Here is a 72,089-nt window from a genome sequence, read left to right as displayed (position 1 = left end):
GTAACTTTATTGGAAATTGCTATTAGTATTAACGAAAATAAAACTAATGTAATTATAAATAGTTGAGTAATAAAGTAATTTTTAATACTTTTAGCTTTTAAGGTTTACATTTAGAGAAAAATTGCATGCAGGTAGGAGAGAATATTATAAAATAGAATACACACTCACAGGCTATTATATACAAGATCTATATCTTATAACATAACGGGAAATTTGGTTTATGAAAGAATTCCATATTAAAGATCTCTCAGTAGTTTAATGTAACACTTTTTTTTTTTTAAGAAAATAGGTACTGTAGCCTGTATTTTATACACATATTTTATTTTGACATAAATATCGATATCGACATAATAGTAAAAATCAAGAAAAAATGAGAAATAATAATAACGCATTTCCGCTTCTGAAAGGGCTTCCGTACGAGAAATAATAATAACGCATTTCCGCTTCTGAAAGGGCTTCCGTACGGTTTTGATTAGATGGTTGGAAAATGCCTTTGATTGGATGGTTGGAAAATGCCTAGACCGGTATGAAAACGCCCAATAATTGGGAAACACCTTCTTGTTGTTCCGCAGAGACCTATACTTGAGATTAAAGACACATCTCTTTGACCTAGCATTCACATAATACATTATAGACTTCTATAATTCAATGTTAGGCTGCATAGATTAGGTCAGCCGGAACCGGGAACACTTCCCATAAATCCTGATGCACTCGTTACATCATAAGAAGAATGGCATCTACGCTAATTTTAGTGTCTTTGTTTATCCTGAGGTTTTCCCGCAGCCTGCCGAATCCAGGCCGTATCCAGATCTGACGAAGGACCTTCGCCTGGACCCGATGACAACGCAGTGCTGAAGTGCCAACTAGTCTCTCCCTATGGAGGATCCCTTTACCACTCCAGATAAAGCGTTGTCGGGAAAATTTGTTTTGCGTACCTACCCCAAAGTGACAAAATAAAATAAAATTCTGTATCAAAATTTATAAGAAAAGACCAGTACTTTGTTTAGGCTTGGTTTGTAGGGAATTACAAACCTGCGCACATATATTCAAACGCACATAACTATAGAACCATTTCTTAATGCGCATGTGAACGCCATCAGCGTTTATCACAGGTTCGTGTTTAAAGTCTGTGTAGAGAGAATGGTGTCGTCTTAGCGGTCCCTAATTTAATAACAAATGATCGTCGTGACGGAAGCGAATCAATCAAAACTAACTTTAGCTGGAAAATAACTTTATTAAAGAACCGCTATAAAGCCAAAACAATCTCTGTTACCTTAAATTATACTCTGTAAAGCTGCTTTGAAACAATCTACATTGTTAAAAGCGCTATATAAATGAAGATGACTTGACTTGACTTGAGATAGTCAGCTGCGTGAGTCTTCTCGTCAACCATGTGACTCTTCTCTTCAACTGTCTTCTCTTCATCGTGAATCTTCTCGTCATATCTCCTGCTGCTGTCACCTTTGATCCTGCGTGCGTGAGGCTACATTCCGATTGAGTACAGGTACCATTCTTTTGGTTTGCCTGTGTGGTGAAGCAGCCATTTTGTTAAGGCTACAAAGTACCCGAGCTACATTCAGGCCTGCATCATTTGAACATTTGAAGGGTATTTCAAATTAGGCTAGGTTATTGCCGTCTATTTTATTTTCTTGGGCCCTTATGTTTTGAATGTGAATTTGATTGTATTTGTGATCTGAAAAGTGATTTTGACAAGACACATTTAATTTCTGACCTACTTGTTCTAAGTAAATATTTTATACTTTTTTTTATAAAAACAGTTTTGGTTAATGACTATTTTGATATTTTAAGTTAATTAAGAAAAAAAGTATTTTTTGTTTAAAAGTGGAAGTGTTTATAGGATAAAAGTAATTCCAAGACATTTCATTTCATGTTAAAGTGTAAATATTAATGCTTAAATACTGATTTCACGAGTTCACATGTTAATGAAATCTGATGTAATATTATAATGCGTATTTGGCTTGCTGTCCGGGGGGAGGGCTCCAAGCTCTTGTGGCTTCTTCTTGTGCTGATTGGATGATACCTGAACATGCTCCTCCCGAACTTTGTTACATAAAACTTCATTTCACGAGTTCACGTGTTAATGAAATCTGATGTAATATTATAATGTGTATTTGGCTTGCTGTCCGGGGGGAGGGCTCCGAGCTCGGAATTCGGCCCGACCCCAGAGTACTCCCCCCAAAAAGGCCAGATGAACGCAGGACAGCGAGCGTAGAATTTATCTCCCCCAAAAGTGAAGGGTATGTATTTACCAAGGAACGAGCTTGCCTATTCGACTGGGAAGGCTCTCGCAACGTCCGACGGGAACTTGGATGCTCACAGCATCGGACGGATGAGCCCGTTCTGCAGTTGAACTGACAGCTCGATGACGCAAGAATTATGCGAGCGTGAATTTGTGAACGAGTTTAACCGTTCACCCAGGAGGGCTCTCGTAGCGTCCGACGGGAACTTATATGCTCACGGCATCGGACGGGTAAGCCTCGCCAGGTTGAACAGAGGGCGCCCGCTGAACTCGGTCGGGAGGGCTCGACCGTCGCTTCGACGGGGCTGGGGCACGGGAATAGACCCCTCGCGGCTCGACGAATGGGGAGCCCACCTAGCGACACGAGTGCGGCCGTCCGCCGACGACTAAGACGGGCAGGCTCTCACTGCAATTCGAATGGGAGGGCTCGACCAGTGCTTCAGAAGGGGGACGGAGCCCGGCCTTCGAACGGGTGAGCCATCGCAGCGTGCGAATGGGGGAGTCTGCATATGATTGTAAAAACGTTTCCTATGAATATTAAGCGAGCGTGCAAGCGGCGAGCCCAGATGCAATCGGAAGTGGTTTGGTGTAACGGATGTAACTAAAAATTAAGCGCAGCAGGTGATAGAGATAAACAAACTAATTAGTTAGGGCTTGGTGAGCATTTCTGATATGAAAACGGCTGGATCTGATATAGGTTTTGAAGGCATTCGATGACCAGCGACCGAGGGTTTTGATTTGTTGTTGGGAGAGACCTTTTTGTGCGGCTGTGGTAGCTGCTCCGATACGGAATGAGTGGCTAGAGAATTTATCTGCTGTGGCACCGGATTTGTTGAGGACTGCTTTAAGGTGCTTTTGGAACCAGAATCTCGTAGCTGGATGATTGGAGGCGTTAGTGAAGAGTGTGTCGAGTGGGGATTTGGACGTGGAAAGTTTGTACTGCAGGTAGTTAAAAAGAGCATGGTACGGTTGGATGGGAGTTTGTAGATTGAAAATATATATGAAGTGAACTTTTTTAGCTCTGTCAGTTTTACTTTGTTTAATGAAGAATGATATGGTTTCATTATCTACGATCTGTAAGTCTGAAATTGTAGGATGAATATTTGGGTCGAATAAGGAAGTGATGGTCAGTTCGGAGCAGCGGAGGAAACCGAAGAATGCTAGGATGAACATTGCTTCTAATGTATAGGCGGTGTTGGTGGAGTGGTATCCAAGACGGTGTGATAAAATGCATCTGGTGAGTATATCGATTGTGATTGGCTGTCTGGTATCTGGGCGAGTGGGGCGGGTTCTTTGGATTCCCTTAATTAGAAGGGACGTTTGGGAGTTATTTATTGCAGGTGCGGTTTTACCGTGGATTAATTTATGAAAGAATTGAATGCCGCTTAGATAGCTTTTTATGGATCCGGCTTGGAGACCTTTAACTGTATTAAGGTGCGATATGAATGAAGTAACGGTTAGAAGAGAGAATTCGGGAAACGGCAGGTTGTGAGAGAGGTGGAATGATTTGAACGACTTCCACGTGGTGTAATATGTTTGCAGGGTTCTGGGAGAAACTGCTTGGAGGATGGAATCAATGGACGTGTCCAGGAGGGATTTTAGCGGATGGTTTATGGGAAGATCAGCTGAGAATAAGGAGGTACTGGGGTTGGAGTGGGGTCTGCTTCTGGTGCCAGCATCCTGAATTTCTGAAAAGAGAAACGGGAGAGAGAGTCAGCGATTTGATTTTGAGCCCCTGGGACGTGTTTTGCAGTTATTAAGAACTGGTCACATGCGGAGATCCAGATGAGGCGTCTGAGGAGTGGCATTAGTGCAGGTGAGCGAGAACGACCTTTGTTAATACAGTGTACGGTTGCTTCGTTGTCGCAATGGATTTGGATGCTTTTGGATGACCACTCTTTCCCCCATAGGGAAGCTGCGACAATGATCGGGTAGAGCTCGAAAAGGGCCGAGGAGGCTGAAGACTGGGGTGTGTCTAGGAGCTGAGGGGGCCAGGGAGACACGAACCAGCGTCCTTGGTAATAGCCGCCGAAGCCGATCAAGGGAGCTGCGTCTGTAAACAGTTTGATATAGAGGGGGAGAGAGATAAAGTCGTCGTAAAAAAAAGTTAAGCCGTTCCACTGGTTAAGGAAATTAATCCATAATTTTAGCTCGTTTTTGGACTCGCCAGAAAGGATAATCTGATCTTCCAGCGCGTGAACGGATGACGTGAGGGCGAGAAGATGCGCGATAAAGGGGCGGCCCTGTGGAATAATGTGCATAGCATAATTTAGGTGGCCCAGCAGCGAGAGAAGTTCGCGTTTGGAACAATCTGTGCCGTCTGTAAAATTGGATGCGATTAAGATGATACGATCGATTTTTTCCTTAGGCAGTGAGGCCTGGAATTTTACTGAGTCCAGATTGATGCCTAGGAACTCGATGAATGTAGTTGGACCCGATGTTTTCTCCTGGGCTAACGGAATCCCTAGCTCGGCGAAAACTTTTTGCACTGTGAGGAGGTGAGCCTCGGGGATGGCGTCGTATGGTGAAATTATTAGGACATCGTCGAGCAGATGGAGAAGATGAGGAATTGCATAATTATTGGAAAGGATCCAACATATGGCTTCAGAGAGAGTGTCGAAGATTTTTGGGCTGCTTTTGCAGCCGAAAGTTAAGCGCATGGCGAAATAATACTTTTTTCGCCAGTTCACACCGAATAAGCGCCACGAATCAGGGTGGACTGGCATTACTTTAAAAGCAGAGGTGATATCTAATTTTGCTAGCCATGCGCCTCGTCCAGCTATTTTAATCATGGTTATGGCTTGTTCAATATCGTGATAGTTGAGAGAATATTCTTCGAGAGGGATGAGACTATTGATGCTCGGATATGGAGAATTATGGGGGGCTGAAAGGTCGATTATCAACCGTTTTTTTCCCGAGAATTTCCTGGTAGCCACGCCTATGGGGCTGATGCGAAATTTGTCGAACGGGGGAGCCTCAAAGGGGCCTATCATGAACCGGATTCAATTTCTTTTTTAATTAGTTTGTCTACTACTTCAGGCTCCGCTAAGGAGGACTGAAGATTAGCGCAGGTGATGTTTTGCGAGGGATAACTTTCCACGCCGGGTTTAAAACCTTGATTGAGACTTGTCAGCAAATAATTTGTGAAGTTGACATCAGGGTAGTGGGATAATTCCTCAGCCAGGCAGAAAACATTCACAGGAGTCAAGAATAGTTTTTTGCATTTTTATTGACATATTTTTTTGACCGCCACAGTAATCGCAGACGTGAAGAAAACGACAGCGTTGTCTTGGGCATCTCCCTTTATTGAAGTTTCTACAAACTTGTCTGTTGGGTGCCATGTATGGTGCTCTGATCGAAAAATCTTCTCTTGCGGGTCGCGGAACGTAACTTGTGGATTTTATGGCATTCTGCTCTGGGCAGGGAGGGATCGAGGGATTGATTTGGGGGCATGCCGTGGTGACATGGGTTGTGGATCTGCAGATTGCGCAGGAGATGTTTCGGCACCCGAGGAAGACTCTGTTATGGAGATCAGTGTCCAACGCTCCCCAATAGGGACACTGATTCCATTGAGAAATGCGGACGGCGCATTTTGCGGAAAACAACTTGTGGTACGTATAAAAATGACTACCCCATAAGACAACGCGAGCTCCGCTATGATAGAAAGATAATCTTTCAGCTCGCGCCATCTATGGGGGAAAGTCGAGCATATGATTTCTGTATAGTGGCTGAAGGCAATACAGAATTCGACCAGTGATAATGTACGTGATGAAACCTGTGTGTTATTTTTTAGAGTAACTGAAATACCACCACAGTCCACTTGGCGATTGGACTCAGCTGGGGGAAACAAGGACAGGAGAAAACCCAAATCTACATCTGCACCTGCGAGGATTTGAGCTCTGATGTTGCTCGTCACTGGAGGAGGTTCTGCGGCAACTGCGTTCGGAGGGGCTGGTTGAGGAGTGGCTGAGAAGAGAGAGAAAGGAGATCGCGCTTGGAGAGGGTTAAAGGGAGGGAAAGTCGGGGCTGTGGCCGTTTGCGGAGGCATCCTCGTGCAGAGATCGGCCCCCGGGATAGGTGGAGGAGGAATAGGATGAGCATAGTGTGGAAGGGGAAGGGGAAGGAAATGCGCCGGCGATTGACCGGCTAACGGAGGCATCCTCAAGTTAGGGTGAGCACCTGGCGCTTGGAAAGGAGTAAAACTGAAAGAAGTAGAAGGGAAGAAAAACATTTGAGGATCGTGTGTGACAGTGGAATTGCAGAGATCTGGAGCGTGAGGTACCACGGTGGGAGGGGCTGAGAAGAGGAGTTGACCCGGAAAAGGTTGGCGCCCTGCGATGACGTGGCGCGGGGGCGGGGCCCGGCGCTGCCTGTGAGGAAGGTGTAGACGCTGCAGGACGAGCGATCGGGACCCGGCGGGCCTTGCTCGTTCGAGCCGATGGGATTGGAGCTGAAACAGAAGGGTGAGTAGATTGTAAAGTGACATATAAATTAAACAATTCTGCTTTTTTCATCCTGCGGGAAAAATTTGCATCGGAATTAATTAAGGCTTGTAGCATTTATACGCCCGCGTAAATATAATTAATAATTATTCATAACGGATTATGATCAATAATTAATAATTTAATTATTTTCAGAATTTACTGTAGCAGAATCAATAGTATGATCATTTTATCAGTTCATCCAATGAACAGAAAGCATAAACAATTATTAACTCTAGGAAATATAATATCTTCCTGGCCAAGAAAGAATAATCCCCAGCTAACAGTAAAGAAATAAATCAAGGGTAAAAGCATAGGTAACTTAGATCGCAGTTCAAGACAATAAATTCGTAAGCACATAACACAAGTAATACTTCTCTTTTCAAACACAAACAATACTTTATTGATTATATACTAACACATAAAACTAATATCTAACACAAACACACGCACACGCATACACACACATTCATACAAGTTGCTGAAAGAAAGAAAGAAAGAGTTTGGAAAGAATGAGTTTAAGAGTGAGATGATGAAATCTCAGGATTCTATGCACTTATAAGACATAACCTGAATGAACCATCAATAATTAATTTCACCCTTTGTTTCTTAGGTGGGTTACTAAATCTGTATCAAATACACCAGTTCAGTTTAAGAGTCTGGAGGTTACTTGCTCGTTTTGCGTTCCTTTTGAGAATTCCTTTGGTCGGCGTCAAAGGGGGTTTCCCGAGTTCGTTCGTTGGCTGGTGTCCCCGTGCTTGGATAGATGTCTGTGGCGGCCACTCACGTGGTGTGGATGGCGGATTGATGGAAAGTCTTTGTTGAAGCTGGCTTTGCAGAAGAAGCGTGGACCGAAATCTTGCCGCAAAACTTAACTTAGAACCGAGACTCACAACGGAAAAGAAAGGAAAACTCAGAAAAGAAAGAAAATTGAGAAGAGAGTAGGCTAGTAAGATGGCTTGAATAAAGCTGTTGAACCCGTTCTTCTGATCTTAATTTGGGTTCCTTGTCTATGCGCGTCTACATGATTACTGGTCTGTCTGTTTTTTTCTTGAGAGAGAGAGAGCCTTCTTGAGAGCAAGAACAGAGAGGGAGAACTTTGTTTCGGGTCTAAGATTTTAAACTCAAAAGTTCGTCCAACCTCCTGAAGAGATTTGACTAATTAGACACTGGCTTTATTTAGGAGGTGGCGTTCTCTTCACTTCTAAGCATAAATCATTGCTTATCTGGGATCTCCTTACTAGCAGAGAGAACAGAGGCCCCAGTTTAGACATCATTTCTAATTATCAGAATACGAAACATTTTACACAGATTTAATTCCAGCCATCTTGCTAGTTGTGTTCGTAAGATAGCATTGATATGAAACAGTACACACTTTCATTCACACATCTAATATCTAACGATTTCCTGACTTGTATGGGATCTAAACAAGTATAGCCACATATACTAGGTTGTAGACAACAAAGAATTATGTAGTTGAACGATGTTTGATTATAGGTCAGTCAAGAATTGTTCTGGGATGAGTTTTATGGATTTTGATATGTGAAGTCTCTTGGTGTGTAAAGTTTATGGGGTTTACGACATTCCAATCTGAGGTCATGCATATTTCCTGCTGAAAGCTGTTTTGTTCATTTCTCATGGGACCTTGGTCTCGGTCATTCTCTTAACCAATCAGTGTTCGGCAACAAAGCTAGCATTGACCAGTTATTTCGTTTGTGCTGGGGGGGCTCTTTTAAATAGCCAGACTGGTGGCGCCAGACCCGATGGCAAGATTGATGATGATCATGAGACGTTCTGAACAAATCTTCCCCCCTCATTCGGCGAGAAGCGGAAAGGTTGAATTAATCTTCTGGAAGAAGATTAGTTTGTGTTTGGTTCATCCTCGCAGTCGTTACAGGCTTGTCTCAGCCCCTTAACTGTCCACTTCCCTATGGGAGGGATGTTTGGGTGAGCTGAAAGGTGGGAAGGCGCGGAGGAAGACGATGAGGAAGATGATGAGTTCCTCGCTGGCGGTGGTGAGGGGAGTCTTCGGCGTCTTGGAGTATGCGGAGAGGATCTGGAGGGCCGGCGTCCCCTGTTTGAGGATGGAGGCTCAGTGTTGTTGTTGGCTGCTGGAGAGGAAAAGGTCGCTGGATCGGCGGTTTGCGATGGAGACACCTCCGTGATGAAAGACGCATCGTCGGAGGGGAAGAGCTCTAACTCGGACATGACGGCACGAAGGCGGAGTCCGATGCTGAGAAATTGTCATGAGACAGGAGGTAAGGGAAGGCTTTATTTATACTGGCTTCTTCTTGTGCTGATTGGATGATTACCTGAACATGCTCCTCCCGAACTTTGTTACATAAAACTTCATTTAAAGGGAAATAGTATTTCATACAATAAGTTAGTAATGGCACACATACAAGTTAAACACTGATAAGTTTATTAGTGAAACCCCACTTATTTGATTGATTGGATAGATATTTAAAGAACTCAGGATAGCCACCTCTCACTATAGCCAAACAAGCTAAAGAGACGCTACATTTCTATAACTGTTTGTATTTATTTAACTTCTTTTTTTTTTTTTCTTTTTTTTTTTCATTTCAAGGCTGATCTGTGAACTTTAATTTCCTGTTTTTTCTGTTCATAGGCAAACCCAGACAACAGATAATATTCAAACTACAGGAAGTCAGTGAATATGATATGGTCTCCTCCAATATCATGAGAGGGAAAATTGTCCTCTTTGACAAGTGTATTTCATCTCAGAGATTGAGATATAAGAGTGTGTGAGTGTGTTACTATTGTGGCGGTGTGAGCTCTGCCGTGAATTTTCTAATTTTCCAGCACTGCATTTAGAGCAACTACACACTGTAGGACATATGCACTTGTTGAAGTGCTTGCTTGCTGGGAGCCACATCTGTTCCCGCATCACAAGGTCACTCTGCTCCATTATTTGCTTATAGTTTCTGATTTGAGCATTGCTTGACAAACATGTCATGTTTTGTGTTTTAAAATGCTAAAAGTTAAAAGTTAATTTAATAACTTTAATAAAGTTAATTTAAATTTAAAATAAAGCCCATGTTTACTATCAGTGTTAGTAACAATAGAATATGTGTATGGAATATGGGATTATTTCAAAGATGGAGACACATAATGCAAAAAAAGAAAAGAAAAAGTGCTCTGTTTAGCTACTTTTTGTGTCATTGCATTTGATAGCATGTGCAATGAAAACACAGGCCAAAAGCAGAAGATTAACAGCTCTAGAGGCAATATTACTCATATGTCTGCTTTTTATATCATCAAAGCAGACCACTTTGACCTTTGACTCTAACATGATGACAGTCAGTATGAGACTGGTACTGTCGGTCTCCGTGGACATGACTCCTTTGCCCCCAAGCTGTGAAACGTTAGCAATCATCACACTCTAGTAAGCGTAAACTGCCTGCTCTTTGCGTATCCATTGTGGGTGTTTGTGTCCTGTGGATGAGCTGCTGTGAATCCTTTTTCCTTTATACATGAGAAAATTTAAATACAAAGCAGAGACAGACACAAAGCAGTTTACTGTTAATGTATATGACAATTAATTAATTCATTACATTTATATAGCGCTTTTCTCAGCACTCAACTTGCTTTACATAGAAGGGGGAATCTCCTCAACCACCACCAATGGTTGAGACAATTTAAGCTGTCTTAAGGTAGGGACACACCAAACCGATGCTAAAGAACTAGTGCTGATGAAAGCTGATGTTACCTCGCGTCGCCTGCATCGGGGCAAAAATGCTGCACTTGAACACACCAAGAGAACTACAGCCGACTGTCAACTAGCATGTGCGTTTTGCGCCTGCGTGTGAATGAGACAACTGTCTATTTCTGCAGATATATTTGTCTATATTCGTCATTCAAAAATGGAAACCAACACTGCAGGCTGCAGATACACAACCCATAAAACAAAGCAGTGCGTGCTAACAAAGCAGTTACCGTTTTGAATATCAATGACCGTGAAAAAATGTGAACGCCGCTTCGGACAGTTGATGGGGAAGTGCAGCATCGTCAGGAAAGTTGGAGCCTTGTCAATTTAAATATTCAATTAAAAATAAAATTACACGCAAACATCCAAAGCACATGCCCAAAAAGCTACGTCTCAGACAGCACGTGAATACTGAATTGAGCTCTCTTTCACATCTTCTTGTGGTCAAACGGACAAATTCACAAAAAAAGTCAGACAAAATTCACACAAAAAATCCATCTCTGTGCGTATGCTATTTTATTACATGTTATTATTTTATTTAATATCTATACCTGAAAACGTCTCGGGTTACTTGACTGTAACCCTGTTCCCTGAAAAAGCAGGAACGAGATGCTGCGCTGAAGAGCTTTGGAATTGCATCTTTGTATGACCAGCTGTGAATAATGTGTGTAACACGTCAATGAAATTGACATTGAACTTCAACTTCATTCAACTTCATTGATCAGACGGTGACATCATTGGCTCGTCAGAGGCTATAATTAAATGTGCCACAGGTGCATCCTCTGGTATCACTTTGTCTGAAGAGCGGTCGCCTGCGGTTGAGACAGAAGGTCCCTCCTCTCTGGTATCGCCCAGGGCGAGCCGTTGAGGAGAGAAATTATCTCTGAGAACCAAACTCTGTTCGGCCAACACAGCGCTATCAGTAAGAGGCAAGACCCTTGTTGACGAACTCTGACCAGAACTCCTGAGAGCAGAGAAACCAGGGGAAACGACATTAATTACATTAATTACATAGACATAGAGGGGACATTGCACTGTCTGTTGAGGGTGACGAGGTCCACCTCTGCTTCGTAAAATCTTTCCCAGATTTGTTTCACTACCTCGGGATGTAGTTTCCACTCACCTGTCGGTATGCTCTGTCTGGACAGTTGTTCTGCTCCAACATTGAAACATCCACGGATATAAATTGGCCTGAGGGACAGGAACTTGTCCTAAGTCCAAAGCAAAATGCGCTGCACTAGTGCAGACCGCCCTGGTGATTTGTATAGGAGGCTACCACAGTTTCGTCCACCCGCACTAGGACATGGTAACCCCAATCAATGATGTGCCAATCAAGATGCTGACCTTACCATATCCCTTGGACTGGACGGCCACCTAAGACCGCTCCCCAGCCCGTACGGGAAGCGTCTGTTGTTAGCATCTTGCGACATCAACACGTATCTAGAATGTAACCCAAGGTGAGGAACCAGGGTCTGAGCCACATCGAACGGGAATGAATCCGCAGCATGTAACCCTTACCATGAACATGTGTAACGAGTATTTAACCAGTCTTGTAGGGGAAAATGTGTTAGCGCTGCCACGGAAGACTGAATAACGAAAAGATCTTAGTCCCCGCTCTCAGTACTTTTAATCTCATTACACACTAAATGTACAGTATGTATGCTGTGTACTACTTTATTGGTGACGATGGTAGGCTTCAGTTTGTGTAACGTCACAAGATGGCTTCCTGAATTAAAGTAAATGTGTGAGACAGTCTAATATACTCCTCTCTCCCCTGGTCTAATAAAGTAGCTGAGATGCCCCTACTCCTTGACAGCTCTAAACAAAAAGGTACAATGCAGGTAAGTACGAAAATTAAACAATATTTATTCTCTGTATACTTTTATTTCTTGTAATCAAGTGTTAATTCAGGGTTGATAATCACAAAATAAAATAAAATGTAATGGTCTTTGTGTTTTCTTTTAAACTCACTACAACACAACCACTTTCAATGTAAAAGCTCTAAACCATTCAGTTGTACAATGGTAAATCTCACTTCAAAATGAAAAAAATGAAAAAACACTTGTAAACACCACTTAGTCCTCAGTTTTCAAATGATCAAATTCAAATGATCAAACAATCACATTTGAAAAAAACAACATCAACAATGGGATACACAATGAAATTTCACATCTGGAAGAGCACTTACGTGAAACGTCCCTTTATGTGTTCACTCACAGTTCATTTTAGGTTCTGTGACTCAACTGAACTCTCACAGTTCAATGTTCATCGGATCAAAATCTAAATAAAAAAATGGATTGAAGATTGAGATGAGTTGTCTTGACGTAGCGTGCGTTGAAATTAACTTTCGTAGCAATATCACTCAAGCTCAATGAAATGTCCCACAAAAAAAAAAAATTATTAATGAATCAAAAATGAGTCAAAAAGCAAATGAATCAAACTCAGATTCATGAATCAGAATGAAATGTATCAACTGCAATGTATCAAACTGAGATGTGTCAAATTGAGATGTCGTTGGATGGCAGGGTAATACAAAATAGTCTTAAACTCAAAACTTCTCGAAAAAAAACTATATTCAGCACAGACTGCAAACAGCAGTTCCCATCTCACGTGCAACGACACGTGCCGAACACTCAGATACGCATGGCCAGTCTGGTTGAAACGTTAGCTCGTAAGAGTGCTTCTCAATCAAGATGAAAGAAGTCCAAAACTCAACAAAAATGTGAAAAAATCTCTTCAGTCGTCACCAATCAAACGAAACTTGTACTTTAAATGCACTCCCAGTTCTCGTAACCTTCACAAAACATTACTGCGTCACTCTAGCAGTCCAATGCAATGCGATTCACGGATCAAAACTACACACAAAACTACGAAGCGTGGGATACAGCTCACAAAAATCACTTGATGTCATCCTTTATTCGACTAAAGCACCGATTAACTTCCGTTTAAGTTACTTTATCGCAGGAGCTTCTCGAACACGACACAACACTCACTTTCTCTTCTCTGCGACACTATCATACTCCCCTCTCTTCTTCTTCTTCTCCCGCAGCACTCAGCACGTGCCCTTGCCCTTATTTGCCTTAATGGATTGCTTGGATGAAATCCCCCAGATTTGAGCCACAACTGAAGCAGTCTCATGTGCAAAAGGCCCATAGGGATCACCGTGTACACAGCTACCATGAGACCTAGGATTTTCTGAACAATAATGTCCTGTACCTAGACTGATGTTGCTTAGGGTGTTTAAAATGGTCTCGACACAAACGGGAGACAGTTGTGCCCCCGATGGTGACACAGTCCCATTTAACCCCCAAGAACTTTACCCTCTTGGCGGGAGAGAGAACACTTTTCTTGGCATTGTGTCTCAGCCACAGAGAAACAAGATGGTGATGATCAATCTCAAAGCGCAAGCTCTTGAGACTAGGCCAGTGCGGGGTGACAAGGCTAGGTTCAATGGAAGAACCCAATATTGGTAAGCTTCTCCCCCAAAAGAGAACCTCAGGAACTTCCCATGTTGTGACAGATTTTTATGTGAAAGCATGCATCCTTGAGACCAATTGTGACAAACCAATCATGATGTTGAATTGCGACACAATCATCTTGATAGTTAGCAGAGAGCGATTTAAGCCCGACTGGCTGACTAAAACGTCTTCCTTGCCAGTGTGGATGTTATTCTGCACATCTTGGTGGGGAGCGGTGACTTTTTAAGTGTTGATGAGCTCCCAGGGAAGAGATAGCCCGTGAGCATCTCTTTGGACCGGGGCATCATCGTATAACCACACGCCCTTGCACCCACGATAGTCAAATAAGTTGACGTCGAGGGTACAAAGACACACAAAGAATAAGGTTTCCCCAATGAACGAGTTAACATCATGGAGGTCTTCAAGAAAGGGCAGTCTAGCTGTAATCTGGCCACTGCACCACCTTGAGTAACTTCTCACACGCTTTATCATCACAGGAGGAGCACTCAGAGGCAGAGCTCTCAAAGTCCTTTTTTTTTTTGATGGCTATCTCACTATTTATTTCCTTGGAATTAAATGTAGCCAAAGAACAGCCAGACAATATATTAATACAAGCATCTAACTTCTCAAATTAGATGAGTATCCGTCACTTAATTTCTCAGCATTAAATGCAGCCAAATATCAATCACACAAGTAAACACGGTCTGTATGAAAGGCTGTGCTTAAATCTTTCATCAGATCAGTCTGGTATGCCTGTAACACAGCCATGGTGTGCAGCGCAGTACCAGCCTGACTCGTTGTGAAATGCCTCTGATGATGCACCCCCATCGGAGTGATAGCCTGTGAGCGTCTCTCCAATCTGAGGCAGCATCGTATATCCATGACAGTCAAATGGGTTGACGTTGAGGGCACAAAAACATGCAATGAATTTTTTTTATAAATGAGTTAACTCATCAACACGCAGACATACACCTCTTACCTTGCAAGTCGCTCATTCTTCTTTTTCTCTTTTCCTTTTTACAAGAGTGAGAGGAGAAAAGGAGAGCTTGTCACACCCACACGGAGAGTATCGTTCTGAAGACAAAGAAACCTGAGGTTGCACCTGAGGCAAATGCAATTATAGCCTCTGACGAGCGTACATTCCAATGACGTCACCGTCTGAGGCTGTCAAGTTCAATGTCAGTTTCATTGACGTGTTACACACATTATTCACAGCTAGTCATACAAAGATGCATTCCCAAAGCGCTTAAGCACAGCATTGAGTGTAGATTTTGAAATGGAACTACTGATAAGCCACTGTTTATTTGTCTTTAGTGATGTTTTAAATTTATATTAGTTAGGCTTTTAGTTTTAGCTGTGGTATCAAAATTGGTAATCTAAAATTGGTATCTAAAATATTGGTGTCATTACTGCATGTTTTTGCAAAAACATTGTTAAACAGTGTAAAAAACATTTATGTCACTGGCCATTGGCAGGTGAGGCAAAAAGTTAGTTTTAGGCCCTGACTGCAGCTATGTCATCTTTCTCATTATTGCCTTATATTTGTCATGGGATTCAGAAGAAGAGACAGTAAATGCGGGATTATTGGGGGGTTTGTGGGATGTCAGGAAATGGAAGTAAGTATATAGATGATAGGTGAAACAAGAAAAGTACTTAACTTGAAATTAACAGTTCTTTGTTGCAGGTGAGACGAAACCCACAAGGAGACCAAACTGAGGGATTAAAAACAGCAGAGTAACAAAAGAGGAGATAGGCGATGGAGAACGACAATGGAGCAAACGATGGAAAAATCCAAGTAAGTATTTCCAACAGGTAAGATCAATACGAGAGTCTGAACAGTCTTTGGTAAACAATGACAAGATCAGATAAAGAGTGTGTGTGAGAGCAGAGTTAAATGCTGTCCTTGATGAGTAGGTAAATGATGACTAGGTGAGTGCAATTAGAATGCAGGTGAGAGTAAGGGCAAGCTCACACTACAGAACTATTAGACCACATGAATCGCTGTGGTACTCACACTACACAACAAGTTTTATTGTCATCTATCATCTTCTTGTTTTAACAGCGCTCATACTACTCAACACAACGCCGAAAAGGTGCACAAACTTCAAGATCTTTGGCCAAGCGACAAACTTGACCAACAACGGAAAAACTTTTTCTCACATAAATTCACGCAAGATTTTAGAGAGCCGATCATGCTTGCTGTCCAAGTCATGCTTGCAAAAAAAAAAAAAATAAATAAATGAGACAAAAAAAGAAAATTGGGCAAAAAGAACACAGGCTGGTTGTCCATGTCTGTTCAGCAAAAACTGATGGTAAATAAAATGTCACAATGTTAAGTATAGTGCAAACACCACTTATTTACATTTTAAATATATATTTCTTGTTAGTTTATTAGTATAAAACAAATATCAAATTGTCACCCATTCGTGTACATTAAGGTGCATGATATCATTAGAGCAGTTCACCATGTTGTTTCATCACTCACACTACAAGATCTTGTAGCGATAATATCAAACAGGTTTGAAAATATCGCAGCGTCTGTGACTGCTCGAGACAGGCTCAGATCACTTTGCTGACATGCTTAAATTTGGCGAGCATCAGCGACCGCAACGAGCACCGATTTGGCCACGATCCGGGGGTTTTGTCACAGACCTTGGAAATTGGTCTGCAACAGCAAAATCCAGCCAAAAGTCAGATAGTGTGAGCCTTGCCACCATTGTCCTGAAAAATAACTGCACTCAAACTACAAACATTTCAGCAAAGTTATGTCACACACTCCACATGTTGCAAACTAAACCAGGGGTTTAGGGATTAGCTGGTTAGCACAGCACAGTAGATGCTGTAACTATGCAAAATGTCACATGGTCTGCCATAATACATTTACAGCGGAGTTGATTGACCCAAAATGTTTCCAGTGCTCATGAAAAAATGACAACTGTCTCAGGTAAGTCCTTGAACTAAAAAGTTTTTTTTTTTTTATAATAAATCAATATTTCATATTTACTTTTTAGTTTAATCAGTTTTACGGTTAATCTAATTGCATTCTAATTAACTTTTTTCATTATTTTAAAGACTTCCACTGTTGTTTAAGAGTGTCAAACAGCTGAGTTATTCAGTTATGTGGCCATTTGTACAAGTTAATATGATGCAGATTCTTATGAATACTTTAATAACAGTGTTCTGGCATTACAGTGAAGTAGCCTATAACAGTTAAATAATTCAAGTGATTTGTTGTTAAAATGTCCAAAAGGAAGTCAAAACAGTGATCAAAGCCACAGCGGTGGTCTATCATTGTGTCAAGGAGTTTAGATTACATTATTTCATCAAAGCTTCCAAGGTTTAAGAGCCCTTCAGATGCCCCATTTAAACAGAGCGACAAGATCTGTTATTAGTGCACAACCTAATCCTTACAGCTTAGAAAGAGAGAGAGAGAGAGAGAGAGAGAGAGAGAGAGAGAGAGAGAGAGAGAGAGAGAGAGAGAGAGAGAGAGAGAGAGAGAGAGAGAGAGAGAGAGAGAGAGGGAGGAAAAATCACACATCTTTTAGAAATATCTTAAGGCTCATTATCTGGAAGTGTCATTGGGACTTCAAGTCAGGATGAGATGGAGTTCAAATAAATCATTGTGCGGTCGTGAGCTGATGAGCCTCTCTGATACACACATTCACCCATTTCTCTTTCTCTCTACATGCACTCTCTTGCTCATTCCCACTTCCCATTTCTCCTTATATTTTGAAGAATTTACTTCCTTATAATCTGTTTGGTTAAGTACACAGACAGTAAATCATCTGTGAGGTATTTCTAGGACATAGTTGAAGTGTATTGTATTCCCATTAAACCACGTATAAAGTTGCTGTCACGTTAGAAAAGGTGAATTGTCAATAACAGTGTTATAGAGACACAGCTCACACAAAAGTCACTTTCAAACCAAGCAGCTTTCTGTTGGTCAATGTGGCAAATACGTGTAACCAACTTGAATCCATTTCGAAATCAGAATCAGAAAGAGCTTTATTGCCAAGTGTGCTTGCACACTCATGGAATATTCCTTGGTATTGAAGCTTTCATTACACACATAAATATATCAAGACACAGCAGCAGCACACTCAGCAGCTATCGCGTTTCTCAGGAGCTAATTAAATGGCGAAATTCGGCAGGCAAACCACATCATCTCACAAGGAATCATGCAATCAGGAATTTAGCAAGAGGAATTCGTTCCCCACAAGGATTTCACCTCAAAATTCATTCAAGTTTGCGAACTTGAACACGAGATGGTGTCATTGTCACAAGCTTATCCAGGTATCAGCAAAATGCTTGTCGTTGTTTTAGCAACATTGCTATCAGTACTGTATTGGTTGCTAATAATAATAATAATAATAATTTGTTACATTTATATAGCGCGTTTACATATGGAAGGGGGAATCTCCTCAACCACCACCAATGTTCTGCATCCACCATTTGCAACGCAATGCAAATGTTATCGAATATATGCTCGAACTACAGAACTACAGAATTAGTCCCAAATATATACTTGGGCTTCTAGGATTATTGAGCATACTGTACTAAGCGACATGCTGTGGTAATCAAAGAGTTGTTTTAGCCTGGTTGCAAAGAATAAAAAAGGAGCGCTTTTTTTTTTTTCAATCCAATTATTGCACATGCTGTGTTAAAGTTAGCACATGCTTGTGGCTTAAGCTTATCTAGATTATTGGTAACATACTGTGCAAATACACATTAGGTATGCTCACCTCAGAGGTCTGTCATTCAACACTAACAACATAGTAGCTTGATGATCCTGTGAATGAGTGTGGAATCACGGGAGTCGTCATCTTCACCTCCACCACAATGGAATTAAGTATGACGGGAGCAGAAATCATGTTAATGAATGACGAAGCACACTGTTCTTCATTGCTTAGCTGCGGACTGCATATGACTCCCCGACCGGACTACACTAGTTTTAATACTAGTCCCATGGTTATATAACATGCTTGTTGTATCAGATTTTGTTGCCACTTGTCGGAGCTATTGCTGTGGGGTGTATGCTTCCCCGCCAAACTATTCAATAATGTTCAATATTCGTCTCTTGTACTTGGTGATTTTCCTTGGTGATTCCTTTGTTCTGGCCCGGATCTACCATACGGGCAATCTGGGCACGTGCCCAAGGGCCCTTGCGCAGAGAGGGGCCCTCCGTTATGGGAGTTTTTGTTTTTTTTGTGCTACATAAAAATAGTATACACAAGGCTTGGCCTCGATCTTGATAACTATCCTATCAGAATCTAAAAAAAAGTTGTTACAAAAAATGAAGTATCGTGATTGTCTGTTTTATATGTCAGTTGGATGGCTGGACAGGTGATGATTGGTAGCAGGCTGCATGCACTGTGTAGATTGGCTAATGATAAAGGTGGGCGTGCATAGAGCAGGTTGTTTACATCGTACTGATTCAAGATCAGTTTTTTAAAAACGAGTTAAGATTAAAAGAGTGGAATTAATTTGTAACAGATAAAAGTGTGGGGAAATTATCGGAAAGTTGGTGTTTGCAAAAACTGGAAAGAAACCAAAAGCCCAGAGGGGCTGCCAAGAGAAAAAAAAAGAAGGAAAAGGAAGAGAAAGAAGCGACTGCTATTAAAAATGTCCTGCGAATAAATAGCTTTTTCAAAAGAGCTAAGAATGATGAAGAGGAGGATGTCAAGGAGCTAACCACCGTTAGCTTGGAAGAATCGCTGCCCTCTACCGGCTACGGCCTCAACTAACGATAGCTAACGTTAGCTTTAGCGAAGTTGTTGTGGAAAAAGACAGAGATGAGGCCGGTCATTATCAGCAAACAGAACAAGGTAATGACACCTCAGGTACCATCATCTCATGAAGACCCTGCACCCTGCAAGCCTGAGTTTATTGAAATGCTGTTTGCATATCGAGTGTGAATTGCATCATGTTGTGATGCTGCTATATGCCTGTTTGAGACTTAGTTGTAAAGTGCAGTGTGTGTTTGCTTTTGCAGTCTGTGAAGTTGCCCGACTCACTTAGTGACTGTTCTTTTTGCACCTTGCACTTAGCTGTGTTGTGTGACGGCATTGTTGTATCTTTAGTCAATCACGTTTCGTAATTACTGTTGTGCTTTCTGCTTTGGTGAGTTTTAGTGAACACTATATTGCCATATAAATAGTCTCTTGAGCCATTCATTGCCTTTGGATGATTTTACAGTATGCATTGTATCATTGTCCTGTGTCTTGTGAACTAGTCATTCAGCTTTTGACCAATAGTGATTTGGCATGTCAAATCCCACACCTGGTGGGCCTTAGTATTGTGTGTGTGTGTGTGTGTGTGTGTGTGTGTGTGTGTGTGTGTGTGTGTGTGTGTGTGTATGTGGACATGTTTTTCTACACCGGTGGGGACTTAAACCTGAATGCACACAGACTCATGGGGACTCGTGTCACCGTGGGGACCTAAATTGAGGTCCCCATGGGTACAAAAGCTTATAAATCATACAGAATTAGTTTTTTTGAAAATGTAAAAATGCAGAATGTCTCCTGTGATGGGTAGGTTTAGGGATAGGGGCAGTGTAAGGGGATAGAATATACAGTTTGTACAGTATAAAAACCATTACGTCTATGGAGAGTCCTCACAAAGATAGTGCACCTGTGTGTGTGTGTGTGTGTGTGTGTGTGTGTGTGTGTGTGTGTGTGTGTGTGTGTGTGTGTGTGTGTGTGTGTGTGTGTGTTAGTGTGGAGTGGGTCTGGTGCAAAGGTCAGCTGCCTGCACTTTATTGGTTGTCACTATATTTTTTAATCTCCTCCTTTGGAGGGTGTGGTTGTCAGGTAGGGGAGGGGGGCCCATGAGCTTCAGTGCCCAGGGGCCCCTGGGGGTACTAATCCAGCCTTGCCTTTGTTAGCCTGTTTCTGGCCTGGTTATACAATATTTTTATCCCCACTTCTGTAAACATCCTCTTTGGCGTGACAAAGCTGTTTGAGTTTCTTAGGTTTATCGTTATTGAATGTTAAGAATGTCCTGGTAGGAATGCATATATCCTCACAGAAACTGATGTAGGGTGTATGGTGAGCTTGTCCAGATCGGTGGCTGCAGCTTTGAAAACACTCCAGTCAGTGCAATCGAAGCAGGCTTGTAAATCCTGCTCTGATTCATTGGTCTATCTTTTAACAGTCCTTTTTACAGGTTTAGCTGATTTCAGTTTCTGCCTGTAGGTCGGTATAAGATGAACTAGACAGTGATCAGAGAGCCCCAAAGCTGCACGTGGGACAGAGTGATATGCATCCTTTATTGTGAGACATGTAATGTGCTGTCTGTATTTAGGCAGTTCACGGGAGAGATTTGCTTTATTAAATTATCTATTATCCCCAAGCATGATTACAAGAGAGTCTGGGTACCTTTGTTCAGTTTCTGTTATTTGTTCAGCCAGCTGTTGCAGTACAGCACTCACACACGCGTTTGGATGGATGAACTTCCGCAGTGAGTAAGAAGGTTTACAGTTTATGAAGAGTGCCTCTAAATTAGGAGAGCACATCTTCTTCAGAGTTGTTACATCTATACACCAACTTTCATTAATGTAAAAGCAGAGTCCACAGCCTTTTGTTTTCCCCGTTGACTTTGATGCAATCTGCTCTGAACAGCTGGAAGCCCGGCAGATGTAGTGCGTTGTCCGGAATGGCTTCACTCAGCCAGGTTGCAGTAAAGCAAAATGCTGCAGATTTTGAAAAGTCTTTGTTTGTGCAGGTGAGAAGTAGTTGTTCATCTGTTTTGTTAGGAAGGGATCAGAGATTTTCTCACAAAGATTCTCGCACAAATCTTTCAGTCGCATGGATTCCTATTAAATTGACTGTTTTTTGCCTGTAAAAATTTGTATCAATGGTAAATGTGACCACGTCTTAAAGCCCAAAGTATACTTCAGATTTAATGAGAATGCTTGCATAGGCGTACAGCAGAACGCATAGTCTTTGAAAGTATAATCCATTTGACAGTGTGTACAAACACTCTTGAGTGCGTCTCAATCAGCTCCCTACATCATGAATCAGTATATCGTGTCAATACTGTACACAAATTCAGGCACTGGTAAGGACAGAAAGGACCCTGGCTCACTACACATTGGGACACTGATGGTGACATGACAACACTCTTTTTGTACAACGTCACTACTGGAATTTATGAACAACAGCAGAACGTCTCGGGTTACGTATGTAACCCTCGTTCCCTGAGTAGGGAACGAGACGCTGCATCGATACTCGATACTTTGGGGAATGCCTTCGGCATGAAGCGTCTGAAGTCAACTATGGAACTATTCCAATCTTGATTGGTGCAACGTCACCCGTGACGTCGCATGTGACGGTGATCCGGAAGCTACAAAAGGGTCACAGGAACCAGGAAATGTTAGCTTCTAATTGGTCAAAGCAAGTCGTTCTCAGGGGCGCGAAAAGTGTGGCCGAGGGATGCAGCGTCTCGTTCCCTACTCAGGGAACGAGGGTTACATACGTAACCCGAGACGTTCCCTTTCGTAAAGGGAACTCCCGCTGCATCGATACTCGATACTTTGGGGAACGAATACCCACGCCGCCACACTGAGAGAAAAAACGCCCTGGTATAAAGCATCTGGTACACTCACGGACGATAGAATGAGTAGAGGGCAGATCCAAACTAGCTTGTCATAAGATTTGGTGCAAGAAGGGGAGGTCTGGAGCCGGAGGCTCGACTGACCTCATGGCTGGGAGCCCCAGACAGTAGAAAATATTAGATGAGAGGTGAAGGCAGAAGCGCACCTTGTACTTCAAATATGAGTGGTTTTAGATAACCAACTGTACTCTTAATAAAGGGAATAGCTCCTAACCCTTGATGCATAACTAGATGGACTGACTCCTCTCAGCCTGAGTCCTAATGTAGGAACCTCAAAGGCTACGACCTTGACCATCCGACACATGCGATGGAGGATGGAATACCTGAAGAATCTTAACATTGCCTACAAGTACCTCAGTACCGGGCAAAAATAACGTTGAGTGGCTCCCACGCTAGCAAGTAAGAGGGGGCAGCACCACCACTCTTCCAGGGAGTAAGACGAGCAGGAAGCAGACTCAATAGATTCTCCTATATATACTTATATATCTCAAATATATATTTGTATACCTCACCCACAGGACATGATGGGTGCCAGGGATAACCCATCAGCCTGATGCCAATAGGCTGGATGACAGGATTCATCCTCCAATCTACAGGAACATGGAGTTTCAGTGGGAACGTCCTTTCGAGAACACCCTTAGAGGCTTGCGGAGGGCACTGAGGCCGCCACAGAGGCCCTAAGCATGAACAGGAGATCCCGTTAGAGAGCGGGATGGAACACCAGTACTGAAGCCAGTGGGCAGTAATAAACTGGGTTCAATGCCCTCCCTAACTTAATTGTTTAGTTCCTAGTAGAGTGGGGTTCTAGTATGGATGTCCTGACCACCTCGGTGGAAAGGGCAACCTAATTATGGGTGGGACCCCCTCAGGGGCCAGACCCATAGTCTCCATAACTCTGGTCGGGGATGAAATAATATACCATCAGCCTGAGACAGAAGATCTCTCCTAATAGGAATTTTCCATGGAGGACTCTCCAAGAGACTAATAAGGTCCGAAAACCAAATTTGGGCCGGCCAGTACGGAGCTACAAGGAGTAGTCTCACTCCGTACCTCCTGACCCTTTCTAGAACCCCAGGGAGCAGAGCGATCGGGGGAAAAGCATACAGATGTGACCTCAGCCACATCTGTACCGTGGCATCCAAGCCCAAAGGAGCTGGATGTGAGAGAGAGTACCAGAGCGGGCAATGAGAGTTCTCATGAGAAGCGAACAGGTCAACCTCCGCCCGGCCAAACTCTCTCCATATAAGCTCAACCACTTCAGGGTGGAGCCACCATTCCCTGGGCCTCGGCCCCTGCCTCGACAGGATGTCTGCTCCCATATTTTCAACCCCAGGAATATAAATAGATCTGACAGAGATAAATTTGTCCTGGGACCAAAGAAGAATTTGATGCGCCAGTCTACAAAGAGGGCGAGATCTCAAACCTCCTTGGCGGTTGATATAAGAGACCACCGACATATTGTCTGTCCTAACAAGAACATGATGGCCTCTGAGGTCTACAAGGAAGTGCCTCAGGGCAAAAAATACAGCCAACATCTCCAAGCGATTAATATACAATGTGAGATGATGGTCTTTCCAAGTACCTCGGGTGTAACGGCCCTCCATAACCGCACCCCAGCCCGTGAGGGACGCATCCGTGGTCAGAGTTTTTCTCTCACATGGTGCTCCCAAAACCGGGCCCTGAGACAGGAACCATGGTTTCTTCCATACGACAAGAGAACGAAGGCATCTGCGCGTAACTCTGATCGTACGAAAAGGGTTTCCCAGAGGAGAAAATCCCTTGTTCCTGAGCCACCACTGCAAGGCCCTCATATGGAGCAGACCAAAGGGTACTACCGTGGAAGCTGCAGCCATAAGACCCAAAACTCTTTGAAAGTGTTTGACAGTGATAGCCTGGCCTAACCTAATACTCTTCATTGTGTTTAAGATAGTATTTATACAAGCAGGAGACCATTGTGCCCGCATTGTGACTAAGTCCCACTCTACTCCCAGGGACGTAGTCCTCTGAAGAGGAGTTAAGGAACTTTTCTTGACATTGAGTCTCAACCCCACGCACCTCAGATGGCGCAAAACAACATCTCGATGTTGAATTGCTAGTTCTTTTTGACTGAGCCAAAATGAGCCAGTCATCTATAAGATACGGACCCCCTGAAGTCTCAATGGAGCAAGGGCCGTGTCCATACATTTAGTGAAGGTGCGAGGGGATAAGGCTAGGCCGACTGGAAGAGTCCAGAACTGATGCGCTTTTCCCCCCAAAAGCGGATCTCGGAAACTTCCTGTGATGGGGTTAGAAGGGAAAGAGGAGTTAAGGAGCTTGTGGATCTATCAAGACAGACCAGTCCTCGGAGCTGGTCTGACTGACAGTCGGTAACTTGAATCTGAACCCCCTCGGAGGTTGATCCAGTACCCTGAGATCCAAAATAAGGCCTAACTCCCCCCCTCATAGGAACTATGAAGTGCCAGCTGTAGAACCCGGGCTCCCGTAACCAAGGAAGAGCCCACTTTGAGGTTTCCTGTGTTAAGAGGGACTAGACTTCCTGTTCCAAAAACCGACCCTGCTCGGGGCTGGCCGACATGTGAACCACCCTTAGTAGATAATATTTGTATATTAGCTCCACCATAAGCAGGACCCCCTAGGCTATATTTTGAAGACCCCTCGGGGTGTCTAAATATGCCATTATGGGGACCAGTCCCTCGAGACTGGCCTCGGCTATAAATTTCCAAATGGCTTTGGTGACCTGAAGCAGCTAACTGGCAGGAACTAACCGAAATATGCTCTCTACAGACCTCCTGAGAGGCGGCGAACTCGACAGTGCCGCAACGTCTTCGGGCAGATACTGCGATTTGTGTTCGCTGGAAGCCGATGTGTCCCGAAGCGCCATCGGCGGCGGGAAGCAAACATCGATTTCCTAAGGGCTGCATAAGGGGGCGAGACTCCTGTACTCGCTCTCCTGGGGGAACGCCCATAAGGGTCTGCGTGTTACGACAAGACCTCTTAGTTGAAGCCTTCTTAACCCGAGAGACAGTCCTCAGACCTGTCTTCGGTATGGAGAGCTTCGTGCGAGAATGTTTCTTCTGGCCCCAAGCCTTATACGGGGGGGCACGAGAGGAAACCTTCTCAAAATATGAGGAGCTGGCGGCTGTCCCATGAGGCTGCCCCCTGGCAGCAACCCCATGAGACCTGGACTGACAACTGGGGATAGCTGATTGTCGCTCTGCCTCCTGAAGCCTCTCGACAACGGTTCTTGCCGCGTCGCCAAAGAGGCCAGAAGGTGAAAGGGGAGCATCGAGAAGGAAAGCCCTGTCTTTCTTCCCAATCCACAAGCGAATAAGCCATAAATGTCTCTCTGAGACGACTAGTGCTGCCATAGAACGGCCAATAGCACGGGCCGTCTCTTTAATAATACGGAGAGATAAGTCAGATACTCTACGATATTCAGTAATATAGAGTGAGACCTCCCAGTTATCATCCACCTGCTTGAGGAGGTCAGCCAGGTATGCCTGTAATAACCCCATCGTGTGTGGGCATGCACCAGCTCGACCACCGCCATATATGCTTTCCCTAACAAATTCGATGTACGAGATTTGGAGGGAAGTGTCTGAGCTATCAGGGGTGACGCAATGTCGGGGAGAAAATATTTCGCAAAATATTCCTCAACCCGAGCCATCACCTAATAACCATTTTCATTAGATTCCCTAATGGATGAGTAAATATATACATGGGGGAAAATAATTGAGATGAAAATGGATTTTTCCACGATCTTGATACCTCAGTATGGAGATCAGTGAAAAAGGGAAGGCTCTGACATGAAGATTGTGACTGGGTCTGCAGGAAGCGCTCATTCATTTTATTTTTCTTAGTCGCTTCCTGCTTATTATATGGCCATTTAACATTTAATTTAACCACTGCCCTGATTACAACATCCAGCAACTCCTCACTAACGGGAATATGGGGTGGCGAATCCCCCTATCTACGTGATTCAGTGTTAATAGATAATATCTAACTCCTCGGAGCCAGATAAATCAAACGCTGTGTCTTTAACACGGTCGGAAGAAGCCGCAGCGCGGGCTTCCGAACCGTGCGCGAGACCAGTGGAGCTGGTTAATAAACACTGAGAAAGGGTCGCAACCGTCTCAGTATCATATGCCAGCCCCACGTGCGAATCACATGCATACAAGCGGCGCGCTGCCTCAACAGACGCGGGACCTGATGCACTGGAAACGCGAGCCTGATCTAATTGATCGAACAAGCTCAAACGGGAGCGGAGCTTTTTCATTGAAAACAGTTTGCACAGACAGCGCCCTCGAGCACCGCCCGTGCATGCTCCACTCCCAGACAAACTACACAAAGCGTGTGTGTGTCATCCTCGCTTAGATAACGTGGGCAAGGGGACGCACACTGCCTGAATAGCTTCTCTTTTTTTCGCCATAAATAATACTCTTTTCACGGGACAAACAACACCAAATAGAACAGACAAGATGACATAGAGCGCTTGCTGAAGACCAGAAGCTAACATTTCCTGGTTCCTGTGACCCTTTTGTAGCTTCCGGATCACCGTCACATGCGACGTCACGGGTGACGTTGCACCAATCAAGATTGGAATAGTTCCATAGTTGACTTCAGACGCTTCATGCCGAAGGCATTCCCCAAAGTATCGAGTATCGATGCAGCGGGAGTTCCCTTTACGAAAGGGAACTGACATTTTCCTGACATTTATTTTTTTACTGGTATTTAAAGTACATCATGATACATAATTGTTGACAGTTACCTGCAACATTCAGCTGTTAATAAATGATTAATGTTAGCTAGATTAAGTTCAGTACCTGTCTAGCGATGTATGTTTATGCTGAAATATAATTAAATAACGATTTGTTTTTTTTCAGAACATCTATCACGTGTCATTATGTTTGGTGAGTTGGCTCGCGTGATTTATGTTTCACGCTTCAGAACTTCTGTAAAGGGAACATAGTGAGCATCGATGCTGCCTGGTTTTCATGTTGCATTGTTGGTCTTTTTAGGGAGCAAACAACTACCTGATCAGTGCCCTGACTACTGAACTAGGGAGCTGATTGAGACACACCCTCTATGTGTCTCTGTGTTTCTGTCTGTATAATTAAATTCTAGGTATAGTTTTGACCTCGACTTTCTTCACAAGCTTTTGTGTTTCACAGAAGAAAGTCACTCATACAGAAATTGCTGTTTGTAACGACATGAGGTCATGTAAATTATGACCTTTTTTTTTTTTTTTTAATTCCTTTTAATAATTTGATTATTAATTCAATTCATATTTCATTCAAAATTATACATTATCATATGAGGTTTGTGGGAAACACTAACAAACACTAAAACATGAACAACACAGCCATTGCAGTCATTGCCTCTTTAAAATCCTATGACTGACACCACAGTTTTATTCAGCGCATTCACTCATTTGCTCTCCTCTCTTAGATTAAAAAGTAATAAGGGACACAAATGAACTGATTATTTCAGAAACCAGTCGTTGTGATCCCTGAAAGTAAAAGCTTCATGGGTAATTAAAAGTCCATCAACATGGCTCATCCTTTAAAAGACAAGAGACAGGGAATACACACCAGAATACAAAGGATCTCGAAAGGTACCAGTGTAATGCAAATCAAATCAAAAAGTGTTAATGTTATGCTAACTTTTGGTTTCCCAATATCCCACGGTTTACTCTGAGCCATAATTGCCTTTTATGTGGTCTCTCCAGAGCAGCGACTGTGGTTGCAGAAAAGTGGTGTCTGACATGTGTACCTCTTTAAATTCAGTTTTGTTCCATTAATAACATAAGTGCTTATGGGAGGGCCGTGCACACAGAGGCCAATTGTTTAAAAACAAATTTTGGTTGAATTGTGTGGTCGCATGCTAATTAGCCTCCTTTTACCACCAATCACTGTGTAGATGGAAAGGCAGCGTTGCATTAATGTTGTAATTATCTGGTGACACAGAAAGGTGTTGTTGTTTTTTATTTTTTATTTTATTTTTTATTTTTTGTGAGATCCCTTATTGAGGTTTTGTTCAGAATTCATAATGGGCCACCGGTCACGTTGGTGTCACAGGAAACAAAAACTTGGGCCAGCAAAAAAAACAAAAAAAACAGAAGCAGCATAAACACAATTAGACGTTTGTGATGTGTTTACTGTCCTAATGCATTTAGAATAGGACTCAAAATCCCCATCCTCATTATGGGGTGGAGTTGGGGTCATGGAGTCAAAGAGACAACGCAAATGCGAATGGGAGGATTGGTTTTGTTTATAAAGATGAAGGAGGGGGGTTTGGATTCAGCACAGGCAGAATGGTGATGACCTGTAAGGTACATTTGGGAAACCACTGCTGACCCAGACATTTATATGAAACAATTTGAAGAGGCCTCGATAGAGACATTCTGTCGGTTGCAATCTCGAAATAATCAGCTCATAATTGAAGCATTAATATTCATGTGTGTGAGTGTGAGTGATGACTATTGCATACACCACATTCCCGGTAAAGGTCCAAATCTCATTCAGTCTCTGCTGTTTCGAGTAACACAATTAGCCAATCATAGCTTTCTTTCATTAGGTTGTTTTTGCAGTTGCCATGGCAATAGGGCACCTGTTGCTTGGCAAACTCTCCTTATGAGTTCCATTTCCTTGATGGTTAGAAATACTGAATGAAAAGAAATGTTCAGCTCACACACAGTTTTTACATTTAAGGTACCCATGTTTCAAACGTGTAATTTTATGCAATTCCTAAATCTGGAATTACAGTCAAACATAAAATGAAGTCACTGACAGTTACAGTATAAACACTAGCCAAGATATCTTGTGTCAGGGATTACTATCATTAATGATTAATTGCACTTACACTCTATTATTTAACAAAGTCTACATCCAATTAGTCTTGATGAGTACCACCTTTTTGAGTTAGTATGCAACATAACACACACATGATCTGTATTTCTACTGTTTTCTAATGCATATTGTATACATTCCATTTACACTAAGCACTTATATCACTGTTGCTTGACAGGGAGTAAAATACATAATAGGCACACAAGTCATTTATGCTTTCACAATTCCCTTCGTTGTGCCTAATGACTTTGCACATATGACTCAGCACTGCACTTTAAGAGATAGTTCATCAAAAAAAAAAAAAAAAAAAACTGTCATACAGTAATTTACTCACCCAGATGTCTGTATGATATAAGATATTTTGTAAAGATCACAGAATTTGAATTTTGGGGAACTATCCCTGTTGATCCTAGAATAGGGACCTAAATGTGATACTGAGTCCAGGTTTAAATACTTTCACCTATAGCTTAATACAAATAGACAACTATAAGGAAATCATTGGTTGAATTCCCTATAAACTGTAAACATTGTTGCTTTGTGACATTGATTGTTTGAGCATCCCAACCCTTACAATTATGGGAGCAAGACCATATAGTTGATCTATGTATGGGAGACTCGGGATGTGCTTGGGAAACCAGTTTAAGAACAATCATTATTGTCGGCGTCGATAGCCTCGTGGGCTTTGTGCTTCGGGTGACCCGAGTTCGAGTCCCAGCTCGTGGACCTTCCCCGATCCTGTCCTCTCTCTCTCTCTCTCTCTCTCTCTCTCTCTCTCTCTCTCTCTCTCTCTCTCAGATCTGACAAAGACTCATAATCTGACAGATTTGTCTCTATAATTAACATACTATTCTCTTTTTGAACTTTGACACTGAACTTGAGGAATTCTAGGTAATAGCATTCATTCTGGTAGGTCGTTCAGATGTTCATGTGGGGCGTTCATGAGTTTACACCAAAGATCCAGCCAGGCAAGACAAGATTAAACATGTAATTACTTGCAAAATAATTGCCTACAACATTCTTAAATCTGCCAGTTTAATGCGACATGTAAGCTATGTATCGTTTCATTTGCAACGATTATTTTTCCAGTCATTGACCAGCACTCAAGCACTGACTAGAATCCAGCGCTGGCAAGAATCAGCATTCACATGCTCAAAAATGTGTTTCGCGCTTGGTAGGCTACTGTGCTAATCCGCAGCGGTGCCGAGGGCCGACTCGAGCCAGTCAGGGGCCGTTCACATAGCGTTTTATGCGCGTGCAAATCCGTTATTTCAAATGTAGGCGCGCGGCAAGCGCACTCATAATAGAAGCGACGTGGTCGGCTGAAAACATCTCAACTTTTCAGAATGCCGCAACTTCGCAAGCGCACAGCAGGTCATGTGACAAAAACCAACCGATCAGCTTCGGTCTTTCTGTAACAACATCGAAAGCTCGGCCGAACAGCTGATAGCTGTAGAGGGCGGGGTTTTTTTCTCATCTCCATAAATATATCTAATAGTAAAGCTAATGCAATGGCTAGAAATCAATTAATCCTTTCCTGATACTTCCTCGACATGATGTCATGGAGAGCGCTGTTCATGGTTGCATAGCAACGACAGACGCCATGGGAGCGCAATCGCTTATGGAAACAAGGAGAAAGCGGCGCGGCCCTTAAAATAGTCTCAATATAAACACTTACTATAGGTGTGCCATGTGATTCAGGATAAGACAAAAACACGGTTTGGAAAATGGATTCATGATGTACTCGCTCATTACATAAATGTTGTACATTTTAAATACAAAAAGTTACGTATTAAATAATAATAATAAGAAGAAGAAGAAGAAAATAAGGATATGAATAATACACATTATTAAAACAGATTGAAACAGGTAAGGGACCTGGATAATGGATAGGGGGCGCTGGCCCACAAAAACTCGAGAACCACTGCGATGTGATGAAGTAATTACGTTCTGGCAAAAGGTCAAAACGATTAAAGAAAGCACCAGAACGCTGCTGTAGACTATGATCTCGTAATTTTCTACAGGTATGTAAAATGTTGTTTTTTTTTGTTTGTTTGTTTTTATGGACCATTAACCATCAATATTGACACTTGAGAGATTCATAAATGTTTAGTGATGATGTATGTCCAGTTTAAATGCTATTTTCAAGTTTTCAAATTATTTATTTTATTCGCAATTCAATCGTAATTTCCAAAAGTAAACATAATTCAAAATTCATAATACTCATAATACAAAATACATAACACAAAAAAATGTGGTGTGTAACTAGGAGAAGTGAAACAATCACTAAAATCCTGTGTAATTTTGATAGTTTTTCCATGTTGAGCTGTAATATGTGTTATATTGGGTTTATTCAATGCATTTTTCTATGTTGAAAAGCTGAAAACGTAACTATTACATCCGCTAGGGGTAAATTAAAGAAAAAGGTATGAAAGGCTTCCAGCAGGCCGTCAGATCAAAAGAACCGAATGGCGAATACAAAAGAAGGTGAATACAATAAATTATAGTATAAATTTATTGTGAATCATAAAAGTAAATAATAATAAATCAGTTTGGATTCATTAGAAGGACCCATGGCCCAAATGAAAATGATATAACAATAAAGTAGAATTCATTAACAAAAATGAATAGAGAAATAAATCAATAGAGCGGTATTCTCGTCAGAGAGACCCAAGGCCCAAAATAACAAGAAAATCCAAGAAAGAAAACCCAATCTAACAAAATTAAACAGCAACGTAAATAACCTAACACAAAGAAAAGACAATGAACTACAATAAATCTTACCTAACTACGCTTATCAAAAACATAGAATAAGTAAGTTCCAAACAAAAGAGCAGGTCTCTCCTAATAAACACACACAACCAAAAGAAACACGAAAAGAAAATTTTGATCTGGCGGCTGGCAAGTCTAAGCCATTGCGACTGACCCGAAGCCGCAACAGTCCCTCTGTCAAGCGGAAGAGGAGTTTTTAAAAGGACCGCCAGCTGATCATCCAATTACCGCTGGCAGGCGGCAGCACTGTTAGCAAATCAGCGATGATCTGAAACTCAAAGAGTTCAATAGGAAGCTGGTTATGTGAAGCAAACATCAAACTGTTTTTGTTTACAAATGATGCTGTATGGTAAATTACTTTGAGGTCATAACATGGTACTGTGCAAATATCTTCATCAATTGATAATTTCGTAATCAAAATTTGTGTGAAAAGGAATACAAATTGTTGCCGTTGTACTCCCTCTATTGTTCATTTCAGCTGAATACAGCAGTGAATTACATGAATAGGTATGTTTCTTGAGTTTTGTAAAATTTAGGTAGTGCCACTCATTTCCAATGAGCCTAGGTTGGCCACTTTGAAGTTGTCCAATTAAAATGGAAACTAAAACTAGAGTATTATTACCATCAAGGGATATTTCCGCTCAAAGGTAGTGATATATGGTGGTGTTCTTCCTTCCTTTGCTGCAGGAAATGCCCTTAGACTCACTCCTCCACCTGCACTGTTTTTATTAAGCATCTGGACTCCTGCTGTTGCTTTGCAGAATTTTAAACAGCCTACTAAATAAATTGTTAGTCTTGCAAAGGGTAGAAGAAGTAGCTTTTAAATGTTTCATCACGTATTTTGATTGTGGACACTGCCATAGCTGCTGTGTACCATACATGTTAAGTCTTGGATGTGCCAAGCTCGATTTGTGCAGCCACTCTGAGCAGCTCTGAGAACAAGCTCTCTCTGCTGTCTGCAGGAACTGTCCCTGGGGGTACGTGTGCGTGCGTGTGTGTGTGTGTGTTTGAGAGAGAGAGAGAGAGAGAGAGAGAGAGAGAGAGAGAGATAGAGAGAACAATCTGACTGCTTACTTGAGCATAATGATCTTACAAATATGTCTAAATATTCAGTTTTGTGCACGGGTGACTTGCAAGCTAAGGGTTCAATTAAAGACAGTGATAAAGGGCAACACGTTTGCACTCTTAATGGGAAAATAGGATTGAATATGATACATATATATATACATAAATCACACCACGATTATTATAATATTATTTTGTCTAGCTTCTTATTTGATTTTTCCAGTTTTAATTTTAGTATTTTCAGGCTGCCAAAGAAAGTAGCAGGATTTTCATATATGCAGGTGTGTTGTAAAAGGTTCAAGTTTTATAATATACCATGTAACCTAAATTAAAAGAAAACAACTGGATACAAAATTTATATTAAAAAAAATTTATATTAAAAAAAAAAAATATATATATATATATATATATATATATATATATATATATATATATTGAAAATGCAGTTTTCATTAATAATAATAACAATGCTGGAGACCCCACTTTATCGCAAGTCTTACTTTTTTTCAGATCTCTCTATCTGCCTGTCTCTTCAAAATGCACATAATATACTCATTTAATACCATCCCACATAGTCGAGCCAGATTAATGCAGCATTGCAGGCAATTATGATGCAAATATATGACAGCAGCATTCTAATACAAGCACATAGGTTGACAGGAACACAGGTGCCATACAGACAGCATCTCTGCAGTCCCACAGGTGATGTGCTTCAGTGAGGCGTGTCACAGCAGTGCACTGCAACCACACAGAAGAAAGAGAAAAAAAAACTCCTTAACTGAATTGTAATTAATGAGCTCCAGTAGTTGCACATTTAAATGGCTTGACCTCTCCTACACACTTCTGTTGTTCTGTTTCTCTCAGGTATACAGAACTGGTTATCTTTCTCTTTCTACCTCTGTGTCTTGTTTCTATGAATTTAAATGTCTGCTTTTACTCCCACATACTGTAAATTCAGGGCCCTGTTTTTTTATCAAGTCTTCCCACATTATATCAATGCTCTCTCTTATGTTCACCTGAGAACTTGACAGCGAGGTCGAAAAAGTAGTGCTTTTATAAGTAGAGACTTTTGATAAACTTGTCACAATCCCACACTTCATACTCTTCACTAATTTGAAGGTGAGACTTGTAAACATCAGTACTGCAAGTCAGACATGCACTGGAGCCACAAACATAAATGGCTCTCCTCCATTTAGTTAAAGCAGGCCGTAATCATGATTGGTCATGTCAATTCATCTCTGAAAAATTTCTGCATGATTTGATGCTAATTAAAGATGGATGAGATTTGTGATGTATTTATGGAAGAAAGAGCGAGAGTGATGAAACATAAACAAGAGTAATGTGAGTGCCAAAGATTAAGTCTGTACAAACAGTAAGTGTGTGCATTAATTTACATTTGTGATTTTTGCATCAACTATATAAAATAAAGTGACTGCATGGTCTAAACAGTTGTGCTGCTTTTGAGTGTGGAGTCTTATTCACTTATCCTCGTAATCCATTTTAGCCAGGATCTAAACAAAACGTGCTGACATAGCACTAAGCCATATTTAAGTTAATTTTTTCTTTTCAGTGCACACACACCCCGTTTCTACGTAAATAATTTGTATTTTGTATTTAAATACATTTAAGGTGAGTATTTTTGTATTTTGAAAATACATAAAATACTTTTTGCCAGTCAACCTCTTAATCAGGGTATTGATTTTGTGCATCAACTAGTTCAGACATTCACTAGCTCAGCATTGGATCAGCGATTTTTTTTTTTGGAATGAGGTGAGAATGTCATGATCTATTCTACTTGTTGATTAAAGTTAAAATAGTGCATTATTCACTTCAGTTAACATGAAAGAATAAAAGTGCACAGACAAGTGGGAAAATAGTAGCCTGGGAAAACCCAGACAAACTTCAGGCAAATTTAGATTGGCTCTGTCTGGCAAAGAGCCCATTCAAGCCGATTTCTAATCCGTCCAAATCGAGGCACCAATCAGAAACGTTGAGGCGGGCTTTACACGATGACGATCGCTCTGATTGGTTTTAGGTCTATCCAATTGCGCCCAGAGGCATTTGAGTGACGTCCGTTGGTGAAGCGCACCAACTTTTAAATGCATTATTATATTCAAATTGCAAACACATGAGGACAGTCTCCATGAAAGACCCACTGGCAGATGAACGTGCTACTACATTTCTCTCCGAAATGGTAGGAAATTAAATTAGATTTAATTGAGGATTTTAACTGTGATACGATGATTGACAGGGCAGTTTACGTGACAGGATGCACGCGACAGATCCGTCCGATAAAGATGACGAAGTAGTATGTCCCAAACTTGCCTACTTTTTTGCTACACATTCAAAAGTAAATACCTTTTCTTCACAAAAAGAGTACATACTTTTATGGCGTAGTGTAACTTAGGCGAATTGGGACGCAGCATATGGCTTTACACGATGCCGATCGCTCTGATTGGTTTTAGGAGTTTTAGGTCTATCCAATTGCACCCAGAGGCATTTGAGCGATGTCCGTTGGTGACGCCCCTTTGGAAATTAGTTATTAATGAAGCTTTGCCAGACCATAACTCAGTTACTACTGAGAATGGTCTGGTTTTAACCAGGCTAGGAAAATAGCATTAGCCAATCAGTCTTGACCGGTTGTTGATTTTTATCAACTAGCTTGTCAAATGTGTTTAAAGCATTACTGCATGTTAGGGCTGGGTGATATGACACTATCATAGTGATGATATAAAGTGTGAATTGATGGAACTTTTTCTAAATCGTTTACATAGATGGGCCTAATTGTAGGGTAAGCAAATTTATCCGTGCAGCTTTTAGTGGGCAGGAATTATTGGAACGTTGGAGTGGAAAAACAAACACTGATGAATGATACTCCACAAAAATCTTCAGCTTTTAGTTTTATTGTACATAAAAAATAATAATAAAAAACGGGGAAATAGTGTCAAATGAATCTAAATTAATTCTAAATTAAATCTCTATTTAGATACACTTTCTAATTTGAATTAACTTATAGAAACAAATAAACTTTACATAAAATAAACATAAAATTACTTAAAAAGCATTGGACTACCTGCAAAAAAAAAGAGTTTGAAATTCAGTTTATGCTGTGGAATCAAAACTGATATTGAGAATTGTGAAAACATGATATTGTTACTGTGAAGTAAAATTGGGATTTTGGTCATATCGCCCATCCATATTCTTTGCTAGATATTAGAAAATGTTCCCACAGTTTTACATACAGTATGAATTTTTTAATAGTGTTCCACAAGTAATAGACTACATTGTAACCAGAAATAAGTATATAAATGGCTGCTATTTTGCATACGTTTATTTGTAATTGCCAGAAAGAAAGAAAGAAAGAAAGAGAGGGCAGAGATGTGGTTAAGAATGAAAAGTCAGTAGGCCTATGTAGTTTCTTCATTCAATGTGACCTATACCTGCACTGGATGGCCAATTCCACATGTATTTTGTGTATTTTCAAAATAAAAAATACTGTATTTGTATTTAAATACATTTTTTTCACACAGTATTTTGTATTTGTATTTAAATACATTTTTCCACACAGTATTTTGTATTTGTATTTTAAATACATTTCCATGTATTTATGCCCATCTCTGGTTACAATCAGGACATAATTACAGGTAAGACCACTGATGGCTCATTATTATCCTCAGGCCAATGTTAACTTTTTTTCTTTCTTTCTTTTTATCTATGGCATTTGTTATAAAAAATAGCAACCTACACATTTAGAAACATCTCGGTTACGTATGTAACCCTCGTTCCCTGAAGGAGGGAACAGAGACATAGTTGTACGTTATGACTGATTGGGATCACGCTAGGGAGCCTGTCATCTTCGAGTATTGTAAAAACAAGCCAATGTACATTGGCGTGCGTGAATTGCATCACACGCTCCGCCCCGCAGCGCGGGTATAAATATGGAAGTGGATGCACGCACCAGTTGTTTTTCGCTGAGGAGCCGAGCAGAACCTCAGGTCAGCGGTGGTCCAGCAATAGTGGCTACGGGACTACGTCTCCATTCCCTCCTTCAGGGAACGAGGGTTACAAACGTAACCGAGCTGTTCCCTTTCAGTCGCTCACGTTCGACGTAGTTGTAAGTTACGACTGATTAGGATCCCAATTAAAACGTGACTATTGCTGCATCCTTCCAGTGCCTAGAAAAAGCCTCCTGATCCTCCCGCATATTGAGGCGGATAAAGGACAGGGCTTAGGCCAGGTTAGCCACAGGACCACTGGGAAAGCGTTACCTTTCGTTGGAAGGCAACGCTGCGGAAGCCACATCCTGCCCGAGGGAGGTAACATGTGGAGAATACACATATGGACTGAGCGAACTTAGCGGGCAGTACAACATATGGAATGTCACTGAGGTGGCTTCCATCATGGAAGAATACACATATGGGATCGCCGTAGGGATCACAACATATGGACCCAACCTAACTCAAGTTACACAAGCATACGAGTGATAGGCCTAGCATCGGACGCTCCGCCAAGTCCAAAGCTGAAGGGGTGGGGAGGAACTCAAAAGGGTTCGGAAGAAGGAACTCAACTGGAGCAAAAGGTACACTTATCTTACGAGTTATCTCTCTCCTGCCATGGCATCCTCAAAGGCTCCAGTCCTGCCCTCTAAAGCCAGGCATACAGTGTGTGATTTCAGTGAGGTTACCAACTCACACTGTACAAGTAGATTGCATACACTACACAACCTTGAGGAGTCCAGACACTTCCAGTGCTGCGGCATTGATATTCTTGTTTCCATAGCGCTGTCAGCGCAGCATTGAGAGTAGCTTTTTATAGGGAACGTTTTAGGTTACTTGACTGTAACTGGGGGCGTGTTCAGGATGTCTCTTCAGACAAAGTGACCTGAATGCGCACCTGTTTCACATCTATTTACAGCCTCTCATGAGTGCACATTATTGGTTATTTAAAGCCAAGTTCTTGGCGTGTTTGCCACACATACATCACAACCGGTCAAACAAAGATCTTTTCCCATAGTGCTGTCAGCGCAGCATCTCCTTCCTGTTTTTTCAGGGAACAGGGTTACAGTCAAGTAACCAGAGATGTTTTCTCTAGTCATATATCACCAATCCCCCCCACTTTAGCATGTTAAGAAACAATCATAAACGTGTACTCTCTTTAAAATACACTTAAGTATCCTTTTATTTCATTTAAGTGAGATAAAATACACTTAAGTGGCCGTTTTTAAAAAACATACTTTTAAGATTTGAAGTACACTGCACATTCAATACAATTAAGTGCACTTATTTTTCACATGGAATGCCAGATCACAGTTGAATGCTTTGTCCTTGACAACAATGCACTCAGAACTGGCCTGCATAATGGGTAATTGTGCAGTACAAAATGCATTCAGCACTAATAATGTGTTTAACTGATTTACATAATTCCTTTAGTGAATAGAACTCTAAAACAATGAAAACAGTGATATCATTGGACACCATTCATTCTCGGTGGATTCCTCCCAAAGGTTGAAACATACCTGTTGTTTCACCTTGATGAGCTGTTTCCCACACTGTCCTCTCTGGTTCTGTCAGCATGTTTTAGAATCTGACAGCTTAAATGTAAATGGACATAATGAGGTTGAATTATGTATCAGAAGTAAAGTTACTGTGTAAGCGTGTGTCAAATAACTGTCTGTCAGAAGTCAAAAAAGAACAAATGCAAACTGTGGCTCACATAGTGGACTTTGTAATATTGTTCCATTTTAGCAGCAAGGTCATATTTTCCAAGATTACTATCTGGTTGATATATTTGACAATGCATTTGCCTGTCTTTAGATGACACATACATCCAGTAATAACTCCAACAACAGTCATTATTTCACATCAAAGATAAGTCAATAATTTTCAAGATAGTTGCGGCAGCCAGATTATCCAGAGGTGCAAGGGAGGAAAGAAATGGTAGAAAGCAAAACGAAGTGTCAGCATGTCCCACTGCCTCAGAGATCAGTTCAAGAACTCCCAACAGTTCACTACAAACTCATTAGTGCTCTGAATCTCTCACCTAACCCTCTAAAACTGCTAAATGCAGCAGTTTCCAACTCCTCCTGCTCTCTTCAACCTACCTATGTTAGGCAGTAGTTCCCTTATACATATTTTGAAACTGTTAGTCTAAATACATTTCTCAGCAATTCGGTGACTGAGAATTTTCTAGATCAAATTACAGCTTACAATTTATAACATTATTTTAAAAGGAAGCAGCTTAAAGAAGCAAGCCACTGCTGCCTACTCACCTACAGCTACAATCAAAAGTGATGCCCGTAGGGTATAATTATTTTTTATAACCCTACAAGATCGATTAAACCATCAAAATATGAGGAAAATATTTTAGATTTTTTAAATATTTTAAATATGAAGGGAAAAAAATTAAACACTAAACTTGGTTCAGGTATTTATCTGACAAAGTTATTTGGCAAAAAAAGGCAAGCCACAGCTATAGCTTTTATTTTAGCATGCAAAAAAATAAATGTATAGAAAACAAAAAGCTCACAGGAAAAACCATACACCGACTACAACACAATAAGTTATTAATATTTAGTTATTTCTCTCTTATTTTAGCACGTTTATAATTTCTTTGTATGACAGCCTGGCCAAAATTATGTTCACACAATTTTCATGTTTATTGCTTTATCACAAACAGACAGCACAAATACGTAATATGATTACAAATTCTTAAACACCTTTTTAATCATATTTAAAGCTGCAGTCCATAGTTTTTCCTCTTTGTCGCCATATCTGATCAAAATCTACAATTGTAGTTATTCACGGAATTATCAACTTTACGTGGGTTGTGCCTCGGCATAGATTCTCCTTTTTGGAAGTATGACCAACATAAGAATTTTTACTGGAAATTGTTATCTGAACAAGTAAGTAACATCCACTTTTGTTCTGACCAATTAGTTGTCACTGGTAATTGTCATTTGAACCTTTCTGGATCTGCCATCAAATTGATAAGTTTAATTACATCAAGTGCTGTGAGAAAAGGCTATAAATATCCACCTCCAACATCCTCACACGCAATATAGCCTACTAGCCAAGACTCCTTCTTTATGTGTACAAGTCAAGTCAAGTCATCTTCATTTATATTGCGCTTTTAACAATGTGGATTGTTTCAAAGCAGCTTTACAGAGACAAACATATAATTTAAGGTAACAGAGATTGTTTTGGCTTTATAGCGGTAAGTTATTTTCCAGCTAAAGTTAGTTTTGATTGATTCGCTTCCGTCGCAACAAACATTTGTTATTAAATTAGGGGCCGCTAAGACGACACCATTCTCTCTACACAGACTTTAAACGCGAACCTGTGAGAAACGCTGATGGCGTTCACATGCGCATTAAGAAATGGTTCTATAGTTATGTGTGTTTGAATATATGTGCGCAGGTTTGGAATTTCCTACAAACCAAGCTCAAGTACTGCAGAGCTAAACCATTTAGTGCTTTGTAAGTGATCAGCAATATTTTAAAATTGATGCGATGTTTAATAGGGAGCCAGTGCAGTTTTGATAGAACCGGGCTAATATGGTCATACTTCCTGGTTCTGGTAAGAACTCGAGCTGCTGCGTTTTGAACTAGCTGTAGTTTGTTTATTAAGCGTGCGGGGCAACCACCCAGTAGAGCATTACAATAATCTAGCCTTGAGGTCATGAACGCATGAACTAATTGTTCCACATTTGTCAATGAGAGCATATGACGTAATTTAGATATATTTTTAAGATGGAAAAGTAGTTTTACAGATACTAGACACATGACTTTCAAATGAAGGATTGGTATCAAAGAGCACACCCAGGTTCCTAACCGACGACGAAGACTTAACAGAGCAGCCATCAAGTGTTAGACAGTATTCTAGGTTATTACGTGTGGTTTTTTTGTCCAATAATTAGAATCTCTGTTTTTTCAGAATTTAGAAGTAGGAAATTACGAGTCATCCAATTTTTTATATCAGCTATGCATTCCGTTAATTTTGTGAATTGGTAGGTTTCGTTTGGTTTTGAAGAAATATACAGCTGAGTATCGTCGGCATAACAATGAAAGCTAATTCCATGTTTCCTAATGATATCTCCTAATGGTAGCATGTACAGAGTGAACAGCAGTGGTCCTAGTACTGAGCCTTGTGGTACGCCATACTGAACTTGTGATCGATGAGACATCTCTTCATTTACTGCTACAAACTGATAACGGTCAGATAAGTATGATTTAAACCATGCTAGTGCAATTCCACTAATGCCAACATAATTTTCGAGTCTATTTAAAAGAATGTTGTGGTCGATAGTGTCAAATGCAGCACTAAGATCGAGTAACACTAATAGAGAGGCACAACCACGATCGGATGATAAGAGCAAATCATTTGTGACTCTAATGAGAGCTGTCTCGGTACTATGGTACGGTCTAAATCCGGACTGGAAATCCTCGCAGATATCATTTCTTTCAAGAAAGGAACACAGTTGTGAAGACACTGCTTTTTCTAATATCTTTGACAGATAAGGTAGATTCGAGATCGGCCTGTAATTGACTAATTCTGTAGGATCAAGTTGCGGTTTTTTAACAACCGGTTTAATCATAGCCAGCTTAAGGTTTTTGGTACGTATCCTAGAGACAAAGATGAATTAATGATATTAAGAAGAGGATATATGACCTCTGGAAGTATTTCTTTCAGTAGCTTAGTCGGTATAGGGTCTAACATACATGTTGTAGATTTAGATGATTTAACGAGTTTAGTAAATTCTTCCTCTCCTATAGCAACGAATGAATCAATTTTTTCCTCAGGGAGACTACAATGCACTGCCTGATGCGATACTGTAGTAGACGGTTGCATAGTTATAATTTTCTCCCTGATATTATCAATCTTATAAGTGAAGAAGTTCATAAAGTCATTACTGCTGTGCTGCTTGGAAACTTCGGTGCTTGAAGCTTTATTTTTCGTTAGTTTAGCCACCGTTTCAAATAAATACCTAGGATAAATACCATTATGTTTATTTTCTTCTAATAGGGTTGAAAAATAAGCAGATCTAGCAGCTTTTAAGGCCTCTCTGTAAGCAATCGAGCTCTCTTTCCATGAAATGCGAAATACCTCTAGTTTTGTTTTCTTCCAGTTGCGCTCCATTTTTCTGGCTGCTCTCTTTAGGGCCCGAGTGTGCTCGTTGTACCACGGCGTTGGACTATTTTCTTTAATCTTCTTTAAGCGCAACGGAGCAACTGTGTCTAAAGTGCTGGAAAAGAGAGAGTTAAAAGTTTCTGTTGCAATATCGAGTTCTTCTAAGCTATCCGGGATGCTGAGATGATAAAAATTGTTAGGAAGATTTTATGGATTTTATGGCTTTATGGTGCCCTGGTGGCCTGTATACAGTAGCCAGCACAAATCTCAAATGTGATTTAGCATTTGTACTATATATTTTTACATTAAGTACTAACACTTCAAAAGAATTATATTTAAAACTTGATTTCTTAGTGGTTTTGAAAATATTACTATAAATTACAGCAACTCCTCCCCCTTTGCGTTTCAGACGAGGCTCATGTTTATAACAGTAATCTTGCGGGGTGGACTCATTTAAAGTAATGTAATCATTTGGTTTTACCCAGGTTTCTGTCAAACACAGCACATCTAGGTTATTATCTGAAATTATATCATTAACAATGAGTGCTTTTGAAGTAAGTGATCGAATATTCAGCAACCCAAGCTTTAGCATTTGCTCATCTGTATTATAGCTGTTTTTTATTTGTTGAACATCAATTAAATTTTTAACCTTAGATGGGTTTAAACGGTTTTTGAATTTCCAAATTCGGGGAACAGACACAGTCTCTATATGATGATAGCTAGGTGAAAGAGGCTCTATGTGATGGGATTTATCTGACCTGGGTGACGCGAGGCCGCTAGCAGACAGTCGGTTTAGCCAGTCTTTCTGCTTCCTGACCTGAGCCCCAGATTGTCATGTTTGTACAGATGTGACGTAATGACGCAAAGACATGCTCAAATTTCCCACGGAAATCCACCAGTACCACTGGAATTAAAAACATTATTACAAGCTTACCGTTTTTAATCGAACTAAGGCAAGCAGGTAGTTTTGAACACTGACTGGTTATGTATCATTTTTAACCCAAAAAAGTTACGGACTGCAGCTTTAAAGGGGAACTTGGCAACTATTTCAACTTAATAAATCCGTTTAGAAATCATTTGGATGGTTAAATAACCTGTTCTGGTGAGAATGGTGACTTTCCCCACACCCCCCAGCGTTCCCCGGCGGAAAACCAACCTTGCAACATGGGGACTAACGTCCCGTTAAGTTGGAAATAGGAAGTCTTGTGAGAAGCAAGAACGAGCGAGAAACACGAACTGCTTTAAGGGAATTCAACATAAACACACACGCCATATACTGTGTATGAGGTATTAACCACCTCGGTAGACATAGCTCCACACGATAAAGTTGGCCGGCTCCCATAATAACAAATGCACATGAGCAGCGGTAGAAAGGGGGAGGAGGGTGCCGCAAGTGAGATTTTTTTACTACAGTGTTGTGAAATATACGGCCCACAGCTGTACACGCAACAACAAAAGTGAAAATCAGCGAAGAAATGGCTAGAGTTGCATTTACATTTACATTTACATTTAGTCATTTAGCAGACGCTTTTGTACAAAGCGACTTACACAAATTAGAACTAAATTAAGCGAGTCATCGTGAAGAGTCAAAAAACAATGCAAGAAGTGCTCAAAATACGAAGTTCAGGCATTGTTCAGAGTAGCATAAGCCCGATAAGCGAGTATATAAAGGAAAAGAAAAGTTTTTTTTTTAGTTTTTTTTTATTATTATTATTATGTTAAGTGCTCACGGAAGAGAAGGGTTTTCAGTTGTCTTTTGAATGTTGCCAGGGATTCTGCATTCCGGATGAGGGTGGGGAGAGCATTCCACCAGCATGGACCTGTGAATGAGAATGTTCTGGAAAGTGATTTTGTGGCTCTCTGTGATGGAACCACAAGACATCGCTCGTTGACCGATCGTAGGCTTCTGGTAGGGGTGTAGACTTGTAGGAGTGAGTGAAAGTAGGAGGGAGCTGAGCCTGTGATAGATCTGTAAGCAAGCGTCAATGCCTTGAACTTGATGCGAGCAGCGAGAGGTAGCCAGTGCAAAGTGATGAACAGAGGAGTGACGTGGGCCCTTTTGGGCTCATTGAAGACAAGACGAGCTGCAGAGTTCTGAATCATTAGTAGAGGTTTAGTTGCACATGATGGAAGTCCAGCCAGAAGAGCATTGCAGTAGTCAAGCCTAGAGATGACCAGGGCCTGGACGAGAAGTTGTGTTGCATGCTCAGTTAGGAAAGGCCTGATCTTCCTGATGTTGTGCAGTGCAAACCTGCATGATCGAGCTGTCTTTGAAATGTGATCTGTGAAGGTCAGCTGGTCATCCAATATCACTCCAAGATTTCTGACCGACCTTGATGGGGTGATTGATGATGAATCTAGCTGGATAGTGAAGTCGTGTTGTAGATATGGATTGGCAGGGAGGACGAGAAGCTCAGTCTTTGCCAGGTTGAGCTGCAGGTGATGTTCCTTCGTCCATGTCGAGATGTCCGCCAGACAGCTTGAGATCCGTGCAGCTACTGTGGGATCATCTGGTTGAAATGAGAGGAAGAGCTGTGTGTCATCAGCATAGCAGTGGTAGGAGAAACCATGTGCCTGTATGATGTGTCCCAGTGACGTGGTGTAGATGGAGAAGAGGAGGTCCAAGAACTGAACCCTGAGGAACCCCTGTGGTCAGCTGATGTGCTTTGGATACCTCGCCTCTCCATGCGACCCTGAAGGACCTACCTGTGAGATAGGACTCAAACCAGTGGAGGGAAGTTCCTGTGATGCCCAGTGATGAGAGGGTGGACATAAGGATCTGATGATTCACAGTGTCGAAGGCAGCAGACAGATCCAGGAGAATGAGAACTGAAGATTTGGAAGCAGCTTTTGCAATCCGCAGGGCTTCTGTGACCAACAGTAATGCAGTCTCAGTTGAATGGCCTTTCTTGAAGCCCGATTGGTTGACATCCAGCTGGTTGTTCAGAGACAAGAAGGATGTTACTTGGTTGAAAACAGCTCTTTCAAGTGTTTTCACAATGAATGGTAGGATAGAGATAGGTCTGTAATTGTTTACAGATGATGTGTTTAGTGTTGGTTTTTTAAGCAGTGGAGTTACCAGAGCCTGCTTGAATGCAGTAGGGAAAGTGCCAGTATGGGAAAGTGCCAGTTCATCAGTATGAGGTCTGGATGCGGTCTTTTCCTGGCGCCGGCTGATGGTCACGATCGTTGCTCAGAAGAGGGCTACTTCGCCGAATAGCCAGGGTGACTTGAGGATCACAGTGGATCACAACCTGTGGAGCTTCTGGTTGAGCGTGCTGGTCCTTCTCGTGGGGGACCAGTTGTTTCATTCGGAGCTCCCCCCGACGACCAGATGTCGATTGCTACATCGGAGAGGGAGCCTTGCTCCCTTCGGGGAGAGTAGCGTTGCCCAAGCCTGACCCAGAGCTGATGGCTATGCTTTCCCAGGCCGCCGAGAGAGTTGGGCTCGAGTGGAGGCCTCTGCCGTGTCCCAGTGAAGGTTGGATGATTGGTTTTTCGGGGCAGCACGTGCTGGTTCTCAGCGTCCTGTCCCAGTGCCATTCTTCCCGGAAGAGCATGAAGAGGTCACTAGATCACTAGATCATGGACGGCTTTTTTTTTTCCAAAACCGGTCTGGTGCTTCTTCCCCCTTCACTACCCTTGGTGGCCAAGGGGTACGTGGATATTCCTCCAGTGTAGCCATGCAACTGTGTCCTAAAAGCGTTCCTGGAAAGGTAATCCACGTCACCCATCCAAGGCTTGTAAGTTCTCGTCCGTTCTCACAGGCAAGGCTTACAAAGACGTACAGGCTGCCTCCGCCCTGAATGCCATGGCTCTCCTGCAAGTCTACCAGGCTAAGGCTTTAAAGGAGTTGCACGAGGGTAGTGCTGACCCGGGGCTTATGCAGGAGCTGTGCACAGCGACGGACCTTGCTCTCCGGGAGACGAAAGTCACTGTGTGCTCCCTGGGTCAGACAATGTTCATACTAGTGGTCCAGGTACGCCATCTCTGGCTGAACCTGACAGATATGCGAGAGGCCGATAAATATTGGTTCTTGGACTCCCCTATTTCCCAGGCTGGCCTCTTCGGTGATGCTGTAGAGAATTTTGCCTAACAGTTCTCCACCGCAAAGAAGCAGACGGAGGCGATCAAACACATCCTGCCCCAACGGCCAGCTGCTGCCTTCAGCCTGGCGTCAGCTGCAGCACCTCCAACTGCTCATCGCCAAGGGTGCCCCCCTGCGCCAAACCAGGAGGCAAGAGTAAGCACAACCCAAAGATGGAGGAAACAGCTCTTCGGGGGTTGGTGACCTCACCACTCCCTCCCCCGGAGGAGGGCCGGGTGGAGAATCGTGTATTCAATTTTATTTCTGTTCAAATTTTCAATAAAATAACAGTTTCCTCTATCTCTAGGTCCCAAGAGGGCGCGGTTGGCGGTGTGCGACGCTATGCTTTGCCAATCTCAGCCCCCTCTTCTATCGCCAGCGGGCAGCAGTGTGCGTTCGAGAACGCAACCAAGCCTTATCACGCACCCCCTGAGACGTCCCTTCTGGTGTTTACTCCCTAGTAATTTGCCCAGAGCCACCTCAGAGACATTCAATGTGTTACACTGCTCTAATGGCCAGTCCATATGTGTAATTTCCACATGATACCTCCCTACGGATAGGATGTGGACTCTTCTAGCGTCTCTTTCTAAAAAACAGGCAGGGCAGGCTTTCCCAATGTTATCCAATAGTCTTGCTGACTGGGTCATGCGGAACAGCAGTGATTGATTTTCTCTGCGTAAGCCCTGTCCTGTTGTCCACCCCATGAAGTGCAGGGGGAGTAGGAGGCTTGCGCAGGGCGCTGGAAGGGGCAGCAACAGTGGCGCTTTGTTACGGATCCCAATACGTCAGTGACCTACGAAGAGGTAACGTCTCAATTACATATGTAATCCTCATTCACTGAAGGAGGGAATGGAGATGCTGCGGGGCGGAAAGCGAGATACAAATCTTGCAAGCCAATCTCCATTGGCTTCATTCAGTTTACACTCGAAGGTGATTGGGCTCTCAGGCGATATCCCAATAAGTCGGTGATGTTCCGACGTGACGTCTCCGTTCCCTCCTTCAGGGAACGAGGGTTATATACATAAGCGAGACATTTTTGGCAATGATTGAAGTGTGTGATTAAGCTTTATGTTTGCTATAAAGGATAGATAAAGCATATATGTGATAATGAAATCTTTATGATATACACAGCACATGTCGTCATATATTTTACAAGCACAGCACAATGCTTTCATCTGTAATAAAGAGGCCCAGATCTCCGGTAATCATAAACAAATATAATTCTGATTTTGTCCCCTTCAGCCCTAAGTCTCATTAGCAATCAATCTGCCTTCACTCTATGTGACTCTATTTTCAGCATAATAAATACCAATAACTTAATATGGGGGTAACCTTGCTAGTTAAAGGGCAAGCACTGTAAGAAGGGTCAAACACTTACTGAGATGTGTTGATGACAAGAAGACACATTTAGAGATTTACAGTTCAGCTCAGAGGCATTTATTACCTCAAGTCAATTTAATTGGTTTCCACTCTGGAGGTAAATAAATGATCACCAAAAGTTTTTCTGCTTCAATATGAATCACTCAAAGTAATGAGATGTCAGTACTATGATGGCAAATAAGATCATTTCATTGCAGTATGAAATAAACATAATAATAAAAAGTAGAGGAGCATAGAAACGCATTCCATATGGCCGTTGGCATATATGTTTGTGAAATACTGACTGGGTGCACTGGGACATACTAACAAGGTATTTCTATGAGCATTATTTATAGAGTTTTCTTCTATTTGTACACATAGAAATTTCTTAGGGTGTAAGGTGCATTTTGAAAACTCAAGCCACTGCATCCACTCAGAACAACAAGTCTAAAATTAGCCAGCATCTCTGGAGCAAAGCTCACATCAACCAGGGACTCTCCTTAAATCTCCACTGATGGACCTGCTCATCTAATGAAGTTTGGAGGCCATTAACAACATCAAAGCCAGAATCTGGAAATTAATTAGACTTCTTGCTTTTTCTTAGAACATACTCTCTTTGAGAAACCTATTAGCATGTGCCATCAAGACATACCTGGGACGTTTTAGTCAGCGCTAGTTAATGAGGTACTTTATGCTACTATCTGCAGAACTCAATTAGCAGTGTATCTCATCAAGTATTGTTAAAATCAAGCAAAACACATTCAAATGTCTTGGATGTAAGAAACGTGTTCTACATTAGACATATTTATAGTATGATTTGACAGTATCATAATAATATAAAAGGACCTAAGATGGCTTGAGTGAGCAACTTTAGCTTTCATCATACTGTCATTTACTGTAGCTACTATAACATTGCAAACTACGACCAGACTGCATATTGTGATACTATTGGATCCCATATGCATCTCCTCATAATATTAAGGTCTGTTCTTGATGAGCACAGTTCAACAAAATACCAAATCTCTGTCCAGAAAAAGGTTTGTCGCATCAAAGGGATGGTGAGCTCCTTGTTAAATTTAATGTCAAAAAAGAAATGCTGACTTTACGTGCTTTCTGCAATCATTTGGCATACTTCATTAAACAGTGCTATCTGACCTACTCTTGTGAAGTCACTTCAAAGGCATCAGCAACTGCATTTTCTCTTTAATGAAGTGCTGCCATGTATGCAAGCTCTGTAAAGACACCTGATATTAAGTGTGAGGTGAATTATATTAATTAAGGGCACTTTTAAAACCAAAACATCCAGATAGTAGTTTGATACTTGGATACTACCTCTTATAACTTTATTTAAAAAAACAGCTATAGAAATATTAAAATTTGGTTATTCTTGTTTTTGATTTAGTATTTCATCTCTATAACATTAGCTAGTTCTGGTCCTTGAGCTTTTTAAATGTTGTGTACAACAGCACACATCCTCATGGGATGTTGCTTAATTGCAGGTTGTTCTTTGAAAATGTGAATGGACGCGTTACTGAAAAGTGGCATGAAACCGTGAAATAATACACAGTGAGCCATAATAGAGGATGATGAGAATGAAAGACAGATAGGGCTAGACACATTCTGTCACTCTGGGATAGTAGACGTGCCAGTGAAATAGATTTAGGCCTACATGAGTGTGGCTTGTGATACTTTTCCCCGCTCTGTGACAGAGCCAATCTGAAGCTGCCCTTAGCTGACCTCAAACCGAAGAGATTTTATTAGTGGTGACTTTCACCATTCAGACAGCTAGCTTTGCTTCCATGCTCCTTTACTCCCTTTCTCCCACGTTCCCACATACCTTCATTCCTCTCTACTTGTCTGCCACTCAGAACCCGCCTCTTATTTCAACAACCTGAAATTCTATCATGTATTTCTTAGTTCCCACGTCAAGATAATACCTGTCCTCCACTGAAACACTTGCTTGATCAAAAACAAAATTGACAGAATTGTTGCAGAAATTGGTCAAAAACTGAGAAAATACTTGAAATCTCTAACCAGAATTTCAGAAAGCATTCAACTAACCATTTAGAGTTCATGCCTATTTTTTTCCTTCAATCCATTTAAAGATCAATACATATATCAACTCAACTCAAACTTGATGGGTCGAAACACTGACATTGTAGAATGTAATGTCCAAAATGGACATAATAATAAACAGGCAAAAGTAACTGGCAACATGATGTCTAAATGTTACAATTAACTTCAAGTTTATTGAACAGTTGTATAAAAGCAATATCAAATACTGCTACAAATAATACAAACAATATAAAACAAAATAATATGGCTAAATATAATACATAAATATAATGTATTTGTATAGATGTGATTACAAAATGTTCACAGTACTTGAGACAGTAAAGGCTCATTTCAAATGTGTTTAACAGTACATATATGGTTCTAATAGTGTCAGTGCATTTTCATCTCATGACTTAAAAACACACTATATATAATGCACCGTGATGTGTGTAACTGAGTAACATTAGTTATAAGGCAGTGATAGTAGGCACAGTTTGCATTATGTGCATAATGGGATACAATAAATAAATAGGCACTGTCAAGTATATAATAATACTGACAGTACTGACATAAAACAACAAGAATACAATGTATTTTTGGCCCATACATGTGCTTAAAATAATTTCTGAGTATTGAAAGCATCTCAATATTGAGTACTGTACACTGAAAAAAATATAGATCAACCTAAGCTCATTGGAAAAACATGCCTCTACATACAATTTCGCGAAACTCCAAAAACGTAGCTATTTATACAATTCCCTGCAGTTTCCAGCTGAATTAAAAACTAGTGGCAGTAAAACACCAAAAAACTTTATTCTTTTTCAGTCAAATTACAATTACAGGGGCAGATTATCGATTGACAAACATATTTTCACATAGTGCCTTTCACAATACTATGAATGCATTTTTATCTCCACTCACTGGACATTTTACTTTGAAATTAAAAAAGTGTCACACAAGAAGCAACATAATATAATTTTGAAGAAATGTTGTCACCAGATTTTTGTTTTTTGTTTTAGATAGGCGTTTATGTTGTCTTCATTATCCTAAATAATGCTCAAATCGCTATTGGTAAAATATTTCTTTCTTTTTTTTCTTTTTTTAAATCAATAGTTACTTTTTTCCTTCTTTCTTTTTTTTTTATTCATATGGTAAATCTCCTTGTCCATCTTTGTTTTGTTTTTTGAGGGCACTGTGCACTCACTATAAAAAGTACCTAGATCTAACTTATAAAAATTGAGGCAAGTGGCTGCATTGGATGTTTTAAGTTGAGTCAACTTGCAGCCTTTTTTAAGTATTATAAACACTGTAACATTACTTAATACAAATGCAACAAAATCAAGTTGAGTTAACTAATAGTTCTAGTATTACTCAGTTAGATAAACCTACTTTTCTTGGTACAGGTAACGTATTTATGGATTGCTACAAGTAACCTGTACTCATTTTAATTAGGCTTTATGAACTTTATTTTCTTTGTAAAATTAACCTAATCATATATGACCCTTGACCACAAAACCAGTCACATTGGTATTTTTTTTTAAATTGAGATTTATATATAAATAAGTCCAAACAGAAGGCAGCATGCTTTCGACAACTTTGGCACATCTCTGACCACGGGCTGTCTTTCTATGATAATCCCAATCGTCGGGATGATGGCACATGTAAATTTTCAGTGGGCAACTGCCAAGCTGAGGGTGCACCTCTGTTTCAGCACGACTCTATTGGTGAGGGCAAAAAAGAATCAAGAGTTTGGTCAGACAAACAGGTAATTTGATGAATATAGCAGACAGGTAGAAGACATAAGACACAAAGTCAAAATTGTACTTTCGTTGCTAAAGGTGGTGGATACTAGACGGATACTTTGACTAGAGCATGTGACCAGAGTGAAGTCTACCATGACAATGCCATAGAGGGTATTAAACTATCATGATCTACTGTAGCATGAGCGATTTCTTTTTCTGGTTCAAAGGATGCATTACAATAAAAACAATGCAATTGTCCTTGCCTGTACCTGACTGGTCATCACATTATTGTTTTAAGCTACAGAGTTTAAATATCTTTCAAGAGCAAACGTAATTATCCCCATATCATCACAATATTAATACACCCACTAAGCAAAACAATAGTGAAGGCACACCATTTGTTTACAAATGTTAAGGATAAGAATGATACAAGGATGAAACGCCTCAGGTTCATGCCAAGACTATTAACCCACATAAATAATTTAAAGCAATATGTAACTTTTTGTATTAAAATGTCTACAAAAAAACAGTTATATACTTTGAGTTACAGTACTTACATTATTCCAAGTGTTTTCAACAAGATCAAATTTGAAAGAAATCTGTCATTTTATTCAGTGTAATGGTGCATTACATTTTTTGGCTTAAGATGTGGTGTTTTATGGACTTTGGCTTAAATTTTACCAATAATATCACTTTTAATCGTTAGTTAGCGTTAACTTAAACTACTGTAGCATAGTACTAATGTTAACGTGTTTTGTCTAGGACTTTTAACTTACCGTTTAATGTCAAATATTAGTTTAAGTTTACGCTAACTAACGATTAAAAGTGATATCTTTGGTAAAATTAAAGCCCAAGTAGCCTTAAAACACATAGTAGTCATGACTACAGCACTTATTTAATTTCATATTAACAACACGGTCTCAACCGCATTTGTCTGCCGATTGACCACACTGCCTAGCACTGTGCAGCCATCTTAGCTTGCCATGTGTGCAGGATAGCTAGCTATACAGTACAATTTGCAAACCTAACCTCAGCTCCCAAGTGGAGTAAGCGATTTCGCGTGACTTTACATCACCAGTCATTGGCTAAATTTGATCAACTTACCATCAACTTACTAATCAGTCCCTGAAATTCAGATCCGCTGCAGCGAACAGTTGAAGTGCCGAGGAAGATACTGCATCTGCCTGGGAAAGTCCCCGCCAGTGAAAAAGGGATAATGCCAACTTATCATTTTTTTTTTATATTTACGTTTGATGAACACACCTACCACATCGACAGCTACTCAAATAAATTGTGTATGTCAACTGACTTTTATAACATTTCTTGTACACAACAACCACATACAAATAACTACTCAAATAAATTGCAATGGTTTTATTTAAAATTAGGGCTGTCAAATGATTAATCGCGATTAATCGCATCCAAAATAAAAGTTTGTTTTTACATAATATATGTGTGTGTACGGTGTATAATTATTTTCTATATATAAATACACACACATGCATGTATATATTTAAGAAATATTTGCATGTATATACTGTGTATATATATTTATATTATATATAAATATTTTATATATAAATAAGACATTTTTCTTAAATATATATGCATGTGTGTGTATTTATATATAGAAAATAATTATACTCCATACACACACATATATTATGTAAACACAAACTTTTATTTTGGATGCGATTAATCGCGATTAATCGTTTGACAGCCCTAATTAAAATATATTGTGATATTAAAACTGATATATTTTAAGTAAAGAGGAAGTATTTTGATACTGTTTTAGTATAAAACAAAGAAAATAATCTAGATTACAACTATTTAAAATATATAAAACTTACTTTGTGGGTGTAGCACTTTTTACAGTGAGAGAGAGATGCTAGCAACCAGCTCTAGGGTGCCCATCATCTCAGATACATATCAAACACAAAGGAATAGTTGTGAATTAGAGCCATGGGCCAAAATCAATAGCATGATAGTCAACTTCAACAGCAAACAGCCGGCAAGAAATAGCCCCCCACTGAGAACTAACATTTGCATTCTTTGTTCCTCCAAAACATACCAGCAAAAGGAATAAACATATATTACTTTCAAACTGTGAAAGGAAACAAAGGCAGTTCAGCTCTTGATTAATAGGCTCTCTGGTGCACTTTACTAGAGTATTTCACACATACCTCTATAAGTTTAACAAGTACGAATGAGTGAAATAACAGCTAATGGATGGGTGTTGTTCAAATATGCTTTTCAGACCTTTTCAGCAAGATAAACAACATGTTGTGTTAAACATTAATTGTGAAATTGATGAAGTGGTAATTCCAGGTTATGTAAAAAATGTCATCCAGGCCATTTTAATAGCTTGGTGTGTTGTTTTCCTTGTTTAGTCAAAGCTCAAACTAGGCTGCAGGCAATATTTTATACAATAGCAAAATTAAACACGAAGCACCATTTTCTTTCAACCAATCCTCCAAATTACAAATATGTACATGCATTTGGAGAAGCTACTGTATTAAAGGCAGTAACAATTTCAAAATGCACGTTCAGTACAGCATATGGCTAAGAACTGTTGAAAAACCGACCAAGAAACAGGTCTAAAGTGAACTATATAAAAGTATGAAGCTTTTTTGGAGAAAGCCCAGCAGCCATGGATTAAGCCAGGCCTTCTCTGCTCTTGACAAATGCCATCTCCACACGTCTCCCCAAAGCCTCCCCAGGAGACCAGGGTTAAACACAACTCCATTACTTGCTCCTAGGCAGGAGCAATGGATGGGGAGCACATCAATCAAGCCGTCTTCGGCTCTTTAAAAATGTACTCGCCTCTCTCTTGCTCCAGCCTCCCTGCTCAAGGAGGTCGGCTATTGTTCAAACATCAATCGCTCAGACCTGTCAGCAGGAGCGCTCTACCTCATCTCAGCTGCCATGAAGAGAGGAAAAGGGGTGGTGGAGGGAAGGGGCTGCCTGATGAAGAGGTATTTGATGGCATGGCTGGAGCTGAGAGGATTCTCAGGGGTTTGGTGAGATTTGGCACAGATAGTATGGTGGAAAGGGCATTGTCAAATTTATCTTTTAAAAAAAGTTGATATTACAGATGTTCAGATGTTAAAGATGTTCTAGCATTTACTGCTTGAAGCTGAACAATGGTTCTGATCTGTTTCATGAGCATAGAATTAGCAAGCTCCCTCTTTCCCAAGAGCAAGAATGCAAGTATGTGAGCACAAACTCAGCCACAGAGACATGAAAACAGCTCGGTTGTTACAGCAGAAAAAACAACAACAACGAAATAGCCTAATTAAATTTACCCATATGGCAACATTTTTTAAATATAATTTAAATGTACAAAAAAATTACAATTTATTATATAGATTCTAAAATATATTGACAAATTTAGATACATTTTAGATTTCCTTGTAAAAAAGAATTACAACATAAATTTTGCATACATTTGAAACATATTTTAATGAAAATAATTCATTTTTAATGAAAAATTTATTTAAGTTTTTTAAAGATGTATACTTTTTATTCATTTTTATTTCAGTGTTAGTTTTAGTTAATGTAGTAAATTAAGTTAAACTAAATGAAGTTGCTTTGACAACTACAGGAAATAAAATTAAATATATATTAAAAAATAACTTTTAATTCAGTTAAGGTTTATTAACTATAAAGTTTTTTTTTAGACATCTATAATCCTGCCTGAAGTTTAAATATATTAGATTTAAAACATTACAGGGATTTACAGAATACTTTCATCTGACTCTAAAGAGAGAGTAAAGTCTTCTTCACAATCTCCTGTGCCTGGTGGTTTCAGGCAAGAGACACTGTGTGCCTGCCATAAGGGCAAATCGTCGGGTGCCTGCTGGGCCACTTAAGAGTACTGCTGATTCCCTCAGCATGAGGCAAGAGAGATCTGCTCCGGGTCAGGTCAAAGAGCAGAGTGGAATGCTAGGATGAATTTATTAAAGGGGGAGATAGACAGCAGACGGAAGGGGAGGGGGTATATAGGGAGAGAGTGAGGGAGGGAAGGCGGTAAAGAAACAGAAGAAATGGCATCACCATCTAACAGGGATGATGGAACTTGTCAAACATGTCAGAGCATCCTATGGGGAGACGTTATATTGGTAACACTTTACAATAAGGTTCATTAGTTAACATTAGTCAATGTATTAACTAACAAGAACTAAAAATTTGCAATACTGTTATTTATTAATCTTTGTTAATGTTAGTTAATAAAAATACAGGTATTCATTGCTTGTTCATGTTAGTTCACATTGCATTAAAGGCACACTATGCAAGATTTGTAACTTAATATAACAGCTTCGAAATAATTTCGATGGTAAACGAACTCGTAGTAGGGCGAATCATCCCGATAGCAAAGCGGGGGGGGTGGACGCCGCTGGCAAAACCAGCAATGCAAGTTTGAGAGGTGGCGCCCCGCCAAATCTCGCGAGAATCACGACTTGCTTTACAGCACGATGTCACTTACATCAACAACATATGAAGCAGTCTCTATAGAAGACACTAGCACGCATTTCAGACGTGAATTATGGCAGAGTCGATGAAGAAAACGAAGAAAGCGCGGTCGGAAGAGTGCAGAGACGGCTCTGCGGGAGTGGTATTTACGACAGTAACGTTAAATAAAAGTACTCCACAGCGACTCTAGGGGTCACTGTTTGAGAAAAACGGAAACTGCATAGTGTGCCTTTAACTAATGTTAACAAATACAACTTTTGATTTTAATAATGTAATAGTTAATGTTGAAATTAATATTAACTAAAGATTAATAAATGCCTTAGAAGTTTTGTTCATTCTTAGTTCATGTTAACTAAGGTAGCTAACTAATGTTATACCATGGTCTGGGTGAATACTCGATTCTGATTGGCTGCAGGGTGTCCGTTAAAAAGTGATAATGTACACCTAAATAAACCGTCAGGCGTAACCAAGGAAACCAAGTTATTGTTTGTAACTTGTAACTTTAGATTTCGATTGTAAAACTAATTAAAATATAAACTAATGTTTTAAAAATGTGTTATTTGGCAAGTGACCATGGTATAAGCGGGTTAATGCCCTTCGAGGTGTCCATTATCAGGTTTTAATGGACTTCGGCGGAGGCAACCTCCGCTGCGCGTCGGATGGTTCACGCCTCGCCGTCGTCCATTAAAACCTGATAATGGACACCTCGTCGGGCATTAACCCTTACTTAACTATTGAACCTTCTTGTAAAGTGTTACCATTATCTCATTTTACTTTACATTTTCTCTCTCATACTGACAAGACTACCCAACAGACTATCTAGCTATCTTAGTATAACAGAGTTAAACTAAGCCCAAGTAAACTAGCAAATCCATGTGACTGAGTATTTTTTTATATATATTTTTCCAAAGACTAATTAAAGTCTAATTAAAGTCTAATCAAGATGGTATCCCTAATTTATACAAATATCTACATACCCTAAGTCTACGTAGAAAAACATTTCCTATTTTACAATGAACCTTTAAAAACCTTTCATTGCACTTGCCCTCAAATCCATTTCCCTGCGTTATCTTTCCACTGTACACAACAGAAGCCTTAATGTCATAAGCCTGTGAGGGATTGAAAGTGCATATATATAAAATAAATAACTAACACGTCCTCCATCTTTGCAGTTTGTGGAGTAATCGCAGCAGCCGGTACACTTTTGTTTTGTTAATAGGGTTCAATTAGGCCCACGGAGTGGTCTGTGCTGAGATAAGATGTCTCCAGAGCCTGGTGGGGGGGCTCCAGCAGCACTTGTAATGAATGGATGGAGCCTCTGTTGATGTGCAGTGATCATTAAGTAGCTGATAATTACATTGGGTATCTCAGTGCTGTGTGTTTGTGTGTTAAATCCTGCTGTGTGAGGCAGTGGTACACTGATGAGTTTGGAAAGGGGAATAATCTGTGTTTTTGCATCCCCCTGATCTTTTTTTCAAACTCTGTACCATAATTTCTGTGCTCTCCCTCATTTCCTCATTTTCACCGTGACTGCACCCTGCCTCCTTCTCCTTAGGGCCTGCACAACAACTCATTTTTACTGATCAACTAGTCACCCAGAAAAGTAGTTGACTAGCAAGAATTTAGTTCATGAAATGTCAATTCTCTAAATCAAGTGTTTCAGCATGAAGTATAGCATTTTCATTTTTTTCTTCATAACCACTGCGCCATAACACACCCACCCCCCTCAATTTTGTGATTTCCGAAGGATGCCAGACTCTGTTTGCACTGATGTTGATAGCATCAACAAGTCATCCAGATTACCTCATTAATCGCTGTTTTTGCAATATATTGTATTATTTGCACTAGTGTTGTAATGTTTGTTGTTCCCTTTGGTTATGTGACATGTGGTGAGTGCATCTCTTTTCTTAATAATGTGATATTGAGTGTCACCGTGATTGTGTTTTGTATGTGAAATGATTAGTATCAGTACTATAGGCTATATAAATAATTTGTAGTGTATATATAACAAGCTGTTCTGCAGATATTCTTGTTTTAAAACATTGCTCAAGATGTTGTCTTCTCATATATATAAAGTATAATTCTGAGAGTAGAAAGTACGTAAAACATGTCCATATTTAGACATAATAGTCCACTATAATTAAAAATGTTCCATGTCACTAACTAGTGGCAGACCTAAACAATTGCTAAAATTACTAAACTGGCTGGTGTAATTTGTTAGATTTGAGTTTGTTAGTATTTGTTATCTCCTGTTTTCGTAAATCGTCATTCACTTGTCCAAGTAAAAAATGTGCTTGTCCAGAAAAAAAATTGGATTTTTTTTTGTGTGTGTGTGTGTGTGTGTATTGTAAATATAATTTATTCTGAAGCAATATTCTCATCAGTGTTCAGTCAGCTTTGACATATTTAAATCTGCATAATTATGATATTTTAACCTTTATAAAGAGTATTTTTCCCTAATCGTTTTAAATATATGCTTCATCTTTCATTTTAAATTCTTAAATTTGATCAATAAATTAAATTAGAATAATAAGACACCATATGGCTGTTAATTACATAATGTACACTGAAAAATTACAACTGCATTAAATAATGTTATGAGATTGTTTTAAATATTTTTTTTTTGAATATGCAAATATGAAATATTGGAAAGAATGATACTTTTAAACACGAAACTAAACCACCAGTAGGTGGCGGCAGGCAAACGTCTTAATGACTGAATCATTGAGCCATTTATTCAAACCATTTGTTCAAACGGTTCGTTCAAATGCTGAATCATTCAGTAATGAAAACACGGTTATGTGTTCTGGTGAGATGCGTTATGGTTCTGCTATGATCTTTGTTTGGATCTATTTTCTCCGCTGAAATAGAACAAAAAAAAGTCAATATTGATTTTAATGTTGGGACATAAAATCAGAATTACACTTTTTACAAACAGCATGCAAACACTTTCTTTAAAGTGGCCTTTTGTTAAAGTTAGTGATGTTATGCAGTGGGTTACAAAGTACTGTACGCTTTCTGCCCTGAACCATAGTGCTATGCTAGACATGGCTAATTGAATAGTGCTGGCTGAGGAGGAAAAGACACTCCTGGAGTGTGCTGAAGGGTTTCAGCCAGCTACAATTAGACAGGGAAATGATGCATGAAATGGTGGGAGAATGAAAAGGGAGAGAAAGCTAAAGAAAGAAAGAGAGAGAGAGAGAGAGAGAGAGAGAGAGAGAGAGAGAGAGAGAGAGAGAGAGAGAGAGAGAGAGAGAGAGAGAGAGAGAGCTAACCACAGTCAGACTAACTAAGAAAAATGACATTTTCAAAAGTAAGAGAGAACAAAGTGTGATAAAGTGAGAACTCGAGCTAAAGTCAGAAAATGAGAAATCATGATTGAACTGAAGTTCATGAGGTAAAGGCAAGAGGATTAGGGGGGAGGGAGGATAGGTGTCTTTGTTACATGTCAATCTTTGTCACAAAGTTTAGAAATGTCAAAAAAAAAATGCACCGTAAGGTTTTAGTTTGCACCTCAAAAGACTGAGAAGTTTTCACAGGGGACTTTGAACCTGCAGCGCATATGAACTTCATCAGAAATTGTCCTTCGCTAATACTGCATTAGCCGTCAACTTGAGGGAAGTCAGACTTGTTTTAAGTTTGTCCCTGTCATATTTCGTCCTCTACTTTACTGTGATGTATCTCGTGTGAACTGTGGGGACTTCAGAGAGCAAGAGCTTTTAAAATGGCTTCCCAACCCTGTCACTTCAGAAATGTGTTTAGCCTTGTACAGATATGGAAGGGCTGTCATTTGTCCTCTGCATGAGAACCAATCTCCTGCTGTTCACTGATGTTGTCACACAAATCATGCATGGAGATACATTGTGCCAGCTGAAATCACGCTTTGGAAAATATCAGTAGGAATAAATGATTGCCAAGAGGCTCAAGCAGGCCATACTAGCTGCAATGATTTAATGAACTAAATTAACAAAAAATTTACAAAATGTTCCACACAAATATATCCACTGACTCATTTGGTCAGACTGACAGATAATCATTATTTGTAGCGCAACATTTTTATTTGAAATTATTTGTTTCAGTCATTTTACATGTAAGCTGCCCAATCTGGAAGTGCCACACATAATTTAAAACACAGTAGGGTCATTAGGATTAAGGCAGATACTTAAAGGTGAAGAAAGTAATGTTTCATTGGTGAAAGTTATATTGACAACACTAGCATGGAAGTAGCATCACAAAACAACCAAAAAAATTGGTTTCCCATTACCAATGACATTGTAGAAATACCCTGGGTTTTCAATGGTCCACTTTAGATATTCTACTAACTATTCTAAGTAACTTTGCTGCTACATGTCAACTATCTCTCATTAGAGTATTAGTAGAATGTTAGGGTTAGGTGTTAGTGTTCGGATAAGTAGAATGTAGTTGCAAAGTTACTTATAGTTAAGTAGAATGTCTAAAGTGGACCATAAAAATAAAGTGTTACCATACTCTGTTCGGAGGTGTATGTGTCACAAATGATTGATTTATTCTGAAATAGATGAAACGGCAATAGGAATCAAAACACTGTAGACCCTCATTCAGCATTTCCCTTAATGCTTGTGGTAGTTTAGTCTTTGAAAAGTTTCCAAACAAGGAGGACATTAAAGATACAGGAGATTTCTGAGATTTATAGTAAAGTGTGGAGGTGGAAGGACACTTGTAAGTCTTGTTTACATCATAATGGACCTTACATTACCCATATATCCTGCAGACACTGTATGTTCTGTTATATTGCATCATATTATTTTATGTTGTGTGGTTGCCCAATGTGCCCTCTGCATAATGTTGTGTCATTGTCTGCCTAGTATTTCACCTGCATTTTCTAGTATTTCAGTTTACACAGTGCTCATTATTTAGTTACAATACACCTTGAACTGACTTGACATGTAGCTGCAAACCAGTGGTCCTGATCTGCTGCATTAGTGAATATGATTTTGAGACAAGATAAATTTGTCATGAAGGAACGTTTGTGGATTCCTCTGTTTAATAAATTGGTCTGTGAGTCTGCCTCATTCAACAATACAACAGAAAATGCAAGACTAAGAAAAGGCAACCCAATATGTTGTGCATGGAGGACCAAAGAGGGAAAAGATATCTTCCCTTTACGGGAAGATTTATCTACAAGGTTTGTAACTGATACTCTAAATATAATCTAATATCTTTTTGATATTAGGGGCCCACTTTATATTGTTTTTTTAACTATTATGCATTCATCAGATAAGTTAATTGTTAGGTACAATGTATTGCAAATGCTTTAGTGCCTCTTTTGCAAGTTTCAAAGTCATATTATGTGACTAAAAAAAGTTATGTGGTGCAAGCAACATGAGAAATGGGGAAAGAAAAGGTTAAAGAGGAAATTATATTGAGGAGACCCATAGACCCTTGGAGTTCCCTAAAATTAACGAGGGCATATGCCTAAAGTTTCAGATGCACTTTTTGTCACTGCAATGCAGTTAGTGTGACAACAGTTGGGCTCAAAGTTGTTGAAACATACTAGGTGCCACATGCAGTAGCTAAAATCAGGCCTCCGCGGGTTTAAAAAGAGAGTGCTGGAAATTTAGTGTGAAGCTGTTGCCACTCACTTCTCACTTGCCTTGTAGTTTGAGCAGGCACACAATTAGAAGAGGTGGTGGTGACTCTTTGCACATGAGGACAGTTATTCTGAAGGGTGTGTGGGACGGTGGGAGCTAGACAGCGAGTTTCAGATAAGAAGAAGTCCATTGGTAGTCGACTTGGATCGAGGAGGAACGGAAGGACTTGAATTGGGATTCAGTTGAGGAAGCACCTGCTGTGAGCAACGGTGCAAGAGACTGAGTTTGAAGGGCAGAAGCAGTAAAGTGTTCTTGAGTGCAGAGGAGAGGCACCTGGAGCAATGTCGAGGAATGTCAGAGAATTACAAGCACACTAGCATCTCCGACCCGTAACAGGGGTGTCAGGTACGTACCTGCGTGGGTTCTCTAGAATGAGTTTTGAGACATGGTGGGTTGAGTGCTTCATCCTCAGAGATTTCGATCGCAGACTTTGCAACAGCTAATAGTTTCACGGCATGTGTGTGGGGATAAAGCTGAAAGAATTTTCAAAAGGATGAGGCAAGTAGCTGTTTATATACCTTAAGCATTATGGCTTGAACGTGTGGGCATGTTTGAATGACTTTCTAAACTTTTTGGTTTGGATCTCCATTCAAGATTCCTTTTTGCAAAAGCACTGATCCAGCTTTGATGTTTGATTGGGTTCCTTGTAGATTAGTATGAAAGGCAATATTTTCAGAAACAAGTTATTTTGCCTTGCATAATTTTGGCTGAAGACAACACAACTCAAATGCATCTCAGCATGGGTGTATTGAACTCCTCCGCTCAGTTAAAACCAAAATCCTTTATGTTTACATCATAAGAAAAGTCCAAAGTGTGGCACATTGCTGTGACCAAATTTGACCTTCAAAGCGCGAGAAAATTAAAGGCGTGATGGCCAAGTAAAACCAATCACACTTGCACACAAGTTTGAATTTCTACACCTAACATACTTTAAACAGCTTTCAGCACTAGCTTACGCCGCGGCAAGTGACAACACCGCTTAGCCTAGGCAGAAATGCTAGCTTTAAGATGATAAAATAGCTTGCTGAGGATTTGGAACCAAGGGCTAGTGAAGGTTGTGAAATGATTCTCTGAGGTGCCCTGTCAACGCATGTCCAATTGCTGTGTGGGGGAAATGGCCTTTAAATGATCTCTAATAGAAGCCTGGCTCTGCTCGCTAATGTCCGCTGTATGGCAGAGTGACTACAGTGTGGAGAATCAGTGCTGAATGGCCCTATAAGTGCAAAATGTGACATGATTGAGAGGGATTTGGGCTCTAAATCAACTCAAGGCGTTTTTTTTACAGTGATTCCTGACCACTGTGAGCCACAGCAAATAGGCTTTGGAGCAAAGAGGGCTTGGAGTGAGATAGTTTTGTCGTCTAAGTATGTACAAGGCAAACATTCACAGATATTGACGTGCATTAATCTGCATATGTTATACTGCGGCGAGGACATGGAAATATGACCATGATTACTAAAGTCAGATTAGTATGAGAAATGCATGGCACTTGGCTTTGGTAGAATTTTTTTGTTCACCAAGTAAATTATGTTTCTGTGCTTTGCAAATACTCACATCACACACCTCCAGTCTTCATCTGCCATTCTCATTTACCTCCTTTATGACATCACATTAAACACAAATCAGAAAGGACCATCAACGGACTTTCAATCACTCCGGACATGCAGGACCCCACCGTTCTCTTTCATCTCTTCCATATTTTCGTCCATAACCCGCATCCACCCCTCTCCTCCTCTTAATCTAATCCACTGCAGTTTAATATACTGCCCTCAGCGCTCTCTCACAATGCCTTTAAAAGTAGGTTTTATGAGACTGCAATTTCATTCCGGCGGAGGAGCCGGCAGAGTAAATCCTATTCGCTTGTCGTCACACGGCGATACATTAACATGACAAAAGTGGTGGCTGCTGTGGAGTCGTGTAGTGTGCAGACGAGAGTCAGACAACGTGAGAGAGAGAGGAAGAAATATAGAGATTAATTGAGGAAACAGTGAGCAAAATAGACCTTCTTGGGTATTGAGAGTTTACTTTCATTTGCACATAACGTGAATTTTTTAACCATCTTTGCAAAAGATGGGCATATGATATCAACTGATGGCTGAGTATGTGTATAGTGTGTGTGTGTGTGTGATAGGGAGAGTGAGAGAGATGAACTAGATTCCTCTTAAGGTTTCTTTCTCATCTACTTAAAGGTCTTTTTTTCATTGCCACTGTTCCTGCTCACCGTGGGGTTTGTAGGGCGCTATTCTTTGTAAAGCTGCTTTGAAACACTAGAAAAATAATCTGCAAACTATGCAGTAAAAAGTGCATTCTGGAATAGGACAATGATGTTGTACATTTAAAGGGTTAGTTCACCCAAAAATGAAAATTCTGTCAGTAATTACTCACCCTCATTTTGTTCCAACCATGTAAGTCTTTCGTTTATCTTCGGAACACAAATTAAGATATTTTTGATGAAATCTGACGGCTGCATCACTGCTCCATAGGCTTTCAGAGGGACCGAAACTCGTCGGCCCAAAAAAGTAATTAAAAACATCGTTAAAATAGTCCAAGTGACTACAGTGGCTCTACATTACGTTTATCATGCGACAACAATACTTTTTGTGCGGAAAAACAACAAAAATAAAGACTTTATCCAACTATTAGTGTACTTCAATGTGGGCCTGACGAGAGTTCACGGGAGCGCCGCGACGCATGCGCGAGAACTGAGATTACAGCGTTCTTCTTCTTCTTCTTCTTCTTCTTCTTCGTTCTACAGCGTGCGTCTTCCTCTGCTTATAAACAGACCGTTTTGCGCTTCCGGCAATGTCGGGACGTCATCTTGTACATAGATATCATATTATTATATGATATCTATGATCTTGTACAGTAAATGGCGGTAGTACTCCTAAGGAGTGAGCAGCCAGTAACAATAGAAGAACGCCGTAATCTCAGTTCTCGCGCATGCGTCCTGGCGCTCCCGTGAACTCTCGTCAGAGGCCCACATTGAAGAACACTAATAGTTGGATAAAGTCGTTATTTTTGTTGTTTTTCCGCACAAAAAGTATTGTCGTCTCATGATAAACGTAATGTAGAGCCACTGTAGTCACTTGGACTATTTTAACAATGTTTTTAATAACTATTCTGGGCCGGGGAGTTTCGGTCCCTCTGAAAGCCTATGGAGGAGTGATGCAGCCGTCAGATTTCATCAAAAATATCTTAATTTGTGTTCCGAAGATGAACGAAAGACTTACATGGTTGGAACAACATGAGGGTGAGTAATTACTGACAGAATTTTCATTTTTCGGGTGAACTAACCCTTTAATGAAGGTATATTTGTAGTCTGCTGCAGCAATACAGCTGTTGTTCAGCAATACTAACTGTGCAGGTTAATTACCATGTACATAATATAATAGCTGTTCACTACAGTATAAATACACTTTAAAAAGTGGTAACCTGCAATTGTTACCATAAAGAGCTACCGGTATTGTTTTTATTTAATTTAACCCATAAAAATTATATTTGGTGGTATAAATCGACGTATTAATGGGGATTTAGTGATGTTAAAATATTTTTGACTTAAATTTAACCAGTTAATATAAATGTTACCAGTTTTACAATACATTTTAAGTCCAGATTACTTTTCACAATTTAAACTCAATACAGTACAACTGCAGTACAGTTGAACAAAGCTTCAAAATGAAAACACACCCATGTTTTGTGGTTTTTGTGCTTTGTGAGGACTTTACAAAGACATAATGATGTTTATGGAATACCTGTACCACACACAGGCACACCAATACATGCTTTAGTAATACCATTTTATTAATTAATTTCAAACAGCTTGAGTAGCTATGTTTAGAAATATTTGTTGTGTTCAGGTTGTGCATACACTAAAATAAAATATCTACATAAAAATGATTGTACATAGTGCAGTTCTTGATAACAGCTGTCACAGTACAAGAATGTAGGAATTAGAAATCTGGACAAAGTTTTAAATATTGACGTATATGCGTCATCATTTATAAGTAGAACTGCAGCAGGTTTTAAATGTCCTAAACTAAATGCAATATTTGTGTGGAAATTATTACAGTATTTACAGAGTTCAGTATTCTGTGATGATTTGGATGCAGTCGATCACTGCAGTTTTGAGTATTTCAGTATAAGTGGTGACTGGGAAATAAGTCACATGGCCTAGTGGTTAACACATGCTTCAGCGATAATGGGCATTTGAATTCAATTGATTTGAATTCAGGTGATTACAGTGTCTTGCTATCCACCTTGCAATAGACTCTTTAAAATACGTCCAAGAGTTTTACACACCGGTCTGTCATTGTAGGAACATCAACTTTACATTTTCACACCCCTAAACATGATTCAGAACAAAACAGACATCCTCTGGGTGAAAGTCCAGGGCTGCGTTCAGCCCCGACAAAACGTTGCACAACGTTTTTTAAACAGAAACGGTGATGCGTTGAACACACTGTTCTGATGACGCAAGAGTTGCAACTATGGCAGCTGAGAAGGCCATTCTTTGTGTTCTTTGTGAAGAATTTTCGGAGCCTGAAGTCGGTATAAATATGTGTTTAATACTACAAAATATGCCCGATGTTACTTACAGTTACTGCACTTGCCGCCCAGAACAAAAGAGAACATCCCAATCGAGTGAAGGGATTTGTGGAAACTGAAATGGAAGCACACATCTTACCTAATTCAGACTAAAACACATCTATTTAGCCTCACATACTGACTTTATTTGTAGTTCTACTGTTTTAATACCCTGTATTTTCTTTCTCATTTAGGAAAAGCACTTAATTACCATTGTTTATTTCTATACCAAATGTCATACACTTGCTATGAAGCTAAAAATATAAACAACTACATCATTATGTTGATATCCTATATTTTTACAATAAAACTTACTACAAACATGTCTTCTAATATCCTCAGTTGTTGCGTTGCATCGAACACATGTAAATTACTTTCCTTGAACCCATTGTGCGAGTTCACTTTAATACCGCGTGCTTTATATACATGTTGCTGCTGATTGGACTGCAGTTCTGACACACCCACCAAACAAGAGAAAACGTATCTCAAACCCCGTTGCACACCGGTGTACGCCGTTTCCAGGAAACGTGACGTTCAACCTGGAAACCGTAGCAAAACGTTGCGCACCGTTTTGAACTTGAACGTGCCCCAGACCTTCTGCTGTCAGTCTGAAAGTCTGGCTATGCGAGACTAAGTCACTGGACACTGGGAAAAAAGTCTTAAAAACAACCTTCATCTTAGGTGAACTATTCACACTAAACAAACAAAATTTGAACTGCAGTTTTTAGTACACTCAAGTCTTCCAATATGCAATGCTACAATATACAATAACTCCTCTGCTCATCTTTTTGATTGTTAGTGAACAAAAAAGGATAGTTCATTGATGACCATTTCTATTTTGGCTAAACTATTCCTTCAGAAATAGGAGAGAACGAATTTGATGTTTGATTTTCTCATGTGCTTTGCAACTTCAGAGTCATAATGAAACAACAGGTTTTGTGGCTTATTGTGTTTTTAGTCAAAAATATTTTCAAAACCCAAATATAAGTATGTGCTGTACATTCTATGTAGAGCTTTGAAGCAACAAAGAAATGCTATCAGTGAGAGTGAAACACACACAGCATTACTGGCATCACCCAAGTGACATTCAAAGACCACTGTCACCAAAGCAGATGGCCTCTCTCTCAGAGGGCCTGCTCTACTGAATGTCAAACTAACCACTCACAATGCTGGGGATGACTGGAACCATTTGCGTGTTTAGAGAGAGGCCATATGGTAATGTGACAGTGTGTTTGGTGCGTGTCACTAAGGTGCTGTCATTAATGGACTGTGATAGATATTTCACATCCTCCGGGTGTACCGATGATCACCCATCCATTAGATGCTACTGTAAACACACCACCTCTTTGATTTTTACTCTCTCTCTCTCCCACCCACAACACACACACACATACTGTACACATGATGGAATGACAGCACTGGCTCTGAACGATGGTGACCAGTGAGGACAGGGCTTTGCCATAAAAATAATAATAAAAAAAAAATCACATTTGAATAAAAGGATTTGTTCTACCAGAAAGACTCGGAGGGCAAGTGAACGTTTACATGGTATTTATTCTATAAGGATTAACCTATGTTAGTGAACTACAATGAATAATGTCTGTTTGTATAGAAACGTTCTTTGGAGTAGGCCCCATCCTTAATCCAAATCCTGGGGGATGCAGTATCGGCTGGTCCTGCCTGAAGATGAAGGCAGGGGTGGAGCCTACCCCCGATGGAAGGACAGGCACCAACCTGGTGGTTTTGGGGAGGATGGAGAGGAACGTCAGTGTCATCAACTGTGAGCTACGAAAGAGAAAGTTCCATACTTGCATACCCCAAGTGTCAAGCAGTGAATGGCCAGACTTAATAGTTATGAATGAATGACGTGGCATTAGAGTCTTCCTAGAACTTAACGCTAAATCTATCATTTCTCAAACTTCTTGATTCCCACTGTCCATAACAATATTTGACCTTAGGACTTTAGAACTAGGATTAATTTCTTTTTTTTACTAAAATAATAACAATTAAAAATAGTAACAAATAATAATAATATAATTAATTAGTTGCTTACCAGAAGTGTAGTGAAGAGTTTTTTTGCTTATTTTAAAGCTTGTATTGTTTTGTTTTTTTTGTTTGTTTTTTGGAAGAAACCCGGGGAAGAATTCCTGTCATTATTTACTCATCCTCGAGTTAAATAAACTCATATGGCTGTCTTTTGTAAAAAAAAAAAAAAAAAAAAAAAAAACTGCATAACGAAGTTGAAACACAATGAATGAGGAAATAATGGAGTTTTTTTTTAGTTTTTTTTTATTGGTATTTGTGCTAAACACTTGTCCTTTTTTAAAAGAATGCAATGCATATCGAAAATGCATTGCATATACGTAGCTATCATGCACAAGTTGAGAAAAAAAATGCATTATAAATAAAATTATTTTTGTTGATTACCTTTTGTAACACACTTGCTTTAAGTTGGCCTCACATTTGTAACATTTCCCTTTGTAAATAACAATAAAAAAAAACCCTTGTTGATTCATTCCCTTTCAGAGAGGCAAAGCAGCCCATCTTCAAAACATGAATTTAGCGGACTGACACTTTTTTGTAGAGGAAATTGGCTCCTTCCTAAGCCAGGGCCATTCTAACCAATCTATTAAATATTATACAAGATTCATTCTCTCAGTGCAAACTGAGAGGAAGTGTGTGAGGGAGGAAAAATCCCTTCAGAGAGATAGTGAGACTGTTCAGAATACAAATCCTACACATCTATACAAATGTCTATAGAAAATCTATAAAAGCTTAAACAGACAGATAGGAAATGTGAACTGAGACGGTTCATTTAAATAAACATTGAGACCGCAAATTATAATATGAAATAGTAGAGAAAGGTTTGGAGAATACTGCATTGTAAGCTCACAATCAGAAGTTCAAAAGCTGCTGTTCTTGGCAGGCTTGTGCTGGTAACCTTCCTACATGACATTATTTACATAAAGGACTAGGGCTTCCGAGAATATTAATTATTGATGGTAGCCATAATGAATGATTTATTTAAGAAAAAAGCCAATCAAAAGAAACAGTCCTCCGACACAACCTAGGTAGTATTATATATTAATAACTCAAGGACAAGCTGTCATTGTTCAGCCCTACCTAATGCTTCAGGGGTACAGCAGAGAAGAGACAGCTTTTGTACTCGCTATCACGCTTTAATGTCACTTTGGAAGAGTTTGAAATGGTGTTAAAATGTGCGGATGTGTGTGGAAAGAAAAACATGTCCCTATTATTAGGATTTGAAAAGTTTTTGTCTCAAATATGGTTAGTTGGCGTGTCTCCACAGTGTGATCTTATCTTTCTAGCAAAATAAATTCTTGTCTTAAAGGAGTAGTTCACCTAAAAATATTTCAAGTTTGTCATCATTTACTCGCTCTCATGTCATTCCAAAAGCCTATTACTTTTTTCCCTCTCCAAACAAATAAAATGAAATAAATGAACAAACTTCTTTGCAGTGCAATGAATGTGAATTGAAACATTCAAGCTTCAAAAGTATTATTATCATTATGTTTTTGTTTTTTTAACTATTTTTAATTGCTGATGCAATGCATATGAGCTTAAATGGCTTACTAATGACACTACTTCCCTTGAGGCTTTATTGATGTGTACCACTGTCATTTTGTATAAGAACATTAGACAGTCATATTCATAATCACCTGCAATAAATTAAACCAGACCCTTTTACTTTTAGTATGAGGCTTATAGGACTTTAAGCCTGTACATGGCACATGCATTAGACACAATGACGGCAGATAGATGTATAAATTCAAACAGGGACGTTTATCGGCTGCAACACAATCCACAAACAGGTGAGATGAACAATAGAGAGTTACTTGAAGGCTTGATATAAATGTTAGGCTTATCTTGCAGATTTTCCAGAGCACACACACAGTGGCGGAACGTCTCGGTTACGGATGTAACCCTCGTTCCCTGAGTGGGAACGGAGACGTTACGTCGGATGACGACGATTGGGGTTTCGCTTAGAAGCCTATCACCTTCGAGTATTAGAAAACGAGCCAATGGCAATGAAATGCCATGGGTCTGCGGAATTTGCATAGCGTAACTCCGCCCGCCGCAGGGGGTATATAAGGAAGTACGCTGCACAAATGCAGATATGTCTTCGCTGAGGAGCCGAGACTGGCCCCAGGCGTTTTTCAGCGGTACAGCGGAAGTGGCAGGAAGACGTAACGTCTCCGTTCCCACTCAGGGAACGAGGGTTACATCCGTAACCGAGACGTTCCCTTTCGTGGTCACTCCGAGTTACGTCGGATGACGGCGATTGGGGTTCCAGTCTAATCACGCCACCTCGGCTGTCATCCAGTGCCCTGCGTAAGTCTGAGCTCCCTGTTGTGAGACTAGCACGAACGAAGGAGTCCTACTTAACACAGGGATACCAAGGTACACTGGGAAGCATATCTCCAGAGAGAAGTATGCAATCATGCCCAGCCATTGATGGGGGGGACTTAGAATACACATATGGCCAGAGGCTGCATATGGAAGATCACTGAGGTGTCCAGCCGCAGGTGGAATTTTAAACCCCAGGGGTGGCAAGGGTGGCTTGCCAAGGGAAAGACACACGCTCACAAGGAGACTTACAGCGGAATACACATGTGGGGGTCGCCCAGAGGGGGAACCATGCACATGGTGGCACCTAGTCAAGCGCAAAAGCTGAGTATGGAATTTGGCATAACACAGGCGTTGACGTCAGCAGTGCTGGAGGAAACTCAGAGCTTATCAGACTCACCTGAGGAAAATATCGCACGTATCCCGTCCGTGGAGAGGAATGGCGAGCAAGCGAAGACACCTGAGCAGAATCTAGCACCGGCTGGTTGAAGCGAGTACATGAGAAGAAACTGGCTCTACTCGGAGATTATAGAATCTCGCGAATGTGTTGGGTGTCGCCCAGCCTGCAGCTCTACAAATGTCTGTTAGCGAGGCGCCATGCGCTAGAGCCCAAGAGGAAGCCACACTACGTGTGGAGTGGGCTTTCACACCAAGGGGGCACGGACGACCTTGCTGCTGGTATGCCAAAGCAATGGTATCCACTATCCAGTGTGATAACCTTTGCTTTGAGAGAGCCTTTCCCTTCAGCTTCCCACCATGACAGACAAAGAGCTGGTCTGAGGTCCTGAAACACCGCGTTCTGTCTACATAAGCACGGAGGGCGCGTACTGGACAGAGCAGTGCCAAGTCTGGGTCTGCCTCCTCCAAGGGCAGCGCTTGCAGGTTCACTACCTGGTCTCGAAAGTGTGGTAGGAACCTTGGGCACATATCCAAGCCGGGGTCTCAGGATCACGTGAGAGTCAGCCGGCCCGAATTCCAGGCACGCTTCGTCAACCGAAAATGCCTGCAGGTCCCCTACCCTCTTGATGGAGGCCAATGCAACCAGGAGCGCTGTCTTCATTGACAGGAACTTAAGCTCCACTGATTGCAAAGGCTCAAATGGAGCACTCTGCAGGGCAGTTAGAACCACTGAGAGGTCCCAAGAGGGTACGAGGGGAGGACGAGGAGGATTTAGTCTCCTCGCTCCCCTCAGGAACCTGACGATCAGGTCGTGCTTTCCTAGAGACTTACCATCAACTGCTTCGTGATGTGCGGCAATGGCGGCAACATACACTTTCAGGGTGGAGGGAGACAGCCTTCGCTCCAACCCTTCTTGCAGGAAGGAAAGCACGACACTGATGGGGCATTTCGTGGGTTCTTGATGTTTAGAAGAACACCAGTTGACGAAGAGGTTCCACTTCAACGCATAGGCATGTCTCGTGGACGATGCTCTAGCGGAAGTGATG

This window comes from Squalius cephalus, assembly GCF_949319135.1.
Source record: "Squalius cephalus genome assembly, chromosome: 3".
Lineage (NCBI taxonomy): Eukaryota > Metazoa > Chordata > Actinopteri > Cypriniformes > Leuciscidae > Squalius > Squalius cephalus.
The sequence above is the reverse complement of the archived record's forward strand: the minus strand, read 5'-3'. Positions refer to the sequence as shown.